The 60,948-nt window shown below is 43.5% G+C and overlaps 3 protein-coding genes across 6 annotated transcripts in view; 1 reads left to right on the top strand and 2 right to left on the bottom strand.

Annotated features, from left to right (window-relative positions):
* Window positions 1-2,539: 2,539 nt before the first annotated feature.
* hif1al (hypoxia inducible factor 1 subunit alpha, like) lies at window positions 2,540-14,614 on the top strand. 3 transcript variants are annotated; one of them, XM_055166566.1, is made up of 15 exons: window positions 2,582-2,935; window positions 4,326-4,516; window positions 5,137-5,273; window positions 5,347-5,431; window positions 8,376-8,482; window positions 8,890-9,053; window positions 9,339-9,445; window positions 9,993-10,137; window positions 10,212-10,366; window positions 10,463-10,632; window positions 10,738-10,827; window positions 10,915-11,051; window positions 13,196-13,289; window positions 13,383-13,479; window positions 13,555-14,614. In XM_055166566.1, the coding sequence occupies exons 1-15, from the start codon at window positions 2,901-2,903 to the stop codon at window positions 13,620-13,622; spliced, it is 1,782 nt and encodes a 593-aa protein (XP_055022541.1). In that variant the 5' UTR covers window positions 2,582-2,900; the 3' UTR covers window positions 13,623-14,614. The 3 variants fall into 3 exon arrangements, with proteins under 3 accessions (XP_055022539.1, XP_020794266.1, XP_055022541.1); XM_055166564.1 differs by having other exon boundaries at window positions 2,540-2,935; window positions 10,212-10,632; window positions 10,918-11,051; XM_020938607.2 differs by having other exon boundaries at window positions 2,544-2,935; window positions 10,212-10,632.
* Window positions 14,543-29,411, bottom strand: pak4 (p21 protein (Cdc42/Rac)-activated kinase 4). The gene is made up of 11 exons (XM_055166563.1): window positions 29,275-29,411; window positions 24,439-24,670; window positions 23,593-23,777; window positions 23,150-23,318; window positions 22,843-23,076; window positions 22,254-22,697; window positions 21,443-21,576; window positions 20,993-21,119; window positions 19,942-20,067; window positions 19,616-19,750; window positions 14,543-16,449 (listed from the first exon to the last, which is right to left on the bottom strand). The coding sequence occupies exons 2-11, from the start codon at window positions 24,637-24,639 to the stop codon at window positions 16,294-16,296; spliced, it is 1,911 nt and encodes a 636-aa protein (XP_055022538.1). The 5' UTR covers window positions 24,640-24,670; window positions 29,275-29,411; the 3' UTR covers window positions 14,543-16,293.
* A 4,857-nt stretch (window positions 29,412-34,268) lies between these two features.
* The window catches only part of ccdc9 (coiled-coil domain containing 9), a 56,400-nt gene continuing 29,720 nt past the window's right edge, over window positions 34,269-60,948 (bottom strand). For both annotated transcript variants that reach the window (XM_020938674.2, XM_055166884.1), the window contains exons 11-14: window positions 57,399-57,522; window positions 55,265-55,916; window positions 54,821-54,883; window positions 34,269-34,940 (exon numbers count right to left, since the gene is read on the bottom strand). In XM_020938674.2, coding sequence (XP_020794333.2) covers window positions 54,840-54,883; window positions 55,265-55,916; window positions 57,399-57,522 — 820 coding nt within the window. In that variant the 3' untranslated portion in view covers window positions 34,269-34,940; window positions 54,821-54,839. The remainder of the gene's footprint in view (window positions 34,941-54,820; window positions 54,884-55,264; window positions 55,917-57,398; window positions 57,523-60,948) is intronic.

The following is a 60,948-nucleotide window of genomic DNA, read 5'->3' as shown; positions in this document are numbered from 1 at the left end:
GCTCGTCGTCTGCTCTTAACAGAATGGTGGTTGGTCTCGCTGCAGGCTTTGTGGGCTTGCTGGGCTCCCACCTGACAGTGTCTTTGCAGGAGCTGAATCTGGCTGTGTCCACCTGCACCTGCATCTCAAACTCCAATCAGACTGACAGGTCATGCAGCATGGGAATGGGCACATCTTCGGGGTGTATGAAACTGCGGAAACCAGCCCGCAGGTCATGGGGCAGCCTCCCCAAGAGCTGCGAGACATGGGAGCCACACTCAAGTTTAACTCTGCCTTTCCTCCCCAGCTGTTGCAGCATGCTGACCAAGGAGCGCACCTTGAGTGCGAAGGTGTGGAATCCTTTAGCTTCTAGCTGTAGGTGGTCACAGAGGATCTGATACTTGAACCCTGGGGAGAAGGTTCTCCAGGGCAATCCTCAGCCTAGCAAATTCGCTTTGATTGGGATGGATGAAGTCTGGAATGGTTGGTGTGGGACCCCTGTACAACCACTCCTGACCATTGACAGGGCTGGCCATCTGGTGTCTGGAATGATGGTGTGGAGGAGAGTTGTACCTAGTCTGGCGCTGATGAGGTTTAGGGGAGGTGGCGCTGTACCTCTCTCTGTAGTGCCCACTGTAGTGAGCAGATGATCTCTCTGGTGAGTAGTAGCTGGTGGAGTTGCAACCGTGGTGTCTCTCAGGTGAACCTCTATACTTGTAGGAGCGCGCTGGACCTCTCTCTCGTGAGTCGTGGCATTCTGGAGAGTGGAGAGTGCACTTACAATAGACTGTTGTGGCCTAGTCAGAGTCAGTAATATGTCATCTGCAAATAAGTTTAGCTTAAATATAAGTTTAAAAACTGCCAGTTATGTTTTCATTAGCCTTTATTACACAGACAAGGGGTTCAGTAGCAAACAGGGAAAAATGGGGATGGGCCATCTTGAAGGGTGAGGATATAAGGCCATTTGTTTTTAGAAAGGCTGCATGGTTATTGTACAGGACTTTAATCCACCATAAACATTTTCCCCCAAACCCAATTTTTTCTAAGATATGAAATAAATCAGACACTCTATTTGGTCAAAGGCCTTTTCAGCATCAACTGAAACGGCAACAGCAAAGTCATTAAGAGTGGCAACCTCTGTGAAAACATGAAACAACCTCAACAACAACAACAAACTTTATTTATAGAGCGCTTTTCATACAAAAAATGCGGCACAAAGTGCTTTACACTGACTAAAAACAATTACACATTTCCTTATTATATTTATTATATTATTCCCATTATATTAGTCAGGGGCGGTTCTAGGGGAAAGGCCACAGAGGCCCTGACCCCATCTCTAATCTGATTGGCCCCTGAAGTGCCGCTGTTCTGTCAATCGACTGACGAATTCAATGATCACTGATGCAATTCCATCCCAAACTTTTAGCGGCAGTAGGTCAATACAAATTAATGGGAGAAGAAACAGACCTGTGGAGGGCTTTTTTTTACTGTCTATACTTGTATTGCACCATAGACAGTATATACGAGTGGACATAACGCGCTAGCCACCATCTACCAAATCGGATGTGCACTCTTCTGGCTCCTTCTGACTCTGGCTCCAGTTGACTCACATTGGGATCTTGTGGCTCCTCTCTCTGTACCTGCAGCAGTGAGAATCTTCATTGTGGTCTTAAAATGTTCATATTAACCTGCGACACAGGATCCTGAATTTATTTTTATTTTTTTGCTATTTTGTCTGCCAAAAAAATCCTATTCATAACATAGCCTGGCTCCAGATTCACTCCTGTAATTGTTAGCATTGTGAGCTTTATTTGAGTGGTGCTGAATGCTATGGGTGACGTCACGCTCGCTTAGTTCACTTCTTTTACACAGTCTATGATTTGCACTGTACTGAATTAATCATTTGTATGCTTGGTTGTACCCTGTACTTGGCCCCTGAATGTAACATTTGGCCTCTTAATGGCCCCTGTTTCAGAAAAATCGCAGAACCACCACTGCTAATGTAATTAAAGGTGTTGTACCTTTAAATGATTTTGGATAGCTTCAGTTTTACAACTTAGCGTCACTTCCTGTATTTTTGTACATTTCTTCTCACTTTTGTTTCCCACAAATTATCTCTAAAAAAATTATAGTTACTGTCCACCAAACAAAGTCAAAACAGACAGAACACAATGGCATAGAACAGAGCACTTGCCACCACAGAATGTTAAAACATATAGCATATCAGCAAAGACATCAAGTACAAATGATTGCACAGATTCTGGATGGTAACTGACCAATTGAGCTTGCTGTCAAAATATTTATAGGTGCACACCTGCTCAGTACTGACACCGTCAGTGTCACCGACTTGAGACACTTTGTGACCTCTGAACCTTTGGCCTAGATTAGAGGCTCATTGCAATTCACCCAACTTTGGCCTGTATTTTTAGCTTTGCTCCACTCCAGGAGCCTTTAATGTTAGTGTTCTGCACACTCGAGGCGTCGTCTGCCCGTCACTAACAGATCCATGATCACTACTCGCGTGGTCGGCAGCTCCATAAACAAGTCTATTTTACATGTTTGATTTTCATAACATTGCGTGTGGACGTGAGGCGCAGAGACTCCTCCATGGCGGCGCAGAACAACCACGTGACACAGGAAGAGAACATTACAACTATTGTCATGTGGTCTGTGCGCTGCTCGGTCTGAGGACTTTGTGCTGTTCTCAAGTCTTCTCTTGCATTTAAAATTCAGTTTCATTCACTCGTACTACGGTGCGTAACAAGATACACCCGTTACCGCACCGAAGGGACTGGAAGCAGCAAGCGTTGTGTCGTTGTGGGGGCGGAGTTTGGAGCTTCATGTAAACACTCGCACACAGCCACGCAGTAAACAGAACTTAGACCAGTGCAACCATCTCTGCAGCTGAAGAAACTCTCGACATGGAGACGCCCGGGGCACCCGTAGTGGCCAAACGGTAAGAGCATGTGGCGCTCGGGGGCTCAAGGACCGGTCTATGTTCTGTAGTTTTGCAGTCCTGTTCTGAATGGGCTCCTTGAAAGTTTGAAATAGATTCACTTTATTGCGAAGTGGGGAAATCGTGCGTGCATAAGTGCATGGGTTCAAAAACTTTTGGGTAAGCAGCTCACAGTCACTGCTGCGTGGAGTTCTTACCATATCTTGCAAGGGGCTCGGGCTGGAGTGAGAACGCTGGAGACTGTGGTAGATCAAGTATGGTAGCCGGGGGGTGCTTTAAGAAGCACACCTCGACATAGAAGCGGGGGTTGGGGCCCGCAATGGTACATTCCGCTGGCACAACCTCCTCTTTTCCACTGTTGTTTATATTTTTGTTCATTTAAATGCACGCATATTGCACATTGGAGTTGCATACATTGAGCTCACAAGGCAAGTTTACTGACTGCTCAGATTCATATGGCTTAATTTTGTGCGTACACTGCAGCAGTGAAATGTGTGGCGGCGCGCCCTGTCACTACGGACGGGCTGACGGAGTACCGGTTGTTGTTGAGGACAAGCTGTTCAGTAGGTCATCACCTCCGCGCACGGCTGAGTCACGCGCTCAGACAATAATAGAGTCAGCAGAACACACTGTTCTGCGCGTGCATGTGCGCTTTTTTGTTCCTTTTATAGCGCCTATCGCGCGCACAAGAACCACTAGAAGATGGGTGGTTCTGTTCCACCTAAGTGCCACTTTTATTATGACTATTATGACCCAGTACTATTGCTTCACATATATATATTGTTTTTTAGAAAGAAATATTTGATGGAATGGAAAATAAGAGAAAAACAACAGTAACTATTTTAATGTGAATTGAACTGTATGTGAATTTATTTTGATAATAGAGTACAGTATCCTCCCCTGAATGGTTATGCTAATAAGACCCCACACTCAGTGCAGTTCAATAGGCCTAGCTAGCTAACAAACTGTAAACAAATGTGTGTGTTAGTTTCAGAGTAGTTAGCTCCTCCCTGCAGACAGATGTAAGGAAGTGTCCACGAGCGTCTGACCAGAACTGAAGCTTGGATGAGCTGCGAAATATATTCGACCAAATAAACTTTTGTCCAGTTGACAAACTGAATTTCTCTTTGCCATGGATTCTACCTGGACGACTGAGGGATTTTTTCACATATCCTAGAAATATTACCATGTTACCATTATATCTGTGTAAACCCTCAGTGGTCCAGGTAGGTTCCATAGTGTCCATGGGTGTATACTAGTCTGTGTGCTGTTATACTTGTTCTGATACAGCTCAGCATAATTCTAAAGCTATTCAGGAAAGGTTCATTTCCATCCTGTGAATGGGACCTTTTAGTATCGATGCCTGCTGAACTGTGTGTGTTATGTTCAGGAGCAACTCTGAGCAGAGGAAGCTGCGCTCTCGTGATGCAGCACGGTGCAGACGAAGCCAGGAGACTGAAGTGTTCTACGAGCTGGCCCATGTGCTGCCCCTGCCTCGTCGTGTTTCCACACACCTAGACAAGGCCGCCATCATGAGGGTCACACTGAGCTATCTGCGACTGCGCCACCTCCTGACAACTGGTATACAACTCATGCTGAGCAGTTCTCACAAGTGTCCAGCAGTAATTTGCCATTACAGAATTCATAGTAATAGCAAATAGAATACTTTGCAGCTTCAGATGTAAGGTTCAGTGGTAAAACCAAACAGTGAGAAGGCTCTTGAGATAGATTAGCAAGTCTCTATCTTTTAGCCCCAGGGCAGCTGTGACTATCATACTAGCTTAACTACAGAGTGTGGGGAGTTAATTAAAAATGCAGTGTACATTACGTACATAGCATTTTTCATTCATATTGAGTGTCCAAAAAGTTCTATATTGGGCAGATTATATTGAGTAATTGCATGTTTGCCCTGCTAACCTATAGCCAGAGAGCAAAGACAGTTTTTCGTCGCTACTGGGACAGATCTGGGACTCTTACCCATTTGCTGGTTTTCTATGAATTAATAGGTGGTTAAACTGTATGTCTGGTATTGACCAGTGTCTGTTTCACTGTTGGAATTTCTAACTTTATTATTTAACCAAATTTAACATTAGAAATTTAAATCTTCTTAAGCCCTTAGAGGAAATTGCTATTGTGATTTTGGCTTAACAAAAATACACTGAATTGAATTGCTCTGTATGACCCGTGCTCTGGTGCTGTAGAGGCAGAGAACAGCCTGGAAGACCCTATGGACCAGTTCTACTCTCAGGTTCTGGGAGGCTTCATCATGGTCCTGAGTGAGGAAGGAGACATCATCTACCTGAGTGAGAGTGTGAGCGCTCACATCGGGATCACACAGGTATTGCAGTATGGTGTGTTTAAAGGCTGTGTGTGTTATGCTGATGCTGACCTGTGCTGCATGTTCCCCTCAGCTGGAGCTTCTGGGCCAGAATCTGTATGAGTTTGTCCACCCATGTGACCAGGAGGAGCTGAGGGACATGCTGACCACACGCACTGGTGAGCCTCTCTCTGCACATACAAACCACAGCATGCATTAGGTATGCAATAGCAACTCTTTGCTTTGACCCTTGTTTGCATTTCTCGACCCTGACAAGGCACAGCTGTGAAGTGAAAGCCATTTTATGTGAATTCATCAAGAAGCTCATTGAGAGAAGGCCAAAGGTTTGCAAAGGGTGGCTACTTTTGAGATGAATATAAAAAAATATATAACGAAAGTTACATATGCATCTACGGTTCTGAATCCCAGATGACTGCCAGAGGGCGGTGCTGAAAGCCCTGAATGTTTCCTTCGCACATGCGCCGTTCGAGTAGTAATATCAAATGAGTCACACCTGGGATCTAGGATGACACCCCAGAGGTAATGGAGTAACTCGTCAGTATCTCTGGCAGTCATCTGGGATTCATAGAACCTTAGTTACATACATAACTTTCATTCTATTTCATCCCTCCTCACCGCCAGAGCGTGGTGCTGAAAGCACTGAATGAATAATACCATCTATGTCACGTAGAATCCTGAGCACATAACTTACTGAGAAGAGCCCAGAGATTCATGAAGAATCACGCCAAGAAGATGAGGAGAGACCACATTGAAGTTACAGAATCTGGCAAATGTGCTTGGTGAAGACCAAGATGCAGTAGCACATATTGTCTCCAAAGGGACCCCGGTCATAGCTGCCCATGAAGTGAAGGCATCTCAAGTAGAATGGGCCTCACACCAGATGGAGGGTTACGGCCTCCAACACTGTAGGCATGGTGAATGACCTCAACAACCCAGTACCCCAGCAGGTATGAGAAGGTATGTAGGTTTCAGTGTTTGCACCAGGCATAACACCTGCAGCTTGTCCTGCCCTCTCCAAGTAGGGGCTCAAATACAAACTCAAAGGCTTGTTATACTGAGAACGGGACAACACCTTCGGCATAAATTCTATGTTCACCTGAAACATCTGGACTCCACCTGAGACAGGAAGGGCATGCAACTCACAGACCCATTTTGCTGACACAATAGCTAATTATAATGTAGTCTTTCACAAAAGCCACTTGAGGTCCACCTCTGCCAAAGGCTCAAATGGAATGCCACACAGAGACTAATGACAGAGACTTATCATTGCATATTGCACTATTGAGCTGTTATACTGCACCGCAGGAGAAATTCCCTAACAGCGACAGCCCTACTAAGAACATGTTTTCCTCTTAGGTATGACCATAGACTGTATATAAAAGTTGACTAAGCGAGTGTGATGTCACCCATAGCATTCAGCGCCACTCAAATGAGGCTCACAGTGCTTGCTGTTACAGAAGCAATTATGGAGCCATGCCCTATATTATGAATAGTATTTTTTTTTATGGACAAAATAGCGGAAAAAACACCAGCATCATGTAGAGTGGGTTAATACAATACATTTTGAGAGCAAAATGACGAGGCAGCAGTTACAGAGAGAGGAGCCACAATATTCCAATGTAAGTCAATGGGAGCCCGGGGCCAGTAGGAGCTGGAAGGGCCGCATGTGTACTTCCTATTTGGAACACAGCTAGCACATTAGCTATGGCCATTTGTATACAGTCTGTTATTTTCATCTTGACCCAGCCCAAACAAAAAACTGCCCTGGTTCTACAGGCACTCTGCGGAGGCTGCAGCATGCCTCTGTCAGGGGAAATTGCGGGAAGCAAATAAGCCGCCGAGCCTGAATCAGAAAAGACATAACACATCCAAGCTCCCTTGTCATCAAAGCAAAATCCTGCAGTGAATCCGGCCATCTAACAAGAGAAAGCATTTGGATCCCTCCAACAGGCTTGCAACTCTCTGAGATACTCCAAGAGGGGGGTACAGAAAAGGACGTAGAAGCACACACATGTCTATAGAAAGCACTACCAAGGGCAAGCTGTTCAGCCTTTGGAAGTTCCAGCTGCAAACGATCCAGAGCTCTCGCACAAAATCTCACATGGAGCTATTGACTGAATCACTACCAAGGTTTAGTGTGGAAGAATATGAACCATTGTCAGAAACATGCAAGGACATGGCATCCTCCTCATCTCGAAAATGAAAGGCAGATGCCAGTAGAAGAGCGCATCATCCTCCGGGGAAGACGTCTCGTCCTCTGAAGCTGAGAGATTTGGGAGATGGAAGTTCGCCACCACCTGTGAAGTTTAGCTGTGCCATCATTGCCACCCTGACAGCAAGTGGCATGTAACTGAAGTTCATGATGGACTATCCAGCAATGCCTCCTTCAAGAGGTCAGGGCCGAGGCATGCTGAATATAAGGTGTGGATCCACAGGCCACACAACAGTGAGAGCTGTCCATCAATCTGGTGTGATCAGCAGAACACAATCAGTATAAATGGGGCAAAAACTAGATAGACATTGGTCAATTGGCAAGCATAGAAACCAAGGTGGGAGAGGGGGCAGGAACACAGCCGTCACTGACCCAAGTACAAATACACAATATGAGAACACTTGCTACTTATGACAGGTAGTATCAGGCCTGCAAAAAAGGGAATCAAAACAGACCAAAAAATCCACCAACACAGCCGACACACTCAGCGATAGATGGAATGCACTGACCTGACGGTATAAATAATATTTATAACAAAGAAATGAGAAACGCACACAGATGACGGAGGACTATATTACCTTTGGGGCGTCATCCTGGGTCACAAGTGTGACTCAATTGGTATTACTACTCAAACTGCGCATGTGGGAAGGGAACATTGTGCTTACAGCAACGCCCTCTGGCGAGTTGTTATTTAATTTAAAAAATTTACTACATAATTCCATATATATTGCATCATGTATTTGTTTTCTTCAGTGTGTACATAAAATGTAGAAAGTTGGATACGCAAAGAAAAAAAAACACTGAACGAGATGGTGCGTCCAAACTTTTGACTGGTAGTGTACATGTATCTGAGTATTTGAGTACTGAGTCCCTGTCTTTTTAATGTGCAGGGGTGAGCAGGAAACAGGCCGCCACTGACAGGAGCTTTTTCCTGCGTGTCAAGAACACACTGACCAACAGGGGGCGCACTGTTAACCTCAGATCAGCGACCTGGAAGGTATGGGTACAGATGGAAATTGTTGATACTTGGTTGTCACCATGGCAGCTGCGCTTGCGTCAGTCTGCCCCAGGGCAGCTATGGTTACAATAGTAGCTTACCACCACCGGGTCTAAAGTGAATGAATAATGCTGAATAACGCTCTGTAAAAGCATCTTTGTGAAAAGTGCTATATAAATTAAGACTTTCTTGTTAAACAGCACAAATCAGCTCACATTTTTAGTTTAGGTCAGTCAGTTCTTGTGTTAAAACAAAGCTCAGATTAAAGGCTAACTTGAGTAGCAGGGCACAGCTAACATTTAGCAGCACACCTCAGGGAATGTTGATGACATCAGCTACAAAGTATCAATAAGATGCAGTCTCTCAGAACTTTGTCCAACTGTGTTTCTGTCTTTGACCATGTTTAGGTCCTGCACTGCATCGGACATATGCGCTCACAAGGGGGCAATAGAATTCTGAGCCTCCTGTGTGAGCCCCTTCCTCACCCGTCCAGTGTGGAGTTCCCCCTGGACTCGTCCACCCTTCTGACCAGACACAGCATGGACCTGCACTTCACCCACTGCGAAGGCCGGTGAGCTGCAGACTCCCCACACTGCCCACACCATACTTTGTCCTCTCCCATCTAGGGTTGTCAGAAGTATCAAAAATTATTATAAGCTAGATATTCATTTGAGAAGGTATCCGTGCAAGAAAAATCACATTCACATGACAAAAATGGACCTTTCTTGAATAACTTTAGAATAATCTTGAGGTGTATCAGAACAAGAATAAGAGCACATAGACTAGTATTCACTCATGGACCTCATCTGTCCACTCTGCCCACTCCCATGCCTCTGTCTACTGCTATATCCTGCAGGGTGCTGGAGCTGCTCGGGTATGAGCCGTACCAGCTGATTGGCTGCTCAGCGTACCACTTCTACCATGCACTGGATTTTGACCACATCAACAGCAGCCTGCAAATATGTAAGTCCAGCCACACTGCAAGAAGAGTGAGCCCTGTGTGACCTGTAGCCTGGATACATAAATAGACATGTAACTTGCTAACCAGTGGTGTTCCACATATGAAGTCAGCATGGGCACAATTCTCTGTGTAACTGCTGCTATGTCGTCATTTTGGTCTTAAAATGTTCATATTAACCTGCTCTGCGTGATCCTGGTTTTTATTTCGCTATTTTGTCTGTAAATCAAGACATAAACATTAAGAACAGAAGAAACATGTGCTTTCTTTCTTCAAGGTCACTCCCACTAGTGTTAGCAACAGGTTTGATTGACAGCGCTGCTAAGCACGTGCACTTCTAGTTTAGCAGGTGGAAAGGGAAAGCCTCGTTCCAAATTGGCTTTTTGGTTGCTCTGATATTCACGGTAGGAACTCCAAATTTGGAACTTGACTCCAAATTTGCCTCTATAATCTGTTTGGCTTTATTTGGCTGAAGCTGGGTGATGTCACACTCCCTTAATCTACTTCTCTATACTGTTAATGGTGTGAGCCCCCTGTGACCTCTCTCCACAGTGCTGTCTAAAGGCCAAGTCAGGACCAAGCAGTACCGCTTTTTGGCAAACAATGGGGGCTTTGTTTGGATTGAGACCCAGGCCACAGTTCTGTACAGCCGGAGCGGTCAGCCAGAAGCCATTGTATGCCTCAACTTCATCCTTAGGTCTGCTCTACCTCCTCAAACAGCTCTGATTCCTGTACAGTGTGACCCCTGACCTCTTACCTTTGTGTGTACAGTGCCATCGAGCAGGCCCATGTGCTGCTCTCAGTGGAGCAGAGGCAGTGTGAAGACTTGAAAAAAGAGCCTCAATCTCCAACCCCACAGGAGAATGCACACACCAATACAGAGTCACCAGCAGAGCCCTGCAGCCCTGGGCCTGCTCTCTGCCCAGGTAACATGGTCCCAACTCCACAGACCTTATGCTCCTTATGGGGGCCATTTGGTTTACAGGCAGGCTCTGAAGGATGTTCATGTTTTTGTCCCACAGGCCTCACCAAACTGTCATTCTCCAGTCCAAAACCAAACAGTGAGCCCACAGCTCCCCAGGACCTGTGTAGCCCTGCACTGAGGCAGCTCCTGTCTCCTATTTTCAACATGTCACCCTCCTCACCTGTCTCCTCCTCCCAAGCCCCATCCCCTAAACCAGAAGTGGCTCTGGTGAGTAGAGGACACCTGTCTGCCCTGCTTTCTAACCTGTGGCTAACCTGTGGCTAACCTGTGGCTAACCTGTGGCTAACATGTGGCTAACCTGTGTGCCTTCAGAGTCAAGAGCAGCCCATGGACACTAGCGGGGTGGAACGCTTCTTTGCCATGTGGCCTGATGCACAGAAGGACCAAGGCCACACTCTACTGGTGAACATTTGTAACTGCACTGTGACGTTGTATTTTGTGAAAAGCCAGGTTTCTGGTGTGAGCTAACATCTGCACCTCTGTATGCAGCAGATGGATGATATGGACTTGGACATGCTGGCTCCATACATCTCTATGGACGATGACTTCCAGCTTTGCGGCCTGAGTGTACCAGAGGAGACTGAGGCCCCAGGCCCTTCAGCACTGGGCTCCAGAAGTAGGAAAAGGTAAGCCTGTCAAGGTTTGAATGACAGTGAGTTTTTAAATTTTATTTAATTTGCAAAATACAGCAACAAGTACACAGACATTAGACAGGACAGGACAATACACTAAGTACAATTTGGGACAAGACAAATGCATACAATGCCATAGCAGACGATGTGTAAAGTATGTGTGTGTGGTTGTGTGTATATAAGTGCAAGAGTATGTATGTGAGAGTGTGAGGTTTCCGAGTCAGTAAATATAAATGACTAATTGTGTATAGTAAAGCATAGATTCTACAGTATATTGGAGGGATCAAATCTTCTTTGACAATAATGACAACTATGGAAATAACAGTATATATACCAGTCTATACAGCTACAAGTAAGAAGAGGCGGAGGAACCTAGTTATATTTGTTGAGTTGTTCAGATTGGTGTTTAAGCCTCTGGAATCCCCATGGAATTATGTTTTAGGTATGTGAGATAATATCATTTCTAGGGAGAAGGGGAAAAAAACTTGAAGTTTGTGTTTCGGTAGTTTGTATAAATACCATGAGTGGTTTCCAGAGTGGGGTTCTATCAATGATTGATTATTGATATTTTGGAGAAATTCTATTGAGATATGCATAGGTTTTTCCAATGTGTAATGTTTATGCATTTACTGTTTTTTTAATGTTGAGTTGAGAAATGTTTCAGAGTAAGCGTAATGGGATGTGACTTCCATGAACGCAGACAGAGGTTTTGGAACCTTTTTCCAGCACAGGCGGGTGTGTAGTGCCAGAGGGCATGAATGTAAGTGTCAGATGTGTTCTGTGGACAGTTACTACATGTGTCTGCTGAAATGGATATTCTGGTTAACCTGAGTCCAGAAGCAGGCTTTGGGAGTGACTGATAAATCTTGCTTCCATTTGTGTGGTTTGTCTGACAGTGAAATTAATCTCTACATTTTTTTTTAGAAATTTTTTAGTTGAGGTAATATTAATTAATTCTGACACCAGTGGAGGAAGTTGTAGATTGATAGAGATACTCTTATGGGCAGAATTGATTTCTGATTTAACTTTGCTCCTAATGCCACACTTTTGGACCAGTCAGAAATGAAATGAGTTAATTGTTGCAGAAAATGTCCATGTGTTGAAATGTGTAGTCATTTTATTGCTGGTGAAATCCAGGTTATTTCATAGTGGTGTGAAACCAGATAGTGCTAAATTAGAGTTAGCCTGGTGGAAAGTGACAAAGTCACTGTCAGAGTATTGTTATTGTACTGTAAATATTGTTAAAGATTTGAAACAGGTTTGCCTTTTTTGTGATTGACTGCTGATAAAGGTAGGTCTGAGATTGAGTGTTACATGCCACGGGAGCCTAGGGGGTGGCACGGTAACTGAAAAAGATGTTAAAATGAACCGGGTGTGGAACAAAACGGGAAGCGTGGTGAGGTGAAAAAAAAAGAATGATGTTTATTACAAAAACGTAAATCGAGATAACACAAAAATGAACAACTAAAGATCGCTGCAGCAGAGAACCCACTCGTCGCACTTCTCGGGTTGGCTCCGGCTTTTATACCCCCGCTGATCAGCGGGGCGGATCCGGGGTGGGTGGATCTGAGGTGGGGCGAGGCAAGGAAAAAAACGAGGACGGCATCCGTCACATTGAGGTATTCATGCACAAAAACTGCTCTGTCTAGCCAGATGTTGCCTGATGGTTTTGGGTGGATCCATTTGATCATGTATTGTAATTATGTATTGATATAAATTTGAAGCTGTGAGCCCTCCTTGGTCTTTGGGTCTTTAAAACTTAAATCATTTTAACTGCTTATTCTGCCAAAGAGTGTAAGAGGTATATTAATCCAACAGAGAAGGTTGTCAGTTACTAGTTTGTACAGACAGGGATAGGGAGTGTATGGGCAGTCATATCTCCAATGTTGCTTTGTAGAGAGAGGATTGAGGATTTGTGCCAGTTGACAGAGTAGTCTGATAGTTTGGAGAAAGAATCTATGACCTTATCTTGTAGTGATGAAAGTGGGCTTTGTAGGTAGAGTAAATTCATCGTCAGCATAGAGACTGATTTTATGGAGAGCTTTTGGAGTTTGTATACCTCAAACAAAGCCTTCCCCGAAGCCAAACTTGTGTAAAGCCAACAGTGACAGTGAGTTTAATACTGTTCTGTATTTCAGAGTCTTCAGTGTGGATGCTGAAGAGTGCCCTGACAAGAGGCACAAGGGGCCCCTGTCCATGGAGGAGAAGCAGCTGCAGAGCCATGGTTTACTGGTGAGCGCTGCAACATGCTTCATTCACAAACATATCATTTCAACTCTAGAATTTGATTAGTCCTAAATGTGCCTTGGATTTGGTGGTCCTTAGGGCTGCCTGGAGGAGAATAACCAATCAGGGCGTGGTTGGAACCAATTGCTTACAGACAAAGACCCAGTGCTCGGGGGAGTCCAGAGCGAGCACACAGGTACAAGGCCCTTCCAGCAGCGCAAGGATGTGATAGGGACGTGATGCTAACCTTGTGTTGCTGCTTGTGTTCCAGCGCTGATGGCAGAGCTCTTCCTCAGTAGCCCTCCTGACCTGTCCCCACCCCTGTCGCCCATGACATGATCTCTGACGTCTGGTCATGTGACTTGGCAGACACCGGAACGCACAAAAGTTTCCATTTCCCAGGGCATTCTGGGAGGCAGCTAACCTGCACATACAGAGAACAGGATGCCTTCGAGCCTGCAAGCCTGAGAGGGGTGGAGCTACACAGTGGCATAAAGCATTTTTATAAGCATGTTTTTAGTCACTTTTCTATATATATATATATATTTTTTTTTTTCATCAATGTTCAATTTTAATATTATAGACGGTGCTTTTGGACATCATTTTCCACATACATTATTTATGATTATTATGATGTTAAATGTTTAGAGCTTGACCTGGGAGACATATGCCTCCTTCACTGCGGTGCTAAATTGTGTAAACCAGACCTGTGTGCATATGTGTGTCTGTGGCTTTGATACTCAAAGTAAAAATAAGTAAAATGAGTGGTCCATCTCACAGAAAATACTTAAAATCATTCACTGTATTCATGAAGCCTAATAAATCTTTTGGGCAGCTTTTTAATGTGTGCTGTTAAATTGGTGTGAATAAATAACAAATGAAACTATCTGATAAAGGCATTAGGAACGAAAACCATAAATACAAAAAAAAGTGATTGTGATTAAAAAATGAATCATATTTACATACACACAACACGTATATGTAAATGTGATTCATTTTAATCATAATTTGAGGTTTTTAGTAACATTTAACAGTTTTCTTTTGCTTTCTTTCCTAATGCCTTTATCAAACAGTAATATGTTACATCCACACACACGTGTGTGCGTGTCTGTATATCATGTATACCATGGTTTTCTTATTTCTTTTCATTAATATTCATATTATAGACCCCTTGTTCTTGAAACCTTATGGATAAGTGTAAATAAATGACACATTGTGTTGTGTGTGATATCTGCAGAAAAAGACAACTATACAATAGAAACTTTACAAAATATGTATTTGCAAAAAGTAACATTTGTCAAATTTGTGAAATAAAAAACATGTTGCAGCCACAGTTTCCACAGCCACTTCTTGTTGCTTCTAGCTTGAGCAGCAGAGTTCAGGAATGTAGTGATGTAGCCATGTAGTGTCCAGTGGGCCGATTATGCACCACAATCTAAAAGAACGGTGTTCAAACGTAGTTGGGCCACGATGTGCTCCACTTCACAGAAGCAGGAGTTTGCTGCCATCAGTGGCTCCCCAAACCTGTACACGTCATTCAGCTTTAGACAGCATACCAAGTCTGGCATCTGTTGCACACTGTGCCTCTTTCTAGAGTAGGAGAAGCACAAGTATTGGTAGTTTTCAGATTACCAATCAAATGTGATGATGTTATACTCCTAGGTGGGGGGAAAGAGCCAGTTTTTCCTATAGATAACATTGTACTTTACCAAGAAATATACAAAAGGTAAATTCACAAATGTTGAACCTGAACATTTCTATTAGTGTCGAGCCACAAGAATTCACTGCATGGCAACAAAAATCTGCATTTTAATAATAAGAATTTTAACTGCCCCCATCTGTATTAATTAACATTGCTCTATAGAATGCTGTAATGTCATCTGAAACTCACCATTTAAAAGAGCAGTAAAATCACTCATAGAGGAGCATAGAACTGTTTAAGAGGAGCTCTACTGTCACTTGGGGTTGTTTAGAGTTCTCTAAAAAGCTCTTTGAGCTTCTAACATGTGCTCACTGCCTAATGTACATCAGAGATTAGAGCTATCACTGATTGTCCGGCATGTTCTCTGCCTGCTTAGTACCACAAACCTATGCCAAGCTGGGTCCTTGTGTGGACAGCTCAGTTTGTGCATGACATCAGTACACAAGCATGTCTTCAGACATGCTCAGTGGGTTCTGGTGCTTCTTCAACACTTTGGAAGTAGCCCTTGTAGACTTTAGGGGGTTTACATAGGCTGGGGTATGCCACAGTTCCACCAGATGGCCACCACATGTACTACCAAAAACATGCGAGGAGCTAAAGGCAGCAGGAGTGTGCAGCTTCATCTCCACTAACAGTGCTTCAAAGGGTTTCACATCTCAACCTAAAACATCATGATCAGAAAATACCACATACAAAAGACATCTCTCACCTGAACAGGCTGTGCAGTGGGGCCACAGTGAAATGTAATACAGGGATGAGAACAGGTCAGAGTGTTTGAGGAAGTATCATGCTGGTGCCCCGTCTGCAACGCCTTAGCCAACACTGATAAATCCAACACTAAGACTTCCATGTTTGGCCCAATGACATGTTAGACCTGCTCTCTAAAACAACTTTAAGTACAATTTATGTTGAAATCTCCAGTGTTTTCCTGCTGTAGTGTCTGGTATGTCCAACAGTGAGTAGCGTTCATTTGACCACAGAGAAGCCAGAGTCTGAAGCCTCCCACGCTCAGTAGTCACTCATGGAAGTGGTTGGGGTGAGATGAGGACAGTGTCAAACGTTACATCAGATGCTTCATACTGGCAAAATTAAAAAATAAAGGCTAAAAGAGTATGTGGTTACTCTGTGATCTTCTCAGTGTTCACGGGGGGGGGGGTTAAACTAAAGTGAAAGATAAAAAACTCTCTCTCGCTCTCCTGTGCACACACACGCGCACACACACCCGAACACATACACACACTCACACACCTTATTGCCAGGTCAGGACTGCACACAGGTTAAAGTGGCTCTACAGTGGGAGCACACAGTTCACTTGATTCGGTTCTGTCTCATGAGGGGTACGATGCAGGAGGGGGGCCCAGCCTTGGACAGAAAAGGGTGTTTGAGGAGTTCACTGGCTGTAGCCCTCTGTGCGGGGTCTCGCACCAGCATCCTGTCCAAGAAGCCCTTCAGGAGGGGGGAGACCTGGAGCACAGAAAGACATTCCACGTCAAATCTCTGAATGCTCCTGCTCGACCATCTCAGATTTGACTGGGAGGTTCACACACTTCCTGATAGGAAAAGTCCCAAATTTTAGCTTCCAACTCCTTATAATTCTGTCATTAAAACATATTTTGTCAACTATCTCTTGACCTGCTTTTGAGCAGAGTTTTCCGAGGAGCCATTTTCAGATTGCTGTATCTAAAAAACTATTTAAGGTAAGTCCTTCAAATTTTCAAGGGTTAAAATTTGCCAAATGTACTTGTAGAATCTGGACTTTTACACATGTGCTTTTGGTTTATCACAGATTTCTGGGGGCTTGAATTCGCTTGAAAATTCTACTCTTCAAATATCAGGGCATCTTTGAAGGAAGGTGGAAAGTGCGATTTCAAAGACATGTTTGATATTGAACATACACCTTCCCACACATGCCACTGTGGACTTTGTATTCTAAAACTGACCCTCTGTGATGAACGCTCTAGAAGATATTACTGTTAAAAATGGAAAAAATAAATTTGGTGCCATCTTTACCATGTTGTAACAAAAAATAAATAAATTACAGCACCCACCAACATAAAATGGACTGTTTTAGAAAGACTAGATGTTTGTTTTTAACATATCTAAAATGTGTGATGGTGTTCTGCCTTATTTTTGCAAAATGAATTTTTGGAAATCTTGTTTTTGCATACATTCATTCTTCATAAACTACACTTGAAGTATAACTTAAATGTAGTCTTAAGATATAGAAATAGAAATGTGTCTGTTACAATCCTGTACAAAGACACAACAAAAAGAGGGAGGCGAGGGGTTATATATTTTTTTTAACTAAATAACTAAAAAAAACATATACAATGTGGTCGGTTAAAGTCAGTCATCAGTAATGTGTGCCTGTTGATGGTCGTGAGATGTTTTGAGTGTGCTGTTGCTGTGTCAAAATCAACCTAAAGATGGCATGAGCATGTGAGTCCATGGCTGATGAGCTGGAAAGTAGATTTGCAAATGCACTAGCAGGTGCCAGGTACCAGTGATAATCACTGTTTCAAGCCAGTCAATACAACAACAACTGAGGTCAGCAGAGTATTTGGAAGTGCTGGATTTTTAGTCAACTATAAGACAAAACATGCAGAAGAAGAGGTTTCACAGGGCTTCCAAAGCAGTGACATGATACCTGGCCAATATGTAACCTGTGTTTATGACCATCACCGGTGGGTGGGACGCATCAGAGAGACATCTGAAGCCCAGTAAGATGTTCAGATACAATTCATGCATCCACGTGACCCAGCAAAAGGTTTCTTCTGGCCCAGGAGAGAAGACTAGTGCTGGGCACCTTTACAATAATAAGAATAATAATGCATCAATTTTATATAGTGCATTTTTGGACACTCAAAGACGCTTTACAGAGCATTAGTCATTCACTCCTGACCCGGTGGTGGTAAGCTACATCTGTAGCCACAGCTGCCCTGGGGCAGACTGACGGAAGGGAGGCTGCCAATCTGCGCCATCAGCCCCTCACTCACACACACACCACGTTCATACTAGGCAATAAGGGTGAAGTATGGTACGGTATGGCCAACACATTATTTCTAAAATAGATGTTCCTAGCACTACAACAGGATGCCTATATACAATTCAGGAGTGTCACACCAGTGTTCAGGAGTGTTTTCTTAGCTTATGAAAGTGCCTTCAGAGCCCATGAATGCTCTGCATGTATGCAAACACCAAATTTTCAAAAATTAATTTTGCAAAAATAAGGCAGAACACCATCACAAATGTTTGATATGTTAAAAACAGCCATCTAGTCTTTCTAAAACAGTCCATTTTATGTTGGTGGGTAATGTCATTTTTTTACATAACATGCTAAAGATGGCACCAAATTTATTTTTTCCATTTTAGCACTTAATATCTTCAAGAGCGTTCATCACAGAGGGTCAGATTTGAATGACCCTACACATCAGCTCACAGTACCACCTCATGAGCAAATATTTCTTCATCCCTGTACAAAAGACTTTATAAAGAGGTGGCCTTATGAAGCTCATCAATATTAGCAGTTATAGTAGAAAATTCAGAGCCAAGTTCCATATTTGGATTTCTGACCATGAGTATTATAGGAACCAAGAGCCAATCCGGAGCAACCTAGTGTTAAATTAGGTTTAAACACAATATTGAAATCCAATTTGAAAGTTTAGTACTAAGAAAATGGACTTGATACTCAATAATGATTCCAATACATGATCATAATAAAAAACATTTTTTGTTTAGAAAATAGTACTTTCTTCTATATTCCCATTCACTCTGTTAGGCTTTGGCTCTATGCAGAATGCAGTCTGTGAGGCCCCTGGAAGCGTGAGTTTAACAGGGTGAAAGGTTTTCTTCTAGGAAAACATGGGCTTGTGCTTTTAAATCCACATTTGATTTATAGTGGTTTTATTATTTTTGCATTTTCTGTTTATAAACTAACTATGGCTCTCTCATCATAAATGACCATCATCATTTAACAGAAACTTGCCACCCCCTTCCTGTTCTGTTTGTGCTCTGGGTCTAACTCTACCTTGCTGTCTCTGTTCTGCTCTCCACTCGGCAGCAAACGTGGAGGCATACTGTGTTTGCCCGTGCCTTAGGTCAGGTGCTCTTCCCTTTTATAACACAGGATGCGACCAGGGCAAATGTACGCCTTGCAAACAGAGCGTCAAAATCACACGCCTGATGCAGCTTTAAGCATTAGGTAAATATATGTACATTATTAGTATTCAGATTCTAGAAATGTGATGATCTCATACTTCCAGATGGGGCTCCAGAGCCAATTTTTTCAATTGATAACATTGCCATGAATTGATACTTTGCCATGAAATATCTAAAATGTTGAACCTGATCATTTCTCTTCGTTACTAGACCCAAGACATTGCTGTACTACAACATAAATCTGCATTTTAAAAATATTAATTTTAGCTGCCACTCCATCTGTATTAAATAAAACTGGTTCACAGAATGCTGTGATGTCATCCGAAATCCAGCAATAGCATAAAACATTTCAGAAAAGGTTAATTTCTGTCCTGTGCATGAGTATCTAGTTTTGATACTAGTTTTAATATCAACAAGAGGTCAAAAGTATTGCTAATCAGATACTAGGGTACAGTGTGGTAGAGGTGAGTACCTTGTGCAGGTTCTTGAGTTTTGGGGGTAGGTTGTCCCGGATCATCTTCATGGCTTTCAAGGGCGGCTCATTAAAGTACGGCGGCTCTCCGTCCACCATCTCAATGACCATGATGCCCAAAGACCAGATGTCCACCTGCACAGGGGGGACACCAGGACTCAGAGGCAGACAGGACAGAGGCAGAGAACCAAGAATAGAGGACCCAGGACAGGGGACACAGGAAAGAGGACACAGGAAAGGGGACCAAGGGCAGGGGACACCGAGCTATATACACAGGGCAGAGGACACAGGATACCCTTGAATGGTGACCTCAGGGAGTGTGATACCTCAGGACCGTAAGGCAGCCGTGAGATGAGCTCTGGGGCCATCCAGTACGGGGTCCCCACCAGAGACTTCCTCCTCTGCACCTCTTTAGAGACCTGAGCACAGAAGCCGAAATCTGACAGCTTCACCTGAAACAGAGCACCTCACATCAGACACCTTTACTACAGTTCCCCCTGAAAATACTAGTGTGTGCCTTTGTTTGGAATGCTCCACACTATCCGTCTCTGCTCTTATCAAGCGACACAGGCATGCTTGACAAGAAGTCCATTCCAGAGGTCCATTTCCCGTTCATTTTCCCTACCGATGTTCTGTATATTAAATGGCTATGTGGTAGCTAAACCTCTAGGTTATTAAAACATTTAGCAGAATCTTAAGTTTTTAACTACATTTTTGGACTCAAAACAACCGCATTTGGATATTAGTTAACATGTAGCTGGTTAGCCACTGCGGTGTCTTTGAAATCTTAATATGCGAACATTTTGAAAAGTCTATTGGAAAAATAAATGGAAAAAAATCAGTTCCAGAGATTGGCAAGTCCAGAGCTGAAATTATTCAAATGATTCTAGTGAAGGTGTATGGAGTTTAAAAACACAGTGGAGCACTTCCTGTATTACCACATGAAATCACAAGGTGGAAAATAGTATTTTCTGTTTGAGAGGAAAATCTAAATATGCAGGGTTTGTGTGAACATGCGTGAATGAAACAAAACACAACTCCAGGTGTGTTTGTGATGATAATACAATATTTTAACCTAGTTCAAAACTTAGCATATTATAGGCCCTTAAAGTAGTAAGGTTGAATTTATGAGTAATAAAAGTGATTTATTTAACCCTCTGCAGCTCAAATCTAAAAAATAACAAAAAGTCCTGCATTGGTACAAAGAAAAAGTACCCATGGTAAAAGCCAACCCTTCAAAATTGTTTTATTTTTCACATACTCGAGTCAATATAGTAATGACTGTGGCAATTGTAGGGCAGAATAATGGGATGAGCTTGTTTTTACTAAGTCAGGCCTTTGTACAGTTTGGTAGTGAGCAGTGGTGCTGTCTCGTACCCGTCCGTCATGGGTGAGCAGGATGGAGTCACTCTTGATGTCGCGGTGGATGACTCCCTGAGTGTGCAACACAGACAGGGCCTTGAGCACAGACACACACACTGTGGCTATCTGCTCCTCGTTCATTCTGGGCACAAAGAGCAAGTCAAGATTTTATTTGTGTGACAACAAAACTAGTATCCACAATTGCATTAAACATTTTCTAACGGACATGAGTGATCTGATGCAAGTACAGGAGTACACTTGTCAAAACGTAGGGTTGTCAAAAGTATAAAAAATCTGATACTAATTAATAATAAAACTAGTATAGAAATAAGATACTCATTTGAGCTGCTGTCAATACTAAAAAGGTCAAATTCAAAATGAGAGACAAAAAATACTTAATAATACTCAATAATAATTATTATGATGTCCATAATGATGCCTGTTGAGCACCCTCTTCTGGCTCACCTAGTGTGTGTCACAATGTCTGTAAGTGCTCCTCCCTCCAGGAACTCCATGACCACCCACAGCTCATCTCCCACCAGGTAGCTGTTGTACATCTCCACCACGTTGTCATGATGATAGTCCCGCATGATCACCACCTGTGCACAGGCACATGTCACATATCAAAGCAATTTGGAGCTCCATCATTACAACAACAGAGGATATAGTAATACCCAGACATACTTCTTCATCGAACAATAGTGACAAACTCAGGGATCACAGAACTAAAACAACTATGAAAAGGCCATATTATCCTTTATTAAACCTCTAAATGTGCAACTACCAAACTACATTTGGGAGCTGTTACTTTCACTTGGCAACTTGAAACTTCTTTCTTTTTATTTTCATGACCAGAAAACTAATGGTGTGTGTGTGTGTGTTATGTGCTAGGGAACATTTGAAAACTTAGGGCCACAGGTATTATGTGTTAGGTCAGTAGGGCTAAGTGATATGACCCTTTGACACCCTGCTGCTCATTTTGTCACATTGTGATGCAGTGCTCCTCTGTATGATGCTGCTTTATCTTTATGCAGTAAAGACTGAACTCTCACAAGAACCAGATTGTTGTTGTTACAAACTGAGGACATGTATTTTAATTCTGAATTTAGATGATGAATTTCTATGTGCGTTACTAATGTTATTAGTCATGAAGGACTTGTGCGTATGCATACATTTGTATAATTCAAAACTACAGGATGTATGAGGCAGGAAATTTATACAGGCAAGTATGCATACATTTTTGTGAATGAGTCAGTAGAACTGCGATGAGATATACCTCATTAAAGAGCAGCTCTCTCCTCTGTTGTTTTCTCAGGTCCATCTTTTTTACAGCTACAAGTTTCCCAGTGGTTTTCACTGTGGCAATGCACACAATGCCTGTGGAGCCCTCCCCAATTTTGATATAGTGGTCCAGGTACGTGCGCGGATCGCCAGGGTCCACTACCATCTGAAGAGCAGCTCTGAACTGCTCATGGGACACCCTCTGGGGCTCTCTCTGAGGGGAGCGGGCCTGGGGAGGGGCCCCTGAGGCCCCAGACTGCACTGGGGGCCTGGGTGCTGGAATGTTGGGGTGAGGAGTGTGCGGGTGCTGCTGAGGTGCCTCTGGGGTGAGAGTGGGGTGGGAGGTGTGGTGAGTGTGGGTTAACGAGGGCTTAGGTGAAACATCGCTGGGTCCTGTGGGGGGGCTGCTGTGAGGGGAACTCTCCTGCTTCCGAACAGGCTGTGAAAGCAACAAAGCACAGACATGTCTGTCATATGATTTGAACGCAAACGTACCGAGTACACACACATAGTCAAATTTTAGAATAGTCTTAGAATCAGTTGGACAGCAGAGCAGACACAAAGTAAAGGGTGTATGGTCTCACCGGGCCTGTGGTACTGCGGCTACCCTCGCTGTCTGCACGTGGGTAGGTGTTAAAGGGCCGTGTGTTCTGCTGGGCAGTCTTCAGATCGCCCTCTGTCATAGGCAAGTTTGAGGTGCGGATGTTGGGGCCAGACAGGGGTCTTTTGTCTCGCGGAGACTGTGGGCTGTCTTCAGAACCTATGTAGCTGGACTGGGGTCTGTGTTCACTGGGCTGATTCTTATGCACCATCTGTTCCTAGGAGAACAGTGCAGAGTCAGTTATAGAACACGTGTCAAAGTATTAGTTAGAAGAACTCATTCATCAGAACCTGGCTGTGCTCCCGATGTTCTCTGTCTCTGTGTGGGACAGGCGGAGGCCCAGTGCCTGGTCTGTTCTTGTGGCCCCTACTAGGCTCTTGGCCCCTGGGCTGCTGTTGAGGGCGCCTCTGGACTTTTTCAGGTGGGACTGCATGCTCTGGTTTGGCTCTTGGTCCCTCTCTAAAAAAAAAAAAAAAAAAAAAAAAAAAAGATGCACACTTATCCTACATTTAACAGGTGGCATTTGTCCCATGAGTGCTGTTGGACACATGTAGGTCTATGTTAAGACGTGAGTGATATTTAAGGTAGGTAGAATGTAGTATCTCCAGTGGTCCGCAAGCTTGGGACTCCTAAAAGGGGGCAGTATGTCTCTCTTTGCACAAAGAAAACAGTCAAGGTGGGCACCGCACCGTACCGTACCAGCCCTGTGGAAATGAGGCTTAGAGAGTGGTACCTGTCTCCTGGGTGGGCGTAGTGTCTGTAGAGATGCTCTCCGTTCTCCTGCTGTTCAGGGAAGTTCCTACGCGGGTGGATAGGTGGGCTTCCTCGCCTCAGAGAATTGGAGCGTGTTATGGACAACTCATCTAATAGCCATGTTAGAGAGCCGTCTGCGCCAATCTTACTGCCTCGAACTATGGTCTAGATGTGAAACAGTAGCTGGTTAGTTTAAAAAATGTCATAGTCTTTGAATTCCAAAACAAGCTAATCAGAATCATCACATCATATATCAAACACCTGTCTTACCTGTGGCTTTCTTAGACAAAGTGTAAATTAATTCTCTCCTATAAATTTGAATTGAATGTATAAATGAATGTTTTCATTCTTATCGCATCCTCTTATTAAAACAATTATCAGCCTTTAATTACATTTGTATAGATGGCATGGTTTATTTGCACAATAACTTCTTTACAAGAAAGTCAGGAGGAAACTTGTTTCATAATAATCCTCACTTTTAAATTTTTTCTAAATCTCAATTATTCAAAATACAAATGAATTTATTTATTTATTTGATTAATTGCCCAGCCCTACGCTGAAGTTATACTTGTGTAGTTCAACAGACCAAGATATCAAACAAAAACTGTAAACAAATAGGTATGTATTTAGCTCCATCCTTCAGATATAAAGCAGTGTCCACTGGCAATCTAACCAGAACTGAAAAAGCAGCTTGGATGACCGTACAAACAACAGAATTTAATTTTTCTTTTGCTATGTAAGCACAAATGTCAACTAATGCTTGTTCTACGGCAGGTATTAAAGAGTTGAACAGTGATGTAATGAGAGAGGAGAGCAGAAGACTTACTTTGTGTGGTTCCACAGTAGTGATGACTGTTGCATCTATGAAGGGCTTGGGGCGTTTGGCTGTGTCTTCGATGAGGGACTGCCACTGGCGTGGCAGCCCCACAAACTTCTGTTCCTGCTGGTCGAAGTCTGTGTGCACGCGGTGCTCAAAGTTAGATGGAGCAGAGATGTCAATCCGGGTCTTCTTCTTCTTGGAAAACATGACTGCATTTGATAGCAGTCCAGCATCAGACCTGCAGGGATAGCACACACATTGGCTTAGAGGTGGAAGATCATCTACTAGTCAAACATTTGGACACACCCTCCCATTCAAGACTTGTTCAGGTTCATTTTAGACTATGGGGGGACCACCACAGTCTGTTGTATTAGTAGGAACATATTCTCTACATTTTAGATGCATACAGAAGATATTTTATTTTAGATTCTAATTCTAAATTATGCCCTTTGTTGTGCTGTCAGCACTGCAAACCCTTGACCTTCGCTCAATAAGTTTCCTGATTAAGTCTCCTTAAATGGTTTTTACATCAGGTGTGCCATGTCATGGTCAAGGAGTGTCCAAAGCAGTGATAAAGCAAAGGGTGAAAACTTTTTTAAAACCTAAAATCTAAAGCTAGTTTAGAGCTATTTTGTTTTATCCATAGTTAAGATGCTTTCAGTGAAAATCTACAATGTAAATAGTTTAATCAAATATACATGGAAGTGTCTAAATGGTTGACTGTAGTGGAGCTGTGGACCAAAATAGTTCGCTTTTATGGTACAAGCATGAAAATTTGCAAGATTAGTAACACCCCCAGGACTAATATTTCTGGATATGAAAACAAGTCTAATTCAACACTGGAGCTGAGAACTGCACACATCACAAAATGGACTACATGAAAACGAGGCTGGCATAAAAACCACTGCATAATCCCTTTCTTCTAGTCTAATTTGCTTAGTTATCCATTTGTAATGCTTAACAACAATTTTTTCTAAACTCCAAAGCATTAAGGAGGTCACGTGACCATTTTCCTTGAGAATGTAAGGGTTGTGTGGGTTCCCTGTGGCTGAAATCTAAGTTAAAACATTATATAATATTTTATGTTTCAAAGCCATATTTATTGGGTTTTTGATAACGAAAAACATTTAACCAACTGTAAAGATCTGTAAGTGCCATATCACATTTCATAATTTATAATAATAATAATAATTTCATAATTAATAATTAAATGCTGCATGGAAGTGAGGCTTAACCCCAAAACACAGCACAGAGATCTACCTTAAATTGTTAAATTTATTCAAAGTGCCCCTAAGTGCAGCTGCCCCCACATTTTCATGAACCTGTACATACCAAATTTCCCTTTGCACACTTGCATTGAACAGCACAGGCTACACTGCATCCACACTTTTTAAGTTCATAGAATGTGTTCTTTGCCTGGAGGAGCCTCATCCACAATGGTACCCACTGACTGCCATCATGCTTCCATCCCGTCTGCAGGGCTGGGGAGATCTGGTGCCTTAAAATACTAAAATACAGTACTTTCAATCTTTCATTGTATGGCATTAAACAGCAGTTTAAGCCTTTTTTTTAATTATTATTATTAGACTTTAAATTCAACATGTGAAACTAAAACATAGTAAATTTGAGGTCTTAATAATGGGTTTATATCTTGATTACAATCCATATCTCACTGCAGTACAGGTGTGAACAGAGCCTCCTCTTTAGATTAGTTTATAGTCTGAACATCTACAGCTCATTCTAGATCGCAATGAAAATACGACACCAGCACAAAACCTGGTCGAATCTCGCCTTAATTTGGTCATAATCCCAAATGACTGTCTCTACAGTTTCAAAGGTGTTCTCAGTCTGGTGTGGGATTACTGGAATGAGCCGTCCACCACCTGCTGGTGTCATTATTGTTATTATGATACTGTGATGTGTTTTAGGGGGGTAAACAAATTTGGTGATGGTTTATTTGTGCCAGATTTAAATCTGTCACTATGACGCCTTAAAAGACAATATAAAATAAGATATTTCTAATCTAACGTTCATTACCTCCACCAAGGAGGTTATGTTTTTGCCGGCGTTTGTTTGTTTGTTTGTCTGTTAGCAACATAACTCAAAAAGTTATGGACCGATTTTGATGAAATTTTCTGGATTTGTTGGAAATGTGAAAAGGAAGAACTGATTTCATCTTGGGGGTGATCCGGAAGAAATCCTGGATTCTGGATCACTTTGAAATTTTAGTTAACATTGTGGTAAATGGGGCCAAAAATTTTGTTTCTCAATATCTGGGTTAATTATTGACCAAACCCCATGAAAATTGACTCAGGGATGGACAATGGGATCCTCTTTCATATTCCAAAGGCTGATCCAGATCTGATCCTGAAGACTGATTCTATCGCAATTTATATAAAAAATGGGGGTAGCCCTTGGCGGAGGTCTGCGCTCTCTGAGTGCTTTTCTAGTTTATTATGGTAAGGATCATTTACACGCAATCTGAATATTAATGCCTAAAGATTTTTTAGGCATTAATTTGTTAGTAGTATTAAAGATGTACTATGTAACTTTCCTGCTGGAAGCGATAATGGCAATGTTATACTGTTCGTCAGTATGGCATTAAACTTGTCTATCTCCATGGAGACAAGCCAGTGGCACAACCAGGCCATGTTTACAGGTCAGATCTATGGAGAGGTGACCCCCACTCATAATAAGAATTCATGTTTATTTCAATGTATTTTTTGAGCAATAAAAACACCCAAAATAAAATTAAGATTATATAAATAGGTTTAATGCTATATATAAATAGGTTTAATGCTATATATAAATAGGTTTATATACTATATACGCTATATACTATATACTATATACGCTATATACTATACACTATTCTCTCTAAAGAGTATACACAAAGCTTTATTTTAACAATTTAATGTAAAGACATAATTGCACAAAACTATAGAGTAACATGTTACTCTTATAAATTGGATTTAAAAAAAAAAAAATTTGTCTAACATATCAGCCCAAAAATAATGGCAGAGCTTATCAGACACCAGTTGCTCTGGTGATCTCCTGTTTTTTGTATTTGGTACAAAATGTATTTTGTATTTCTTCCTGTATTTAATCATCATCAAGAAGAACAATTTCCAAGAAGCACAGAGCAAAGTACAAAAGTTCAAATTAAATAAATGAATACATTTAAAAAGTCCATGAAATACTTTGAAGAAAAACAGCATTTTTTATCATTCATCTGTGCAGTGTGTACAGTTCTATATGAATAAATAACTTGTCTGTTCCAACATCAGCATCAGTGGTCATGCTAGGATAGCCAGCTTCCCAAGTGTGTTGTGTCATTAGTCAAAGCTTGTTGCAGTCCCAAGATCTATAAAAGGTGAGCAGCTTATCAGGTCCTTCCACGGCTCGTGTTTACTTTTTTGTTGTTTTTGCTCATGCATCTGAGAACAGACACATCTGCCAATACTGTGAGGGTGTTCAAGTACAGTCACAAAATTATTCAGATGATTCTAATGAAGGTCTATGGAGTTCAGTGAAACGCTTCGTGTATTACCACATGGCATCACAAGGTGGAATAGAGTGTTTTCTATGTAAAAGAAGAACTCTAAATATGCAGGAATTGTGTGTTAATGGACCTGCATTATGCTATCGGATCTTTGTTATAATGTTCTTTCATCACAAACATATCTGGAGTTGTGTTTTTGTCCTTCACACATGTTTAACAAAAAAAACCTGCAGATTTAGGTTCTTCTTCAGATTTAGAGTTCTTCTCTCAAACAGAAAACACGCTGTTCCACCTTGTGATGTCATGTGGTAATGTGTAAGTGCTCCACTGTGTTTTTAAACTCCTTACACATTTAGTAGAATCATCTCAATCATTTCAGCCCAGAACAGTCTTGTTTGAACTAAACGTAAAAGGAGCAATTACCTTGAAAACTACTACTTCATGACATCACAAGGTGGAACAGAGCATTTTGCGTTTTGGAGGTGTAAACAGACTAATAATAAAAGTTTTTTTTTTTAACATGTGTGAATGAAACAAAACACAACTTCAGGTCTGTTTTTGAGGCGGTAACAGCATTTAGCATGGCTTAAAGCTCAAGTTATATAGGATCTTTAAATATGTGTAAATGAAACAACACAAAAACTATCGTAATATTGGCTCTTTAAACGGTAAAAAGTCTTCATAATGTTGCCAATACCAGGAAGCTGCCCCATCAGAGAACATTTCCCACCACTGTGTCCTCTGTGGCATCTGTGGAATGTTTAATGCGCACACTCTGGCCTACAGTAGCCAACAAGACAAATACATGAGACTCACACGGGTTTCAGTCAATACAATACAAAGGTGCGACACGACACAGGTTTGAGTGGCCCACAAAGAGACAGTGTGTGAACAGGACAAGCCGCACCACACGCGGATCATCTACACGTAGTCTACCGTACGGTTAAAACTACTACGTTTTGTGCCAAATACGAAATCCCCGAAACAAAACGCACCAAGGCAGAGCAGAAGGAATAAAGGCCCACTTTGGGAGCTCTGCCCAAGTTGCACTGTGCCGTTTGGATCGGAGCCTGCCTGAGGATTTATTTCGCAACTTAGGAGGAGTGACATTAAAACACACAATTAGCCGTAGCCCTTTTCGGTTTAAAGAGCGAACCTGATGTTAAGGAATTCATAATTAAGAGCACTGCTAAGTCCGCACACGCCAAACCTGACCAGACCTGAAAAGCGGCTAACTTTAGCCACTTAGCATCTAGTTAAACAGGAATAGAGATTCGTCACAAGCTAGGTCACAACATTCAAAAGTCTCCAAAACTAGCGAGAATATGGCATCTACTTACCCGAAAAAACACAACTGAACTTTAAGCTTCCACTAAGACGTAACGATCCTTGCTTTGTTTCGCGTCCGAGAAGCAAGTAAACTTTAACCAAACTGTGTGACATTAGCCCAAGTATTACTTTAGCGACGCCATGTTGAACCAAGTACTACATCCGGGAAACTGCAGCACAGCGCCATGGCAACGGAGCGACAGCACAGCACTGTCCGGCACCGTGGATGTCCCGCACCGTGGATGTCCCGCTCCGTGGATGTGTCGCGCACGCTGCTTTCGGCACTTTGTGAGGACATCACACGTGGATCAATGTTTGATAATAACAGCTTCTTAACCTTCCATGACATAAACGCTACATTACATTCATTTCAAGGTGATTCAGAAAGTACAGTCACAATTAGAGTTGGGAGATTTATCGAAAATTTTATCATTTTGTTTCAAAATGCAAAAAATACATTAATAGTGTAATTTTCAACTTGCGCCAGTCCTTCTCGCCTGCGGTCACCCAACAGTCTACAGTCCTAGTTCAGTTCTGGTTTAGTCCTGGTTCAGCCCTGGTTTAGTTCTCCTGGTTCAGTCTGGGGATCAGTCCGCCTGTGTCGCGCCTCCCCAGTGGCTCTTTGGAGGCGCTTCTCACCTCTTGAAATCCGCTGCCCCACTTCAATAGTCCTACATTTTTAAACTGTTTTGAAGAGTAGCCTATATATATATATATTTTTTTTTTATGATAATTTGACTTTTATTTTTTGCTCTTGTATCTGTAATTAAAGGGTAAAGGCGTGCAACTTTTTGGTGAGGAGTGTGCTATGTTCTTGTCTTCATGGAGATGTGATTGTTTGCCTGGAATGTACCACAGCATGGCACTGAAGTTGGCTATCTTGTATTTGTTTAATTACAAGTGTAAAATAGCTCAAAAATGCACATTCTGACTGTGAGCACACCCCTTCACAGATCAGACCTCTAATTTGGCTTGGTGACATAGATAAGTTTAACATCATTGTGGAACATTCCAGACGAAGCATTACCCCTATGGAGACAAACAGGTTTCACTTTCATTTCTGATGATTTACTCTCCCCTCCCATTGCCCCTTATGTTAAGTCACTCCCCTTCAGATGCTATCACAACACAATCAGCACAATCTCACTAAGGAAACTACAGCACATCGCATCAGGTTTGTCAAGTTGCTGTGTACAATTTTGTATCATGTTTTTGTATATTTATGGAGAATTGTCATGTGGGAGCATGAGTGACGTAGGCTTGTGGGTGGAGCATTGTACAGAATCTTACCGCTAACCATAAGGAGGGTCTGAATAGCTCACTGGAGAGATCACTACATTACTCAAACATGCCCGGATGACATCTAAATATTCTTCAGGCATGTTTTTGATGAGGGAACAATGTTATAACATGGTAGAAAGATTCAGCATAATCCCCCTTGATTGGAAATGACACAGGCGTCTCCCAGAAGATAATAAGATGATGTACAAGAGGCAGCACTGTGGGAAAAAATTCTCAGCTTTTATTTACATTTGAACAAAAAGTGTCATGTTCCAGAATTATCGATAATCTTTAGCGGTGAGCTCCAAAGCTTTCAGATTGTAGGATCTTCTTGCCATCACCCTGATCTTTAGCTCCCTCCACAGATTCTCAGTTGGATTCCATTCAGGACTCTGGCTGGGCCACTGCAAAACGGTAATGTTAATAATAATTAATAACCATTTCTTCACCACTTTTGCAGTGTGTTTTGGATCATTGTCATGCTGAAATGTCCACTGGTGCCCAAGTCCAAGTTCCTCTGCAGGCTGCTTGATGTTGTTGTTGAGAATCTTGATCTGTTGCTCTTTGTTCATGGTGCTGTTTACTGTGATTCACTGGCTGAAAAAACATCTCCAAAGCATTAGGTTCCCACCATCATGTTTGACAGTGGGATGTTGTTCTTAGGGTTGAAGGCTTCTCCTGTTTTACACCAAATCATCAATACATCATTGTGGCCAAACAGTTCCATTTTTGTTTGGTCTGACCATAAAACAAAAGTCTTCTTCTTTGTCCAGATGAGCATTTGCAAAGGCTAAACGGGCTTTTGTGTGTCTTATCTGGAGAAGTGGCATCCTTCTTGGTCTGCATCTGTGGAACCCAGCAGTATGTAGTGTCTGTTGGATTGTCTGTCTTGAGATGTTCCACCAGCAGAGCCCAGATTCACCTGGATGGCCTTGGTGGTGATCTGTGATTCTTTTTCACCTCTATCACTAAACTCCTGGCCAGCACAGTGTGGAACGTCTTGTATTTTGTAATAATTCTTTGCACTGTAGCCACTGGAACTTGAAAACATTTAGATATGACCTTACAGCCCTTTCCTGACTTATGAGAAGCCACAACACTCAGCCGTAGATCCTCAAAGAGCTCCTTTGTCTTAGCCATGACTGTTGTTTGAAACAGCTCTTCCCAATGAATCAGGGGAATTAGGAAGTTTTAGAACAGTTTGTGTTGTTTGGAATGGTATAGAACTTTGGATTTTTCCATAGACTCTGACAGTTTACAAAGGGTATGAATAATTCTGGACAGGCCACTTTTTGTTCAAATGTAAATAAAAGCTGAGAATTTTTTATTTTTTTCCACAATGATGCCTCTAGTACATCGTCTTATTTTCTTCTGGGAGACGCCTGTATCATGTATGTATATTATACATACATACATACATACATACCGACATACATACATACATACATATACATATATATACATATATATATATATATATATATATATATATATATATATACCTCACAGTGAGGTCAAGGTTACTAGTTATCATCTATGACCATACGGTCTATGTTTATGACACCTGTGGATCATTATTTTAGACTTTGTATATTTTAAATCTCAATATTGATCTACAATGACTTAATAAAAGAAACAATTCCGCTCACTTCTGCGTTAGAAAACCTGTGATGACCAGCAGGAGCTGACTTTAGCTGAACATCAAACTTGTGAGCTGCAGATTTTTCTTTCATTTGTACGAAAATGACTACGCGACGCTGCCAAATTCCACGCATACCACCACTTAAGAAAATAAAATTAGAGTATGAAGTAAGTAGAGAGCAGTGGGCTTGTGCCGGTGGTGGTGAAAACAGGAGTTGATAGGCAAAATGATGTCTTGAAAACAAGCGATTAAAGATTGCTCAAACATGCACAGAGTAGAAGCAAGTAGATGGAAAATATGAACCTGGCCCCTCCCTCCTCCCCTGGCCTATGTTCAGGCTCATCTATGCTTTCTGGTCTTCACATTAAATCAGTAACATAGACAGTATCTCATGGTGTTATGTGAGAGTAAAACAGGGGCGGACTCTCTGAAATGGCAGCTTTAATGAAAGATCAAACCTTTCTCTTCTCTTAGAAACATGGGAACATAAATGGAGTAAAAGGTTGATTAAGAAGAGAGAGAAAACCTCTCCTGTCCCTGTTGCCACTAATCACCCCAAGACCCCAAACCTGATGTGTGGTGCAAGCAAGAACACTATACAGCCATGACAACACAGTGGAGGAAATGCATAGTTTATCAGAACAGAACAGTCTGTGGCATCAACAACCTCAGTGAACAAACTGCAAGTTTTTTTCTTCTCTAGTATTATTTTTACAAAAACAGATAACCTATTCTGATTTGGAGACTGAAACTAACAAGTCAAGGAGCATACAAGACAGTCCTTACAGAAGGAAATTCTGTTGGGAAGCAAGATAGCTCTCTCTTTTGCACTGAGCCATGTCAAATTTGGCCTATACTACTAATGGCTCACTGCGAACAAACTGGAGGAAGCATGCATCTGTGCGCAGCCCTGAGGACCGGAGCCTGGTACAGGTTAGTTCAGTTTGACTCAAATTTCACCTTAGTGTGGTGCTGCTGCCAAGTCTCAAAAGTGTGTGGGATTAGAAGAGAAATGGAGACAGAAGGCATCCTGAGCAGAACCAGACTCCTCATTGGGACATTCCCGATGCATAGTGCGCGCCGCGCTCCTCTTCCCAGAGTACACGAGTGAAGGGGACACAGGTCGTGTGAAATAGCACTAAACTCACTCCAGCTTCTGCGGGCACGCGTTCGTGGTGTTGTTGTGCGTGTCCGAAGGCTTCCAAAAAAATATATAATAAATGACCAAGACGAACGCAGCTACGGAAACGCACATAAAATACGCCACGGCCATGGCCACTTTGACCCAGATGCGCGTGGACCTCCGGGCTTGTTTGTCCCGTAGCTCACCGGGGTAACTCGGCCTGCGCCTCATGTCCCCTCCATTGAGCTTGAGCTGCTCCCCACAGCTGGACGCTTTCATCGCGCTCAAGTCTCGGGGCTGCTGGATCCCCTATGGAAGTCTGCAGCGGCACCATAGAGCCCAGAGCGGACCAGAACAGCCCAGAGTTTTAACTTGTCTAGGAGCAGCCTTCTGTGTGCCGTGGAGATGCAGCGGAGAGGAGGTAGGCGACTGTCACTGCGCACCGGACAAGGGAAAACTCCAGCGGCTCCGGCAACAGCTGCACGGCACGGGACTCTAGTCAAGCAAACACTACTACACAAGCGCTTCCGCCTCTGTCCTTCAAAATAAAACCAAACGAAACGGCAACGGTTTTGTTGATATAGCCCAGTTAAAAGCTTATATTGCCTAGAAATGTTTGGCAATAATAATACGCGCTTACATCCTGAGCTGCGTGAAAAGACCGACGCCTGTCTCCGTGGAGCAGTACTCTAATGACCTTCAGAGCCCACAAGGACTGCCTCTGTCGTGTCAGAGCTGCGCGCACTTCCTGTCCGTTCCACTTTTGCTCGTTTTGACGCATATTGGCACGAGGAGGGGCCGCGCTCTGACTCGGGCACAGTTGGAGCAAACATGTCCCTCTGCAGCTGCTCACCGAGACTGAAACCGGCGTCTTCCCCAGAACCACTCCGTGAAAGCATGTGGCAAGCTGCAGAGAGGGGGATGCTCAGAGGAGACCAGAGGACACCAGAGGAACAACGACATTGTGGTCAAAGACCCAACCAAAGCTTTATTGTGCTTCTTGTACGGAACAGTCCTGAGCAGTGTCACCAGGGGTTACGCTAAACATGATTAACATTACATAACTGAGAAGCCAAACTCAGTGAAATGACACAAAGACCTACAGAAGTCACATAAGTCATTCAACGTTCAAATGAGTTCATGACAGATGCCGGTGCCAGTCTGAGTCAGTACAGATTTATTTCATTTCACTCATGGGCAGCATGGTTAAAATCTTTATGTTCAGATAGAAAAACATGATTAATTTCATTTTCATTTCTTTGCATATGGTCTGTGACATTCACAAGGCAGTGTGTACAAGAATGGGAGTAAATAAAAACACTGTACATGATTGACAAATTCCACTTCCCCTAGTGAATAAACATATAACAAAACTGCAGCTCCAATGAATAAGTCGTGTGAGGAAGGTTTTGCTCACCACTCCAAAAACAGAAGGGGCCCCTGTTAATGTGGACACTTGCCCCCGGTTACGTTTATGCTCAAAGATGCACAGAATTTTCTGTCCAATCACATGACAAATTCATATGTGTGTTGAGCTGAAGTGTCTTTAAAAGCAGTTCTGCTGAAAACACAGCACTGGGCGGTGTGGTGGTGGGTCCAGATGAGCCATCACAGCTGCTCCAGAGGTCAGTCTGTAAGCACAAGAAGCAGAGGTCAAACACACCCTCAGGACAAATGTACTCAACTGTCTCATCAAATTCATCCTGCTCAAAATGAGAGGTGTTATTTTACAAAACAAGTAAGGATTAAACAACGAGGAGCTGCATGTCATGGTGTTCTAGATGCGCGTCAGTGTGTTCAAACAGTGTAATGCACAGCTCTATGTGATTTAATCCACTTACACCATGGTCCTACCAACTGAAAATATTTCACTTTTAAATATGGCAAACTTTCAAGTTCAAAGCATTAGTTATTGCTGTTGTAATTGAAGCTAGTCCCTCAGTAAAAGTAGTTCATTTGTTTACCTGATGCTTTGGTGATGCTGCTGATGTGGTTATTCAAAAATAATGCAAGGCAGTTAATTCTCACAGACTATGGTGTAGTAAGCATTAAACAACGAGAAACTGTGCTGTTGTGTTTACAGATGTAACTGTAACTCTACAATGATTTTTAAAATCTGTTTTTACAAAGATATATACGCCTCACCTGTAGAGGGCAACGTTACATACATAAGATGCTGGACTCCAGGTCGAGAATGTACACTGTAATGTACCCAACACTCTCTGTATTAAATGTTATTGGAGATTTCCTAAGCCGTGTTCAAACCACACGCTAGTGCCGCAAACAAGGCGAACAATTTACATGTTAACCCTATGTAAAAGCATGCTGACGTGCGAATAAAGTTCTACGGTGCGAATGATGTGAGCTGGGCAGCGTGATTTGTGCATTTTGAGCGGCACGAATAGGCGAAATGAGTGCCACAAATTTGTGAAACTGGCGAATTAAGGGAGGGGCTTGTGAAATTTGCCAAAGTTGAACATTTTGAACTTTCTGCGAATATTGGCGTCACATCAACCAATCAGGGGCCGTATTCTGATAGTGACATATAATCATATATCCAGGCATATAATGATGAGACAGATGTGAACATTCATTGAACATGGAGGAGACACTCACTGTTCCCGTGGGGAACAAGTCGATATTATACGATACAAGCACGAGCCAGTACGGCTCGAGCAGGACACCAGTCTGTTTCCCAATCTCCTTTATTCTGGTCCTGGTCTCAGTCCCGGTCTCAGTCCTGCTCTGGTCTTGGTCTCAGTACCGGTCTCGGTCCTGGTCTCAGTCCCGGTCGGGGTTCAGTCTCAGTCCGAGTCTGGTCCCGGTCTCAGTCACAGTCTCAGTCCTGCTCTGGTCCCGGTCTCAGTCCCGGTCTGGTCTCGGACTCTGTACTGGTCTCAGTCCTGGTCTCAGTTGTGTTCTGGTCCTGGACTCAGTCCCGGTCTGGTCTCGGACTCTGTACTGGTCTCAGTCCTGGTCTCAGTTGTGTTCTGGTCCCGGACTCAGTCCCGGTCTGGTCTGCCCACTCGATGTATTACAAGTCCGCTATTTTTCCAAATGAAAACAGCAGATGCAGAGGACACCGCGCAGCCGCAGTTGATCCTTCTGGAGCGAACACAGCGTACAGAGCGGATTTACTCGCGCAAGTTTGGGAATTTGGTTGTGCGAATGAAGCAAATGACTCAAAAAAGTCAAACGGCAAACTGGGGGTGTTTGACACGATTTATTTGCGTCATTCGCATTTGGTCTGAACATGGCTTAAGCCTTCATATTTCCTCTACACCGTCAACATAACAACAACAAGCCGTATTACTGCGCTGCCTTGGCCCAGAGGGACAGTGCCAGTGATGGCCATGCTGGAAAAGCATTTCGTCCGGAAAGTCAATGTCGTAGCCTGTAGACACACATTCAAACAACATCTTCAGCGCTCAGACATGGCTACGGGACCTAGCAGCATTATGTGAGTTTGGACCAGTGGAGCGTGAGATAAGAGATCAGCTGATTTCAAATACACATCTCAGTGTTTTGTGAGATAAACTTTTCCTTGAAAGCCCCCACAGTGCCAGAACAGGCAATCGGACTGTCCCGCTCAACTTTTTGGGGGAAAAGAGATTCATGTCAAGCCAAGTCTAGTACCCATGACCGTAACAAGCAAACTACAATGGTTAACAAACAGCAATGCAAATGCTTCAAACACATCACCACTGACAGAAACTGCCCAGCTGCTTCAGTACAGTGTCCTCTTTTCCCACAGTTTACACAACTGTGGGAAAAGAGGACATTTTGCTAAGGTACGCAGATCAGGCACTAAATCAGTAAACCAAATACAAGAAGGTGTGCTGGCAGCTGCAGCATTTGCTACATCTAGGCCTGTAACGATAAACAGTAAATCAATTAATCGCACAATCACTTTTAACGAGCTTGATAACTTTTCTAGCTGCAATAATTTCTATTTGCATGCTTGTTTGTTTTGTCTCTCTCACTCTCTCTACCACAGAGACTGAATGTCGAAAGGCTCCTGTCACTCCCTACTGACTCCTTTTGTTTCCTTAGCGTAATGATGCTTGGACAAAAGTGTCAATTAGGCTACTTGCTGGCATAGATTGTATAAAAAAGTGGAATAAGCAAGTGTGACGTTCAGTGCCACTCACATGAAGGTCGTGATGCTAATGGTTACAGGGGCGAATTTGGAGCCAGCCTCTGATGAATAGGATTTTTTTGAGGGACAAAATAGGATCATGTAGAGTGGGTTAATATGAACATTTTAAGACCAAAATGAGGAGGCTCACAGCAGTAGGTACAGAGAGAGGGGCCGCGATATCCCAGTGTAAGTCAAAGGGAGCCAGAGTCAAAAGGAGTTGGAAAAGCCCACATGCAAACTTCCAATTTGGAACACAGTGGCTAGCCCGTTAGCTTTGTCCATTTATATATATAGTCTATGCTGCCAGTCGCATGGTCTCGCACCACCACTGAGTTGAGAGCACCACAAGGAGTTTTGGTTGTTTTGGTTCAACAACGCTTTATTCAAGTACAATTTTTGTACCTTGCTGTAAGCCAGACTACATTAGGCTATTCTTATCTAACGAGTCTAAACAACAACAACAACAAACAAGTCTATTTTATTTAGACCTATTGTTTTTGGTTGTTTTGCAGTTCCTGTGTTAAATGTTCTTTAGAAAGTAACGTTTATTGATCTTTGAAAGGGTGTATTTGCATTTTTATTCCATTGGCATTACATTAGTTGAAAACGGTGTCAAAATGTAAATATTATCATTTATCGCAATAATTTCTTGGCAAGCTAAATCTGTTATTGTTACAGGCCTACTCACATACGCTAATAGTGGATACTGGAGCTATCCTTTTCCATTTTACCAGAGGTGTTTTATAAAAACATCTTGCTAACTGCACACTCCAAGAGCCTCAAATCAAATTAGTCAATTATTCCAAGGGTCACTTACCTGTTCTTGGCTGTCTCCACGCAGAAACAACCACAAAACAAAAAAAGACTATGCCAGTAACTTTCTACATCATGAAAGCTGGATCTCCCTTGCTGGGTTTGGACCTGATTAAAGCTCTGGGGTCAGCATCACTGATACTTAATATGGACAATGCAAACACGCCACCTGCTGGTGAGCTTTACACAGTGCACAACATTGACTCAACTCCAGCTCAAACACAAGTGTTTGTCAAAGGATTCATTCACAAAGTACAAATTAAAAACATGTAGGACAGAGGACCTTTTTGCGAAACTGTCTGGTGCTGCTCACTACAGCCATATAGACAGTCAGGCTCAGTGTACAGTTACCTCTACACCCTTACAGTCGCAAACTAATTGCTTTCATAATTCATCACAGCTTATTCTAGTTCATGTGTCTCATTTGGTCTCATATATGCACCATCTGCTTTCCAAAAATGATGGAGATCATATTAATGGACGTGCCAGGTGTACAGACCTCAGTCCTCAAGTGAGGCTGGACTGCAGATCAACTTCAGGTAAAGTGCATGTTATTTCCAAAGACGGCTTGAGCCCGAGCTCGGATCATCTTACTGCTATTGCAGAAGCACCTGCACCACAGGACATGCCAGCACTACACTTGTTCCTGGGACTGAGTTCCTGGTTCAGGCAGTTTATTCCTAACTACGCTACACTAGTGGAACCCCTGCGCCAAAGGCTCAAAACTAGTCCACAAGCAGAATTACACTGGGACAAGGAAGCAAGACAAACACCACAAAACAAACACATGCTCTTGGATAGCCCAGCATTAGCCATTTACAACCCTGAACTACCAAGAGTAATAATAACAGACGGTTTGGACTATGGTTTGGGGGTTGTTAACCCAGACAATATAGAATACATTGTGGCATTTGCATCACGAAAGAAAATATTCCACAACAGAAAAAGAAGCCCTTGCCTGTATGTGGGCTGTCTGGGAGTGCAGAGTCACACTTCATGAACAGATCTTCAGGCTGACAACATTTCTTAACACAAAAGGTATTAGTCCGGTTCCTTATATACTTTTGTGGGAATTTTTTGGGGATTTGCTAACCTATATATTTTTGGAAAGGTTATAGTATATGGAGTCAGAAAATCAATGTTTGCATTTGCCCACATGTCTTTATGGCAGCCATATTGGATTAAAAAAAAAATGTCCGCCAAAAAACCCTTTTTGGAATATCTCATCCTCTGAATAAGTTGAAATGTTGATTTTAACTGCTAAACCCACATTTTCAGGGTCAGGGAATCAAATGGTGCTAGTTACAAACCTGTAAGACCTACCCACATTAACCCTTAGATGAATAACTGGGTCAAAAATGACCCGCTTTGGTTGTTTTCTTGCATTTTCACTGTAATATTCACATGTAATACTCCATGTTCCTCCAAAAACATGTTTTTCTTTTTTTTTCTTTTTTTATTATCCTGCTGAAATATACCAACAATATGGGTAAAACAAATTATAAACATCACATGCAGCTGGTCAGAAAACTCAAAGAGTTTAAAAGTAGCTAACATAAAATTTGGATGTTGGATGTAAACACACATTTAGACACAATATGATATGATAACACAACTTTTTTATGAGACATTTTCTATACATCATTATCATCATCACTTTCATACAACCATAGACTGTATATATGAGTGGACAGATCTAACGCTGTAGCTGCCATGTGCCAAATAGGAAGTTCTCCAGGAGGCTCTTCCGGCTCCTTCTGACTCTGCTTCCAATGGACTTACATCAGGATCTTGTGGCTCCTCTCTCTGTACCTGCTGCAGTGAGCCTCAAACATTTTGGTCTTAAAATGTTTGTGTTAACCCACGACACATGATCCTATTCATAATATAGAGTCTGGCTCCAGATTGGCTCCTGTAACCGTGAACATCACAAGCCTCATTTGAGCGACGCTGAACTCTGTGGGTCACACTCACTTAGTCCACTTCTTTTATACAGTCTATGCAACAACATGGCTTCGGAATCATCATCATTCTGACACTGGCTGCTGCACTGACACATGTCAGTACAGGATAAACCTTTAGTTTCTGGTGTGCAGTTCTGCAGTCGCCTTTGTACTTGGCAGTGGTGAACCGTGGACCTGGACCCTGAGCCTTCATTAGGATCAACTGCTGCTATCATGACATCATTTATTAAAGAAAACTAAATGACGCAAATTGCGCATGCACTTATTGCATATATTTGCTTAATAAACATTAGCAACTGTTCAACAAGATGGATAGATCCGCGACTGTCCGGGCTCCGAGCTCTGTATATATATATATATATATATATATATATATATATATATATATATATATATATATATACACATAGGGAATGCAGCTATGGCCAAATACCTGCAAAGAGTGAGGCAAGTCCTAAGAAGCCAGCTCAATGGCAAGAACAAGGCGCAGGCAATCAACAGCTCTGCCCTGCCAGTGATCAAATACCCTGCAGGAATCATGCACTGGCCAAAGGAGGAGATACAGACCACAGATGTTAAGACACGAAAGCTCCTGACCATGCATGGAGGGTTCCATCCCAATGGCTTGAGAGGGTCTGAAGGACACACAGAGGCACATTCTGGAGGTCAGGAGGAGGCCCTGGGCACTCGAGTAATAGAGGCCCAGATCTACCACACCAAACAAGAGCCACGGTGTAGACTGTGCAAAGAGGATCCTGAGACAGTCCAGCACAGAACTGCAGGTGTAAGATGCTGGCAGGGAAACAAACATGGAGCGACATAACCAAGTGGCGGGCAGAGTGTACAGAAACATCTGTACAGAGTACAAGCTGAAGACCCCAGGATCAAGGTGGGAAACACCTCCAAAGGTTGTGGAGAACGACCGAGCCAAGATCCTGTGGGACTTCCAGATACAGACTGACAGGATGGAGATGGACCAACCAGACATGGTGGTGGATAAGAAACAGAGCAGAGCTGTGGTGGTGGACATCACAATACCAAGCAATGGTAATATCAGGAAAAAGGAACCGCCTGTCAATCTCACGTTCCGTCCTCTCCTCACTCATGAACAAGACCCCGAGATACTTGAACTCCTCCACTTGAGGCAGGGACTCTCCACCCACTCGGAGAGGGCAAGACACCTTTTTCCGGTCGAGAACCACGGCCTCGGATTTGGAGGAGATGATCTTCATACCAGCCGCTTCACACACGGGTCAAACTGCCCCAGTGCTGCACGTCCTGGTTGGATGAAGACAACAGGACAACATCGTCTGTGAACAGCAGAGATGATCCTGTGGTCCCCAAACCAGACTGTTCGGCCCCTGACTGCACCGAGAAATTCTGTCCATAAATACAATGAACAGAACCGGTGACAAAGGGCAGCCCTGGCGGAGTCCAACATGCACCGGGAATAGGTCTGACTTACTGCCGGCAATGCGAACACAGCTCCTGCTCCGGTCATACAGGGACCAGACAGCCCTTAGCAAAGGGCCCCGGACCCCATACTCCCAGAGCACCCCCCACAGGACACCACGAGGGACACGGTCGAATGCCTTCTCCAGATCTACAAAGCACATGTGTACTGGTTGGGCAAACTCCCATGAACCCTCGAGCACCCGATGGACAGTGTAGAGCTGGTCCAGTGTTCCACGACCAGGATGAAAACCATGGTCGGATTCTCCTCTCCAGTCCCTGGCACAGACCGGGGAGGCTGAGGAGTGTGATTCCCCTGTAGTTGGAACACACCCTCCGGTCCCCCTTCTTATACAGAGGGACCAACACCCCGGTCTGCCAGTCCAGAGGTACTGTCCCCGACCGCCACACGATGTTGAAGAGGCATGTCAGCCAAGACCCACAACATCCAGAGACTTAAGGTACTCAGGATGGATTTCATCCAGCCATGGGCTTTATATTATGAATAGGATTTTTTTGATGGACAAAATAGAAAAAAATAAAATAAAATCAGGATCATGTAGAGCGGGTTCATACAAACATTTTAAGACCAAAATGTTTGAGGCTCACTGCAGCAGGTACAGAGAGAGGAGCCACAAGATCCTAATGTAAGTCAATTGGAGGCAGAGTCAGATTGCCTGGAAATCCAGAAGGATATTTCTCTGTATTTGTTATACAGCTCCATATCAGCGATGAGTCTGGATTCGTCCAGGCAAAGAGTCAGAAGGAGCCAGAAGAGAATCCTGGAGAACTTCCTGTTTGGCACACGGCAGCTCCAGCGTTAGATCTGTCCACTCATATATATGGTCTATGGTTGTATGAAAGTGATGATGATAATGATGATGTATAGAAAATGACTCATAAAAAAGTTGTGTTATCATATTGTGTCTAAATGTGTGTGTTTACATCCAACATCCAAATTTTATGTTAGCTACTTTTAAACTCTTTGAGTTTTCTGACCAGCTGCATGTGATGTTTATAATTTGTTTTACCCATATTGTTGATGTATTTCAGCAGGATAATAAAAAAAAAAAAGAAAAACATGTTTTTGGAGGAACATGGAGTATTACATGTGAATATTACAGTGAAAATGCAAGAAAACAACCAAAGTTATTCATCTAAGGGTTAATTTGGGTAGGTCTTACAGGTTTGTAACTAGCACCATTTGATTCCCTGACCCTGAAAATGTGGGTTTAGCAGTTAAAATCAACATTTCAACTTATTCAGAGGCTGAGATATTCCAAAAAGGGTTTTGTGGCGGCCATTTAAAAAAAATCCAATATGGCTGCCATAAAGACATGTGGGCAAATGCAAACATTGATTTTCTGACTCCATATACTATAACCTTAGCAAATCCCCAAAAACTTCAGTTTTTGGGGATTTGCAACTGCAGTTGACTCCCCACTCGTACTTTGTGGCACACGCATGGTTATCCCCAAGTCACTAAGACAGCACATGGTACATCTTGTACCTGAGAGTCAAACAGAGTGCGAATCGCACTCCCCTCATCAAACACTCAATGCCACTCAACAGTGACACTCATGGCATCCGACAGTACAGACTGGCATTGCCCGTTGCCGCGACAGCAGCATAATTGTAATTGTTAACTTTTTTTGTTAACTCCAAAAACGTGCACTGGGTATGTAAATAATCGAATAGATGCGCTTGTCATTGACAATGGACTGCATGAGTGCGTTACTGGACGTAAGCACAGGTTCGTTTTTGCGGCCCGCCACCAAATTTCGATGAGTGATAATTCGTACAAACTTAGGCCGATTTCACTCAAACTTTAATCTTTGGTGGACACCCTGACATTGAACAGATGCATATAAGAAAATCTCAAATTGGTACAATAGCGCCCCCTCGGGAAATTGCATGGAACACCAAAAATGTACTTTGTCGTAGACATATAAATTTGGTACACACATTTGTGACATGGTCTCGATCAAAAAAGTCAATGGCACCCCCATGCTATTTCCCATCGTGTTGCCATGACAACAGGGCAAAAATCTGTCCTCGCCAATAGGACGCCCAACAAAAACTTTGACGTACTCAAACCAAGTTTGGTGCACAGATGAATCATGGGAATAAGAACAAAAAAGTATATTGTGTCCACGTACCCATCCCAAACCAGAAGTCCGCCATCTTGGATTTAAAATAAAATCAACAGATACAGAAATTGAGAAAAATGGTAGGGTTCGGTTAAGATTAGGGGTTCGGGTTAGGGCTAGGATTGGGACTACAGTTAGGGCTAGAGTTAGGGCTAGGGTTTAGTTTAGGCCTCGGGTTAGGGCTACGGTTAGGAGTTCAGGTAGGTTTAGGGGTTAGTGTTAATTTAGGAGTTAGGACAAGGGGTAAGGTGCACTGGTGGGGTATGGCATGTGCAGGGCTCAGCATGGCCGGGGTGCGGCGTGGTGTGAGTGCGGCATAGACTCGAGCGAGGGCCGATCATTGCCGCTTGCTGCTATATTAATAATAATCATCATCATCATCATCATCATCATCATTATTATTATTATTATTAGAGTTCCCTGAAGGTCCCTTTCAACATATGGCTGTGGACATTGTCCTTTAGAAAGTGGACCACATGACTGAAGAGATTTGCCATCACTGGTAGTCTGGTAGACTACTTTAGCAAATGGGCGGAAGTAGCCTTCACTCCAAATGCAATTACAGTACAGCTGCTGTCCTTACTTCAGTTGTTTTTTTTCTCGTGAAGGTAACCCCTGTGCTATAACAACTATAATTGGTCTACAGTTCACTTCTTTTACTTTTGCAGACTTTCTGAAAGAAAGAGGAATGAAGCACATCAACACAAGTCCTCAAGCAAACAGGTGTGACAAACAATTCAACAGAGTGCTCAAAGTCTGTATCCAAGGAGCCCAGGCAGTTCATAAGCCATGGAAACCAACAGTGAGTACCATGCTCCAGAACTACAGAGCTACACCCTTTGCTACAACCAACCAAGTCTCCTTTCAAGATCCTGCGAAGAGACCTATGAGAATAAAACTCCACATACTACCACAACAAGACTGCACAGAACAGTAGTCTTGCATTGAGGTGAGATCCAGAGTGGCTTTGCAGTAAGCAAAAATTAAGAGTTACACGGACAAAAGAGAGATGCTAAACCTTCCTAACTTGCAGTTGGAGACAAGGTATGTATCTGCAAGCCTGTTCTTGTTGGGAATGGGAAAGGAGAAAGACAGTAGAGACTGACCATTCAACAAGTAACTGGATACAGCACCTTCATTTTGATTGATGGGAAAAGGCAGAATGCAACTCGCCTTTCTCTCTGCCCAGAGAGAGCAGAGGAACCTCCTCGATCTGGTACTGCTGGACAAGATACCAGCCAGACCGACACTGTACCGAGCCATGCTGCCCCACAAAGAGAGCAAAAACCACCTGCATGGACTAAGGACTAAGTACTAAAATACCATATACCAAATAAAAATCAAAGTAGCAAATAAAGCAAAACAGTTCTGATAAAAGGTACTTCTGGTTAAAATGATTTTGGAGGAGGAGATGCAATCTTTGAGTAATGGGAGAGATGTTGTGTTTCCAAATATGTAAATGTTATAACTCTATAATGATTTACTGTCTGTTATTACAAAGATACCTGTAGAGGGTAAGGTTATATACATAAGAGGCTGGACTCAAGGTGGAGAATGAACATTGTAATATAATGTCATGACCATGTACTCTTTGCATTAAATGTTACTGGAGATTTACTAAGCCTTCATATTTCCCCTACACCACCAACGTGTGTTATGCAGTTTTACTGAATGATGCAGAGTTGTAGAACATGTTCCTCCTTAAAAAAACAAACTGAAAAAAAATTGATCAACAAAAGTCCCAAGTCTCAGATCTTGTGACAAACAGCAGCAGCAGCAGCAGCCAGAGCTATAGTCAGATGAGTGGTGCTAAAACAATCAGAGGCGCAGCAGTCCGCTTCATTTCCTGTCTCCTCATCATCATAACTTACAGGACTAATTTTCACTGTGAGGCATCTACGAAATCATCCCACATCCCAAATTAAACTGGCAATCTTATGATCAGCTCACAAAATCTACGTGTGACACAGGCATTAACATACAATTGCACAGAATTAACTTTTGTAACTAGTTACCATATAAACATTTCAAGCTTAGTTATTGATACTAAGCAATAAACTTGATACTCCATACCAATTCTGATACTGCAATCAAAAATACGTTTTATTTAGACAATAAAATGTGATTTTCATCATTGAATCGTAGCACTTTCTTTCATTTTATGTGTGTAATCCCTCAGTGGTCCAGGTAGGTTCCATAGTGGCCCATGGGCATATACTAGTCTATGTGCTCTTGTTCTGATACAGCTCAACATCATTCTAAAGCTATTCACAAAAGGTTCTTTTCTGTCCTGTCAATGTGACTTTTTAATATATGTATTTGTCCAATGAGTATCTAGTTCATACAAGTTTTAGGATTGATTATTATCTGATTTTCAATACTTTTGACAACCCTAGAGTCATGTAAGGGGATATATGATGGCAATTAGAGCCCAACCGATATTGATTTTGTTGTGGCTGATATGACACCGATAAAATGGGAGTTGGAGCTGCCGATAGCCGATATAATCGCCAGTATATTTAGTGATGTAAAAATTCACTGTAAATCTTGAATTGTTTAAAAAACTTAGGTTTGGCTCTAGTGGATTTTAAATTGGGTTTATTTAGGCAACATTTATTGTTATTCTGACTCTTTATGTCATATTTACAGACAGTAGATCACATTCTAGCTACTAGAGATGGGTAACAGGACTAAACCAGAACTGAACCAGGACAGAAAAAGGACTAAACCAGGACTAAAACAAATCTAAACCATGTGTAAAACAGGACTAAACCAGTACTGAACCAGGACTGAGTGTCGGGACTCTGTCTCTATCTCTCTCCATCTCTCAAACCCAAGATTAGTCCTGGTTTATTCATTTTATGCTGAACTGCAGCCAAGCATGCACGTTTTTCTATCCTATGCACGCGCAGATTTCTGAAAGTTTCGTTTTGAGCCGCTGCCGCTGTCAAACTGCGGGTCTACATGCGGCGTGAAGAGAAAAAAAGTGAGAGAAAGAGAAAACACGGCTCCCAATAAGAAGCAGGCTCCCGTTGTTCGCTTCAAAGAGCCGGCTCTAAGAGCTGTTTCGTTCGCGACCGACCCATCACTACTAGCGAGTAAACAAACAATCGCTATTAGCCTTTAGCCGTAAATGCGCGCGCCGCAGTAACTAATTATATGCATAAATGTGGATCATTCACACGTCTATTCACAGCTCATTTACATATCAATGCAGGTGCGGTAACAAATATACAGTCAATATAGTCACTTTACAATAGACCAATAGAAAACAGCCTGTTTATGTGTGAGCGCTACAACAGCTAATCGCTAACCAAAAACTAGCTTCAAAGGCGATGTATTTCCAACACTCAGCGCTCACACAGTCTCCTCCTCACATCACAAGTCTGCACTAATAAATGTCCTTTTAATCCAGACTCAAACCGATTGTCCGTAAAAAGAATATTATTTCAGTGTTGCGCACCGCTGCGGGTGTAAACAAGAACACGTGAGTGAAGTGAAGTGACTCTGGGGGTGTGTTCAGGAACAGTACTGACACACAAATGACTCCATAGATAAATACTGATGTGGAGCCACATATTAGGACATTTATCTGTCTGTAAAATGGATTAAATGAACAGAATAGTCCGGTTCCTTATTCTCATTTTTTTACCTTTGTGGGAAGTTTTTGGGGATTTGCTAACCTATATATTTTTTGAAAGCTTATAGTATATGGAGTCAGAAAATCAATGTTTGCATTTGCCCAGATGTCTTTATGGTGGCCATATTGGATTTTGAAAAAATGTCCGCCAAAAATCTCTTTTTAAAATATCTCAGCCTCTGAATTAGTTGAAATGTTGATTTTAACTGTTAAACCCACATTTTCAGGGTCAGGGGTTCAAATGGTGCTAGTTACAAACCTGTAAGATCTACCCACATTAACCCTTAGATGCATAAGTTGGTCAAAAATGACCCGATTTGGTTGTTTTCTTGCAATTTCATTGTAATATTTGCATGCAATACTCCATGTTCCTCCAAAATCATGTTTTTTTTTTTATTATCCTGTTGAAATACTTCAACATTATGGGTAAAACAAACTACAAACATCACATGCAGTTGCTCAGATAACTCAAAGAGTTTAAAAGTAGCCAACATAAAATGTGTATGTTGGATGTCAACAAACACATTTAGACACAATATGATTATGCAACCTTTTTATTAGACATTTTCTATACATCATCATTATCATCATCACTTTCATACAACCATAGACTGTATATATGAGTGGACAGGTCTAACCCTGTAGCCACCATGTGCCAAATAGGAAGTTCTCCAGGAGGCTCTTCCAGCTCCTTCTGACTCTGGCTCTGACGTTAGGATCTTGTGGCTCCTCTCTCTGTACCTGCTGCTGTGAACCTCGACATTTTGGTGTTAAAATGTTTGTATGAACCCGCTCTACATGATCCTGATTTTTTTTTTTTTGCTATTTTGTCTGTCATAAAAATCCTATTCATATCATAAAGCCTGTGGGCGGATGAGATCTGTCCTGAGTATTTCAAGTCTCTGGATGTTGTGGATCTTGGCTGACACACCTCTTCAACATCGCGTGGCGGTCGGGGACAGTACCTCTGGACTGGCAGACCGGGGTGTTGGTCCCTCTGTATAAGAAGGGGGACCGGAGGGTGTGTTCCAACTACAGGGGAATCACACTCCTCAGCCTCCCCGGTCTGTGCCAGGGACTGGAGAGGAGAATCCGACCGTGGAACACTGGACCAGCTCTACAATCTCCATCGGGTGCTCGAGGGTTCATGGGAGTTTGCCCAAACAGTCCACATGTGTTTTGTGGATCTGGAGAAGGCATTTGACCGTGTCGCTTGTGGTGTCCTGTGGGGGGCGCTCTGGGAGTCTGGGGTTCGGGGCCCTTTACTAAGGGCTGTCCGGTCCCTGTATGACCGGAGCAGGAGCTGTGTTCTTTGCCGGCAGTAAATCAGACCTGTTCCCGGTGCAAGTTGGACTCCCCAGGGCTGCCCTTTGTCACCGGTTCTGTTCATTGTATTTATGGACAGAATTTCTAGGCGCAGTCAGGGGCTGGAGGGGGTCCGGTTTGGGGACCATAGGATCATCTCTGCTGTTTGCAGATGATGTTGTCCTGTTGGCTTCATCAAACCAGGACCTGCAGCATTGGGGCGATTTGACCCGTGTGTGAAGCAGCTGGGATGAGGATCAGCTTCTCCAAATCCAAGGTTGTGGTTCTCGACCGGAAAAAGGCATCTTGTCGTATCCGTGTGGGTGGGGAGTCCTTGCCTCAAGTGGAGGAGTTCAAGTATCTCGGGGTCTTGTTCATGAGTGAGGGGAGGATTGAGCATAAGATTGACAGGTGGATCGGTGCAGTGTCGCCAGTGATGCGGTCGCTGTATCGGACCGTTGTGATGAAGAGCAAGCTGAGTCGAAAGGCAAAGCTCTCGATTTACTGGTCAATCTATGTACACCTATGGTCATGAGCTCTGGGTAATGACCAAAAGGACGAGATTGTGGATACATGCACTTGAAATGAGTTTCCTTCGCATGGTGGCTGGGCACTCCCTTAGAGATAGGGTGAGGAGCTGTCACACAGGAGGAGCTCAGAGTAGAACCGCTGCTCCTCCACGTTGAGAGGAGCCAGATGAGGTGGCTCAGGCATCTGTTCCGGATGCCTCCTGGACGCCTCCCTGGAGAGGTGTTCCGGGTATGTCCCACCGGGAGGAGGCCCTGGGGAAGACCCAGGACACTCTGGAGGGACTATGTCTCTCAGCTGGCCTGGGAACACTTCGGGGTCCCCCTGGAGGAGTTGGAGGAAGTGTGTGTGAAGAGGGGACTGCTCCCCCCGCGACCCGGCCCCGGATAAGCGGAAGAAATGGAATGGAATGGAATAATATAAAGCCTGGCTCCATATTCACTCCTGTAACCGTGAACATCATGAGCCTCATTTGAGCGGCGTTGAACAATATGGGTATATATATATTGTCGGATCATATCACAACATCGTCAGGGCCTCTGTGAATACCCTGTGATAGCAAATATAAGCGAGAACGCAGCATCAAAAATGAGCAGGACACCCGTATTTGGACGACCCAGAAACCGGAGCTCGGAGCCCATGGCCAGGCCAGAGCTCGGAGCCGGCAAAGCTCGGAGCCAATGGAACTCGTAGCCCGGACGGCCGTAGATCTGTCCATCTTGCTGAACAGTAGCTAATGTTTATTAAACAAACATATGAAATAAGTGCATGTGCAATTTGCTTCATTTAGTTTTCTTTAAATAATTCATGTAATGATGGCCAGAAATTGGTCCTAGTGAAGGCCCAGGGTCCAGGTCCACGATTCACCACAGCCAAGTACAAAGGTGACTGTAGAACTGCACACCAGAAACTAAAGGTTTATCCTGTACCGACATGTGTCAGTGCAGCAGCCAGTGCCAGAATGATGATGATTCCCAAGCCGTGTTGTATAGACTGTATAAAAGAAGTGGACTAAGTGAATGTGACCCACAGAGTTCAGCGCTGCTCAAATGAAGCTTGAAATGTTCACTGTTACAGGAGCAAATCTGGAGCCAGACACTATATTATGAATAGGATTTTTTTGACGGACAAATTAGCAAAAAAAAACAAAAAAACAAATTCAGGATCATGTAGAGCAGGTTCATATAAACATTTTAAGACCAAAATGTCAAGGTTCACAGCAGCAGGTACAGAGAGAGGAGCCACAAGATCCTAAAGTAAGTCAGAGCCAGAGTCAGAAGGAGCTGGAAGAGCCTCCTGGAGAACTTCCTATTTGGCACATGGTGGCTACAGGGTTAGACCTGTCCACTCATATATACAGTCTATGGTTGTATGAAAGTGATGATGATAATGATGATGTATAGAAAATGTCTAATAAAAAAGTTGAGTAATCATATTGTGTCTAAATGTGTGTGTTGACATCCAACATACACATTTAATGTTAGCTACTTTTAAACTCTTTGAGTTATCTGAGCAACGGCATGTGATGTTTATAGATTGTTTTACCCATATTGTTGAAGTATTTCAACAGGATAATTAAAAAACATGTTTTTTTGGAGGAACATGGAGTATTACATGCAAATATTACAATGAAATTGCAAGAAAACAACCAAACCCGGTCATTTTTGACCCACTTATGCATCTAAGGGTTAATGTGGGTAGGTCTTACAGCTTTGTAACTAGCACCATTTGATTCCCTGACCCTGAAAATGTGGGTTTAGCAGTTAAAATCAACATTTCAACTTATTCAGAGGATGAGATATTCCAAAAAGAGATTTTTGGTGGCCATTTTTTTTTTAATTCAATATGGCTGCCATAAAGACATCTGGGCAAATGCAAACATTGATTTTCTGACTCCATATAATATAAGCTTTCCAAAAATATATAGATTAGCAAATCCCAAAAAAATTCCGACAAAAGTATATAAGGAACCAGACTAGAATGTAGAGAGTCTAAGATTTATAACGAGGTATAACATGCCCACGTGAAATATCGGCCCATATCGACCGATAGCCGATATATCCCCGGGAGCCCATATCGGTCGATAATATTGGCCAACCGATATATCAGTCAGGCTCTAATGGCAATATGCTCATACATAAATTATATGAGACATTATTTGCAATGTTGTGTTACTAATAACTCTGTTAATTATAATATAAAGATGAAAATTAGGCTTAAATGTGTTTTATTGTGAAGAACTCTAATTTGTATCCACACTCTCCCCCAGTCTTCTTCAGAATCCCACGGGATTCCCAGTTAAAATTACTATCACATTTATGATCCATTTTTCTGAGTGAGTCTTCAGTTCACTTTTCCACACAGCCCTTTGGAGGAGAAGAGCCTCAACTGTGAGCCACAGCTTTCTCCATGACACATGCACAGGTAAAAGTGGGACACATTTCAAATAGAGCTGCTAAACAGGGCAGTACCTGGAAGACTAAAGGGGAAGAGGGGCAAGGTTTGAAGGACTAAAGGGGAGGAGGGATGGGGTTTGGAGGACAAAATGAAAGAGTGAGGGCAGAGGAGGGGTGGGGTCTGGAAGACTAGAGCATGGGGGGGAGGAGGGGCGCGGTCAAGACATATAAGGAATATTGTTCTTGGTCTAACATGTATCCACAAACTCCAGCACTTCATGTTTTGTTCTGTAACTGCCCTGTGTCATGGTGCATGTGGTCAGTAAGAGGCCAGCAGATTCAATTAGCAGTGTGCTAATGGAGCTGCTGGTTTCATGTGGTCAGCTGGTCTGTCTCTGAGGAGGACCCACCCTCATGCTCTCATCATGGTGTAAACAGTTATATTTTCAGTAGTATTTTAGAGTATTTTAGAGCTGTAGAATCTTTTTGAAAATATTTCTTGAAAGCACCGTAAGGCCTATACTACAATAATGTTTAATTTTTTTAGGGCTGTCAAAAATAGTAGTGCAGGTATCAATAGTAAAAAAGTCCCATTTACAGGACAGAAATGAACCTTTCCTGAAAAGCTTTAGAATGATGTTGAGCACATACACTAGTACATGTCCATGGACCAATATGGAACTTACTTGGACCACTGAGGGATTACACAGATTCCCTATTCCCTATTCCCAAATGGCCTTATAAGGCACAAGGAACTACTACCATTTAAAATCACATTCTCTTGTCCAAATAAAGAGTGTTTTTATAATCATAGTGGTATCGGAATCAGTATTGAGTATCGAATTGATTCCTTAGTATCAAAATCAAGTTTTGACATTTTACTAATCTGCACATCACATTAAAGTGATACATTTGTTTGGATGTATATTTGTTTAATTAAAAACAAAAGGACAATGATTATTATTGTTATCTTGTTCAATTTCTTTGGCTTTGAGATAACACATTGTACCATAGTGATTACCATGAATTGTTTACAAAGTTAAAAAGTCCTGTTTTTTCCTGATTTGAAATTTGGACAGCATCAGTCCTAGTTTGGCCCCAGTTGAAACTTAGTTAAGTTCTGATTTAGAACCACTCTTGACCTAGTTAGCAGAGGTGGGTAGAGAAGCCAAGTAAGAGAAACATTACTTCAAAATAATAATATAGCTGCAAGCAGCAATGTGGAGGCCTTGCAGCGTAGCTGCAGAATAGGCAAGAGCAGAAATGGTAACACATGCACAACGAAATTTCATTTTTAATCCAAGCAGATCAATAGATATTCCTTAAAACAAGTTTTTATGCAGTTTGGTGTCAATATGAATGCATGTCTAACTTTAACCAGCTGGTGGCGCTATAGCTCTTGAGGTAGAAATCCAAAAATGACTGAAATTGATCATGGGCCTGGCCTGAATCAACATGCTAAATTTCATAGCTTTATTCCAAGGTGCTCTAAGGGATACCCAAAAAAGAGCATTTTTGACTAAATTAAACATGGCCGCCAAATGCAGATGGTCACACGATAAACATTTTACGACACGTATCACCGAGTCAAATAACATCAGCAGGCACAGGAATTGATGATATCACTTAAAACACCTTTTTTGCTAATTATAGCGCCCCTAGAGGTCAAAGGTCACAATATTTTTTGAGGGTCTAGAGTGAGGGGTCCTGAGTCCAGGTATCAAGTTTGGTGTCAATACGTCAAAGCGTCTCTACGCAGCGAGCTCACTTTGGGAACTTTGCTGTCAAGTTTAATGGCCATTTGCCAGAAACCAAAGGGTTAAATGAAAAATCCAATCTTCAGACCAATTGTTTGTTGTGACAATTGGTCTGAAGATTGTGTGTGCCAAGTTTCAGGAAGACTGGACAAAATTTGTGAGAGGAGAATCATTTTGAAGGTTTTTGATAAACTCCAAAATGGCGGAAAATCCAATATGGCGGAAAATGACGTCATGGGGTGCATTCAACTCATCTTGGTCCAAGAATTCCAAGGACACTTTGTTTGTGTTTGAACAAATGGGTCAACAGTTATAACAGTGAATGCATGTCTAATTTTGACCTGTTGGTGGCGCTAGAGCTCTTGACCTATTGACCCCAAATTGGCTGTGAGGGACCATGAGCCTGTCCTGAAAGAGCGTGCAAAATTTCACAACATTTTACCAAGGCATTCTATGGGCTGCCATAGACTCTCCAGACAGAAATATAATAATAATAATAAGATCGCATACAAAAACAATGGAGTCCTGCAGCTACGCTGCAAGGCCTCCGATTACTCAAGTTCAATGCAGTAGTCCAAGATATTACTCATGTAAATTTAAAAATAAAGTATGGTAAATGGTCACATTTTTATATAGCACTTTTCCACCTTTAAGGCACTCTAAGCGCTTTACAGCGAGGAACCACTTACCCATTCACACACACATTCAAACACCAGTGCACGCAGACAAACAAGGTGGGATTAGTGTCTTGCCCAAGGACAAAAAAACAGCATTCATCTGTGGGAGCTGGAATCGCACCGCCAACTAGAGACCTGCACTCCCACGGGACCTGATAAAAACAGTGTGGCACAGGACACATTTTGAAAGCTCATTGCGGCTGTGGGTGGAAGCAGGACTGCACAATGCAGGAGCAGGCAGAAGGGACAATAATCTGCAGTCCTGCAAACTAAATATGAGTGTAAAGTAAAATATACAAATGATTAATGCATGCTTATCATACATAATTTGTGCTGGATATTTTATTTGGCATTAATAAAAACATTTTAAGCAGCCTAAACTTGCAGAAGTAGTCTAATCTCGTGCACATTTTAGGCAACTCCTTTCCACTTCCCTGTGTTTGATAGAGCTAAAGAAAGTGAACGTCCCCATCTTTTTCCTTCATCTCTGCTAAAAAAGTACAAGTCTGAAAAGTACAATTTATTTAAAAAGTTACTGTAACTACTACTACTAATGTAACTACTACCTACCTGTGTAGTTTAGTAGTCATTATGATTGACAAGTAATGTGATGCTGAGCAGAAGCTAGTCCCGTACAGTAGGGCCCAGTGGGTGTGAGTGGAGAAGGGGCATGAGAGTTACACCTTACCTAAAGCAGAGGCCGCAGGCTACACCTGAGAAGCTCCATCTCCTCCATCAGCCTGATCAGGGTCTGAGGGGCAGAAGACACACTCAACATCAAACTCACATCAAACAACCTAAAGGAATAGTACTGTGGCGTAGGGTTGTCAAAAGTCACTCACGAAAATCACTTCAAAACCAGTGTTGAAACTAGATCATTTAAAGGTCCTATTATTAAGCAAACCTGACTGTTTTGACCTTAAAGCCATGTTATAATGCTGTTACCTCATCAAAAGCCGACCTGGAGTTGTGTTTCGTTTCATTCACACATATTTAAAAAATGCTTTATTATCTGTCTACATCTCCAAAAGTGAAAATGCTCTGTTCCACCTTGTGATGTCACATAGTGGTAGTTTTCAAGGTAATAGCTAAATTTTAGTATTGTGGCAACACTACTATGTGGAAGTCCTACCTCTCTGTTCAACAGATGGTCTCTCAGGTCCTTCCTCAGATACTCCCACAGGCACTCCCCCAGGCTGTGCTCCTGAATGTCCTTCTGGCTGTCCCTCAGGCTGTCCCCCAGGCACTTCATCAGACTGTCCTCCAGAATCTCCCCCAGAATCTCCCCCAGAATCTCCCCCAGAATCTCCCCCAGAATGGGCACCGGGCTGTCCCTCAGGCTGTGCCTCTGACTGTTCTCCAGAATGGCTCTCACACTGTGTCTTGGGCTGTCCCTCAGACTGTCCCCCCGACTGTCCCTCAGCCCTTGTTGTCTCCTTGGGGTCCCTCTTGGGCTGAGGACTATCCTCGGCACTGGGGGGCTTCAGTGGGCTCTCTCCCCCCATACTGCTCCGAGGGGACAGCAGCTCCATCTCCTCACCCCAGTCAGACACAGGTTGATGGTCCAAGGGACAGAAGGGGCTGAGGGGTTTAGCTGTCTCAGGGGATTCCTGGGGGGTGAGGGACTCCAGGGTGGGAGCTTTGGGTCGGGGGGTGCGCTGCTCTTTAGGGGACAGTGGGTGGGGTTCTGGCTCCTCTGGCTCTTCCTCCTCTTCTCCATCACTGGCATCCTCCCACTGGTCCTCATCGTCCTCTGCCGGTTCCTCCCTCTTCAGGGACACAGCCTGGAGACAGAACAGGTTTCAGTTAAATGCCCAGAATGATGCTTTATGGAGCTTCATAGTCCCACCCAGATCAAAGTATGCGCTGACTGCGGAAGAAAATTTCACATAATTTTTTCCTCATGAATGTCAAATAATCCAAATAATTTCCCTTGTGGATCAATAAAGTTTGTCTAAGTCTTTAACTTAGGGGGTAATATACTTCTATGAAGCATTAATTCTAATATATTAATGCATATAATATATCTCGATCACCGTATTACATTTTATTGTTGAAAATGCTAATTTAGCTGAAAACATCCCAATAAAATGTGTAATTATTTTCTATTTCGGTCTCCCATCAGTTTGCTCTGCATGCTAAGTCACTCCCCCGTCACATTAAAATAGGCCTGTATCCCACTAATGAAACTACTGCACGTTGCATCAGGTTTGTCAAGTTGTCGTATAATGTTTTGTATCATGCTTTTTTATGGAAATTGCCATGCAGGTGCATGAGTGTTATAGGTTTGTGGACTGAGATTTGGATCAGATTGTGCCACTGACCTTAAAAAGGGTTCGAATAGGGCCCAGGAGGGATAGCAAAATTACTCTAACATATCTCTTACCTGTCCAGCCAGAACCACACACTTTACAAAGACGAGTGGTTCTGGAGTCGTATCCTAGCTCCCTGATTTCAGTGGGTGCAGAGATGCATGCTCCGTTTGTGTCAATAAAGACAAACACGGCTGCTTAGACATTAAAATGGAGGAATATCTACATAAAAGACTGTTTCTCACTGTTTCTCAGTCCTTTATGGCACAGGGTTTTTACAGGATTAACAACTGAAGCATCAAACTATTATTTATTTCAGATAAAAGGTGTTATATATTTTGTTCTGAATTTGACAAGAATTTTCATGAGATGTCATCTTCTGCATTTGAGAGACAAAGGTTGTTCATGCTCTGTGGCCCGGTTGCAGACCCTTCTGGAAGATACTCTTTAAAGATTTTGCGCTAACTAATGCCCATAATGCAGTTGTTTTTGGTTTTAGGTCTCATCCACTATTTTGGAAGCTATTTTTGATGAAGAACAGCAGTACAATATTATTTATTAAGGTACACTTTATTCATCCTTCAATGCTGCCGGGGCAACCTGTCAGAAGCAGTGAGCACTGTAATACCATGCCCGAGAAGAGATCTCCAGATCTGGAGCTAGACTTGGTCAGGGCTCCCTTTTACTTTTAATTTTAGAAAGTACATTTTTTAGCTTAATGGGAGAAAACTGGAGTAAAATTGATAAAAGTCTTGTTATTGTTCAAAATTATTACTGAAAGTCATTTTTATTTTAATAAGAAACAAAAAAATGCAAATTGGTACAAATTAAGTGGTATCTAACAACCACAAACTTTTAAATTTGGTTTAAAAAAAGTTTCAGAAAATGTATAAACCATTAAGTTCTTAAACATTTTGAATTATAATGCACGGTGTGATGGGTGAACTGTGTTACCTTTGACTCCTCAGGTGTCCTGGGCTGCACCTCCTCCGGGTCAGCTTTCACCTCCTGCTTTGGGTTGTCTGCTTTTTCTTTCCTCTCTTCCTCCTTCTCTGCCTCCCAGCGGTTGTCATGCATACTGCAACAATTGGAAACACACGCATGATGGTTAAACTGATAAATGCTGTTACTAAACCAAATACTATGACGTTTTTGAATTCACATGGAAACATATTTGAATCTACCAATAATTAATCATTTTGGGATAGCCAAAAACATTTTTCCCAAACAATAAAACTTAACTCAAATGTATGACTTTGGAGCAAATTAAGCTGCATTCATGTTCATTTGATTCATTTCATTTCATCTGATGAGAGAACTACGTTATAATATAGTAAATAGCTGCAAAAAGATCATTTTGAATAATATCCCATCTACAAGTGTAGTTGTTTTGATGTCACATGAACTGAACCATCCATCCATCCATTTTCTTCCGCTTATCCGGGGCAGGGTCGCGGGGGCAGCAGTCTAACCAGGGACTCCCAAACTTCCTTCACCCCAGACACGTCCTCCAGCTCCTCCGGGAAACCCCGAGGCGTTCCCAGGCCAGCCGAGAGACACAGTCCCTCCAGCATGTCCTGGGTCTTCCCCGGGGCCTCCTCCCGGTGGGACATGCCCGGAACACCTCCCAAGGGAGGCGCCCAGGAGGCATCCGGAACAGATGCCCGAGCCACCTCAGCTGGCTCCTCTCGACGTGGAGGAGCAGCGGCTCTACTCCGAGCTCCTCCCGTGTGACTGAGCTCCTCACCCTATCTCTAAGGGAGTGCCCAGCCACCCTGCGAAGGAAACTCATTTGCTTGTATCCGCGATCTCGTCCTTTTGGTCATTACCCAGAGCTCATGACCATAGGTGAGAGTAGGAACGAAGACTGACCGGTAAATCGAGAGCTTCGCCTTTCGGCTCAGCTCCCGCTTCACCACAACGGTCCGATACAGCGACCGCATCACTGCAGACGCTGCACCGATCCGCCTGTCAATCTCACGTTCCGTCCTTCCCTCACTCGTGAACAAGACCCCGAGATACTTGAACTCCTCCACTTGAGGCAAAGACTCCCCACCCACCCGGAGAGGGCAAGCCACCTTTTTCCGGTCGAGAACCATGGCCTCGGACTTACAAGAGCTGATCCTCATCCCAACTGCTTCACACTTGGCTGCAAACCGCCCCAGTGCACGTTGCAGGTCCTGGTTCGATGGAGCAACAAGACAACATCATCTGCGAACAACACAGATGAGATCCTGTGGTCCCCAAACCGGACCCCCTCCAGCCTGTCCTAGAAATTCTGTCCATAAATACAATGAACAGACCCTGTGACAAAGGGCAGCCCTGGCGGAGTCCAACATGCACCAGGAACAGGTCTGACTTACTGCCGGCAATGCGAACACAGCTCCTGCTCCGGTCATACAGGGACCGGACAGCCCTTAGCAAAGGGCCCCGAACCCCATACTCCCAGAGCACCCCCCACAGGACACCACGAGGGACACAGTCGAATGCCTTCTCCAAGTCCACAAAGCACATGTGGACTGGTTGGGCAAACTCCCATGAACCCTCAAGCACCCTATGGAGAGTGTAGAGCTGGTCCAGTGTTCCACGGCCAGGACGAAAACCACATTGCTCCTCCTGGATCCGAGGTTCGACTATAGGCCGGATTCTCCTCTCCAGTACCCTGGCATAGACCTTACCGGGAAGGCTGAGGAGTGTGATTCCCCTGTAGTTGGAACACACCCTCCGGTCCCCCTTCTTATACAGAGGGACCACCACCCCGGTTTGCCAGTCCAAGGGTACTGTCCCCGACCACCATGCGATGTTGAAGAGGCGTGTCAGCCAAGACAGCCCTGCAACATCCAGAGACTTAAGGTACTCAGGATGGATCTCGTCCACCCCTGGAGCCTTGCCACCAAGGAGCTTGCCAACCACCTCAGTGACTTCAGCCAGGGTGATGGACGAGTCCACCTCCGAGTCCCCATCCTCGGCTTCCTCCTCAAAGTATCCTTCCACCGCCGGACAACGTCCCCAGTCGAGGTCAACAGCTCTCCCCCCGCACTATAAACAGTGTTGGTGAAGGACTGCTTCCCCCTCCTGAGGCGCCGGACGGTTTGCCAGAATCTCTTTGAGGCCGTCCGATAGTCCTCCTCCATGGCCTCCCCGAACTCCTCCCAGCTCCGAGTTTTTGCCTCCGCAACTGCATGAGCTGCAGCACGCTTGGCCCGCCGGTACCCATCAGCTGCCTCAGGAGTCCCACAAGCCAACAAGACCCGATAGGACTCCTTCTTCAGCTTGACGGCATCCCTTACTTCCGGTGTCCACCACCGGGTTCGGGGATTGCCGCCGCCACCGGCACCACGGACCTTACGCCCACAGCTATGAGCGGCCGCATTGACAATAGAGGCCGAGAATGAAGCCCACTCGGACTCCATATCTCCAGCCTCCCCCGGAGGTGCGAGTTGAAAGCCCCTCTGACAGAGGGCTCCGCCAGACGTTCCCAACAGACCCTCACTACATGCTTGGGCCTGCCAGGTCTTTCCGGCTTCCTCCTCCGCCAGCGAACCCAACTCACAACCAGGTGGTGATCAGTTGACAGCTCAGCCCCTCTCTTCACCCGAGTGTCCAAGACACGCGGCCGGAAGTCAGATGACACGACTACAAAGTCGATCATCGACCTCCGGCCTAGGGTGTCCTGGTGCCACGTGCACTTATGGACACCCTTGTGCTTGAACATGGTGTTCGTTATGGACAAACTGTGACTAGCACAGAAGTCCAATAACAAAACACCGCTCGGGTTCAGATCAGGGAGGCCGTTCCTCCCAATCACCCCTCTCCAAGTGTCACTGTCGTTGCCCACGTGGGCGTTGAAGTCCCCCAGTAGAACAACGGAGTCCCCGGTTGGTGCACTGTCTAGTACCCCTCCCAAGGACTCCATGAAGGCCGGGTACTCAGCACTGCTGTTCGGCCCGTAGGCCGACACCACAGTGAGAGACCTGTCCCCGACCCGAAGGCGCAGGGACGCGACCCTCTCGTTCACCGGGGTGAACTCCAACACACAGTGGCTGAGCTGTGGGGCAATGAGCAGGCCCACACCAGCTCACCGCCGCTCCCTGCGGCCAACGCCAGAGAAATGGAGAGTCCAGCCCCTCTCAAGGAGTTGGGTTCCAGAGCCCAAACTGTGTGTGGAGGTGAGGCCGACTATATCTAATCGGTAACGCTCAACCTCCCGCACAAGCTCAGGCTCCTTCCCCCCCAGCGAGGTGACATTCCATGTCCCCAGAACTAGTCTCCATGTCCGGAGATCCGGTCGTCGAGGCCCCCGCCTTCGACTGCCGCCCAGATCTCTTTGAACCGTCCCCATATGGCTCCTCCCGCAGGTGGTGGGCCCACGGAAGGGCGGCCCCACGTCGCTTGTTCGGGCTGTGCCCGGCCGGGCCCCGTGGGAGAAGGCCCGGCCACCAGACGCTCGCCTTCGAGCACCCACCCCAGGCCTGGCTCCAGGGTGGGGCCTCGGTGACGCCAT

This window comes from Boleophthalmus pectinirostris, unplaced genomic scaffold (genome assembly GCF_026225935.1).
Source record: "Boleophthalmus pectinirostris isolate CB_2022bp ecotype Guang Dong unplaced genomic scaffold, ASM2622593v1 HiC_scaffold_9, whole genome shotgun sequence".
Classification (NCBI taxonomy): domain Eukaryota; kingdom Metazoa; phylum Chordata; class Actinopteri; order Gobiiformes; family Gobiidae; genus Boleophthalmus; species Boleophthalmus pectinirostris.
Note: the sequence above shows the minus strand (reverse complement) of the source record. Positions and strands in the feature narration are given on the sequence as shown.

What these genes read in the sequence shown, in the direction of transcription:
- pak4 (XM_055166563.1), bottom strand. Translation starts at nt 24,639, where the DNA reads ATGTTTTCCAAGAAGAAGAAGACCCGGATTGACATCTCTGCTCCATCT. An exon ending in CTACTGTGGAACCACACAAA is followed by an intron (nt 23,778 to 24,438) that starts GTAAGTCTTCTG and finishes TTTCACATCTAG; the next exon opens with ACCATAGTTCGAGGCAGTAA. An exon ending in AACATCGGGAGCACAGCCAG is followed by an intron (nt 23,077 to 23,149) that starts GTTCTGATGAAT and finishes CTGTTCTCCTAG; the next exon opens with GAACAGATGGTGCATAAGAA.
- hif1al (XM_020938607.2), top strand. Translation starts at nt 2,901, where the DNA reads ATGGAGACGCCCGGGGCACCCGTAGTGGCCAAACG. An exon ending in TTCACCCACTGCGAAGGCCG is followed by an intron (nt 9,054 to 9,338) that starts GTGAGCTGCAGA and finishes TATATCCTGCAG; the next exon opens with GGTGCTGGAGCTGCTCGGGT. An exon ending in AGTCCAGAGCGAGCACACAG is followed by an intron (nt 13,480 to 13,554) that starts GTACAAGGCCCT and finishes CTTGTGTTCCAG; the next exon opens with CGCTGATGGCAGAGCTCTTC.